Source organism: Dipteris shenzhenensis, chromosome 15 (assembly GCF_047967505.1).
Source record: "Dipteris shenzhenensis isolate YYH24624 ecotype China chromosome 15, Dip_SZ_1.0, whole genome shotgun sequence".
Taxonomy (NCBI): Eukaryota; Viridiplantae; Streptophyta; class Polypodiopsida; order Gleicheniales; family Dipteridaceae; genus Dipteris; species Dipteris shenzhenensis.
In genome coordinates this window covers 12,866,501-12,930,407 of record NC_141610.1, presented here as the reverse complement: position 1 = coordinate 12,930,407, position 63,907 = coordinate 12,866,501, and the positions used below count along the sequence as shown (strand labels likewise).

The 63,907-nt window shown below is 42.4% G+C and overlaps 1 protein-coding gene across 1 annotated transcript; it reads left to right on the top strand.

Annotated features, from left to right (window-relative positions):
• Window positions 1–4,036: 4,036 nt before the first annotated feature.
• Window positions 4,037–33,378, top strand: LOC147893383 (uncharacterized). The gene is made up of 7 exons (XM_087385714.1): window positions 4,037–4,296; window positions 19,458–19,574; window positions 19,657–19,773; window positions 19,858–20,128; window positions 31,725–31,839; window positions 32,423–32,584; window positions 32,866–33,378. The coding sequence occupies exons 1-7, from the start codon at window positions 4,102–4,104 to the stop codon at window positions 32,906–32,908; spliced, it is 1,020 nt and encodes a 339-aa protein (XP_087241840.1). The 5' UTR covers window positions 4,037–4,101; the 3' UTR covers window positions 32,909–33,378.
• The last annotated feature ends 30,529 nt before the right edge of the window (window positions 33,379–63,907 follow it).

The following is a 63,907-nucleotide window of genomic DNA, read 5'->3' as shown; positions in this document are numbered from 1 at the left end:
GCAAAAGATGCTCACCATATGGAGTACCTAATGTCTTTTTGTTTCCTGAAAGCATAAAATTATCAATAGCTTGATTGTTCTTTCTCTTAGTCGTCTTGTTCGGACGACCAACACGTCCCATTGGGCCAATTGGTGGGAAGCCTTCCTCAGTTATCCACTTTTTGCTTTGCTATATAGGTCTGCGGTGGTCCACACCATTTTTGACATGACCATAACTTATAGATCCATGTCCTCACATTGTCTTCGTATATGCGCTCTTCATACTAAAGCAACTAGTAAGTGCAATTATGCATTTGTATGTATGTGTGTTCCAATGTGTATACTTTAAAAAGCGTGCATAAGCACATATCGTAGTGCCTCATGTGCAATTGTACATATTCACGTAGACAAATGCATGTGTAAGGATACAAATGTAAGAATGTAAAGGAATATAAGCACATATGTAAGGCTACATATGTAGATATAAATTTACTCTATAAGAGAATAGAGACATTTAATTATACAAAAACCATTACATATATGCAGATATATGTATGAACACATAGCTATTTAGCTACATATGTGTAGATATATGTATGAACACATATGTAGGTATTCGTATATATAACTACAGATGTACATATGTGTACGTACACATATATAAGTGTGTATATATAAGAAACCATGAAGACAATACTGCATACAAGTTGAATTTTCAATTCAAAAAAAAAATCACATTGTTACAATGAATCCATACTTGAACTTTTGGTTATCCATGTGTTCAAACCACAATAAAAACCTACCTTGTCTGTTGAACGATCAATTTTGTATGGGGCATGAGGCAGCACTGGCTCGAATGGTGATGTCATGGCCTTAGGTAAAGAACCCTGTGCAGCTTTGTCTCATTGTGCTTTAGTGGCGGGTTCAATAATTTGCTCCGTAACCTCCACAATGGGTTGCTTGCTCTTATTTAGAGACCTCTTAGTTGGTGCAAGCACACTAGTCACAAGAAGGGCTGATTCAGAGGAGGCCATGGTGAATGCGAACAAGATTCTACACAAAGCACCTCTAGGCTTACTCAAGATAGATAATTGAAACATTAAACCATCAGATAAGCACTTCATAAAAAAAGAAATGACTACTATAAGCTCGTCCATTCACTCTTGCTCCACTCTTCTCACGAAGTGCAATCACAGGGAGGTAGTGATAGGAATGGTTGGCTATGCTATTGGATTCCATACTCACACAAGGTTCACGCCTTAAAGAATTATCTGCACAAAATGCTTACAACAACTACTACAACTACATCTCCACAAAAACTGAAAGCCATAATTAGAAGGGGAAAGAAAGAGCTTGAAAAGCTTGATCTGGTGCATTTAGATGTATGTGGTCCCATGCCTACACGGTCATTAAGCGGGGCTGAATACTATGTGACATTCATTGAGGATGCAACTGGGAAAGTGTGGGCTTATGCTATAGCTCGAAAGAGCGTGTGTTCCAGGTATTTCAGAATTGGCTGGCTTTGGTTGAAAATCATTCAGGTAGTAGAACACTTAAATGCCTATGGACTGACAATGGTGGAGAGTATCTCTCTCATGACAATGGTGGAGAGTATCTCTCTCATGACTTTTAGCATTTCTATGATACACATGGGATTAAGAGGGAGCTCACATCCCCTCGTACTCTAGAACAAAATCCAAGTGCAGAACAGATGAACAGCACCATTCAAGAAAGGTTGCAATGTATGCTTTCCAATGCAAGTCTTTCTGGTGATTTTTGGGTTGAGGCAATGAAGACTGCAGTGCATGTGATCAATAGATTACCTAGTAAGAGTTTGGATGGTGGTATTTGTGAAGAGGAATGGAGTGGCAAGAAGCCCTCTTACTCTCATTTGCGTATATTTGGGTGTGAGGCATATGCACATGTGCCAAAAGAGCTTCGGAAGAAGCTAGATCCTAAGTCTAGGAAATGCATCTTTCTGGGTTATGGTAAAAGTGGAGAGATGGGTTACTGTCTCTAGGACCTAGAAGCAAATAAGATTATACAAAGCCATGATGTGGCCTTCAATGAGAAGAAGATGCATAAGACACCCATGAGGGATGTATAAATGAGGAGAATCACTTTCCATGATGTGAATCCACTCGCATATGTTAATAGACAGTAAGTTGTCCATGCACCAAATGTGCAAGAAATTGTGCCACCAGGTACTTCCACATGTACACAATCCAGGGCAGATGATGGATCATCAAGAAAGCTTTCTTGCATGGGGATCTTCATGTGGAAATTTACATGGTACAGCTAGAAGGCTTTGAAGAAAAGGGCAAATAACATTTGGTTTGCAAGTTGAAAAAGAGTCTCTATGGCCTTAAGCAAGTGCCTAGAGAATGGTATCAGAAGTTTCATGCCTTCATTCAATCCCAAGGTTTCAGAAGAAGTGAGATTGATCACTTCCTTTACACTAAAAGGGCTAAGGATAATAATAGCCTGATACTCCTGGCGCTTTATGTGGATGATATGCTGTTGGCTAACAAGAACACTTATGAGCTAGATGCATTGAAGGCCAAGTTGCATGAGGCATTTGACATGAAGGATTTGGGACCTGTAGGTCATATTCTTAGTATGCGTATCACGCATGACTGAAGTAGGAAACTCCTTTGGCTTTCACAAAAGGAGTATGTTACAAAAGTGTTGCAACGTTTCAATGTGGAGGGGGGGAAGGCAATAAGTACTCCATTGCCTCCATATGTGAAATTGAGTTAAGTAGATAGTCCCAAATCATATGAGGAGATGGCCAAGGTTCCTCATGCATCAGCAGTTGGGAGTCTTATGTATGTTGTGTTAGCTACTAGACCGGACATTGCATTTGCAATGGAAGTTGTTATCCAGTATATGGCTAATCTAGGAAAGAGGCATTGGGAGGCAGTTAAGTGCATCATGAGGTACATGAAGGGTACCAAGGAGATGTGTATCTGCTTTGGCAGAAGAGAGATGCGTGTACTTGGGTACACAGATTCAGACTATGCAAGGCATGTGGATAGCAGGAGATCCACTTCTGGTTATGTGTTCACCTTTGCAGGTGGTGCAGTGTCGTGGATGTCTCATGCACAAAAGTGCATTGCTTTGTCTACCATAGAGGTCCAGTATATTACAGCCACAGAGGGTTGGAAGGAGGCTATATGGTTGGATCTGCTAGTGGGAGAGTTGGAGATTCATACAAGTGTATAGTGCTATTCAGCTAGCACAGAATTCGGTCTTTCATGCAAAGACCAAACACATTGAGTTCATGTACCATTTTATTAGGGAGGTACTTGAGGACAAGCACATAGAGCATGTTAAGGTTCATACAGATGGTAACCCTACAGATATGCACGAAGAGTCTACCTAGTCAACGGCTTTAGTATTGTCGTGTATTGATGGGCATTGGATAGTATGCTCACTGGTTGTTCTCCCTTAAAGACTGTATTCCTCCTATGGTGATGATGACACCTTGGAGAGTACCTTTGGGCTCAACTGGTCGTTGATTTGCCATACGTTCTCAAAAGGGAGAAGGTTTCACGTTCATTATATATGTTAACAGGAATAGAGTGTGGTTTTTGGCCTACTGCCTTTAGGTAGGCTTAGTGAAGGTTGAACTTTGAGATGCCCGAAATAATTTCTAGCATTTTCCAGGTGTGTGTTTTTTCTTACAAATTTTGTGATTGGTTGGTGCGCTGACTTTTGATCATCTCTTTCAAATTTGGGTTTACTTTTTTGGACTTGCATTGAGTCCTTCTCTCTCTCTCTCTCACACACTTTGGGAAGGCCCATTGAAGACTATTCACCTTTTTCTCCTCCTTTCTCTCTCTTGCTTCTCCTTCTTCTTCTTCTCTCTTGGAAGGCCACACATTTTGTTCATTTTATTGGAGGAGAGAGAATAAATATCAAGTGAAATGGGTCCCTAAGGGGTCAGATGTTGGTGGGTGGGAGAAGCTTACACGGCGTCTCTCTTGGACGAGTGATCCCAATGCATCTTGTAGCCCTGCATTACGAATCCTAAACGTCTCCCGGGTGGGTGCGCGTCGGACTTTTCTTCCACAGTTCACGGAGCGATTTTTTCTTCGCTCTCTTTCGGAGCTACTTTTTATGCTTCATTCGAAGCGAATTTCGTTCAGCTCATTGAAGCATTTCCGTTCCCGTTTCTTGTTTGCGCTTTCCAGATCGCCGGAAGCAGAAGTAGGAATGGAGTTTTCTGATGTTGCCAGACGAAGAATGCATCGTTTAGCTAGCCACGTATGTGCGTTCCAGCACGATACTGATACCAGTTCACTGGCGACCCTGGTGAGTACTATACAGTTGCGCATCTGCATGATGACGAATAATTTTAATCTCGCTTTCCTGTAATCCCTGCCTGCAGCTTATGTTCATCACCATCTCCGGTAATCGCCTTTCAGCTATTAATAGACGAGTTCATAATCAATGAATTCTCAGGAGGACTGATGCTCTGCTGCATGAATGAGCTGCAGCAAACATTCGATGTCCACAGCCTTTAGTGCTGAAGTCACTGTAACTAGCTCAACCGTCGTGTGTGACTATCACGAAGTTTGAAGTTGCAATTTCTCAGTTGCTCTCACTAACTTTTTTTGATTCGGTAAGGTACAAGTTCTTTGCAATAGACTGAATGCGTCGCTTTCTTAAAGGACATGCAAAAACGTAATAGAGGGTACTTATTTGAGTTTCTTCATTCTGATGTGCTCGTAGTGCCTGAGCATCGCCCACCGTTTGTGCAATCCTCTCTTCTCGATTGTTGTTCCATCAGCCAATTTCAATCCGTAGGTCATGAGAATCTACTCTGATTCTGCAAATAATAGGTCTTGCCCATGGACAATCCATCCTGAAGGTGGTGGTGTTCCACATCGACAGCCATTGGTTTAAACTTTTTTAGGCAGGCGACATACCTTTCTGCCCCCTCGTTGAGCCACGTGGCATACTATAAATAGCAACCCCAAACCCACATGAGCGAATCCTATATTTGATGTTGCTGTCTGCGGGTCTAGTTTCTCTCCCTCCTTTCTTGTTAGGCAGTCAGCACTGTGGCTTGGAACGAGATTTTGCCCGCCCAGTCTGACACCGTTCACTGCTGCCTGCCTGGTTCTAGTTTGTTAATAGCCATGTCTTTCTTTCGTTTCAGGCCATACTTTATACGGACTTCCTTAATGACTCGTTCCAGGATGTTCTCTACACATCGTATTCACTTCGCATAGTAAATAAATTGGCAAATCGCTTCTCCTTCTAGAGGGAGCATTTTGCCAATTGCCTCAGCTGTGAACCTTGTTGGTTTGAGTCAATTCTCCTTCATACTTCTAGTGCTAGGCAAGGTCCTTGTGCTTTCTCATTTTCCAATTCCATATTCTTTTTTACAATTAAAAAAATCCACGTTCTCCTACGCGAGAGCGAGAGAGAGAGAGAGAGAGAGAGAGAGAGAGACTATATTAACGTCCCCTGGATACCAAAAGGGCTATGGGACAGCAAGAAACCCTCTAGTACATCTGCTGTAGGGAGGGCACATGGAATCTCCCAAGGAGTGCAAAAGCAACCCCCATTATTTAGAGTACCTACATAATAGTCTGAAAGAGTAAACAGTTATACATCAGTTTAAGAGTGAGAGTCTTTTGATTTTGATTTAAACTCTCTGATTAGGGATACGCCTTCACGGTAAACTGCCCATTTTCCATCCTTTCTGGCAGCCTTGACTTTAGCTAATTCAATTGCCTTATTCTTGACTTGACCTTGTGTAAGCTCCTCAGCTATCCATACTTTGGTGCCCTTCAGCTTGTAAGATTGTCGACGAAGCTTTTGATTTTAGTGTAAGGATTGCATCACGATTGATTTCAGGTTGGACTTGAACAAGGCTTAGCTGACATGGCAAGCATTGTTAATTTTCGAATGATCAGGAAGATCAAGTTGCTCATTGATATTTTTGATCACTTGGAAAGGCCCGTAGCACCGAAGCATTAATTTCATGTACACGATCGTCTGGTTTTGTTTCTTGTGTCTCAATTGTGCTTTGTGAGAGTGGTGGACACAATGGTCTTCTTTGACCTAGAATGCTTGTTGGTGCTTGTCAAGTTTCTTGTCTTGGGACTTTTGGATGCCTCATATGACCTTGGATTTGCTGTTTATTTTAGACAACAGGGACGGCCCCTACAGTACCAGTCAGGTAAGGGTTATTTCCTTGGCTCTGATATCAATTGAGTGTGTCTGCTGCTGGCAATGTAGGTTGAGTGCCACTTCTCAATATGTGATTACTACACAAAGAAAAGAGGATAGAGATTGAGGGGTCATGGTGGGGACCCCTGCTTGTAGGCTAACTTTGTTCAACGTAGGCTTACGGACCAAGACAACAGATAATCTGACCAAGTGCTTGCATAAGACTTTTGATTGGGCTCAACACGGGTGAACCATGCTTATTCAAATATGACCAAGTTAGTTAATTTTGGCATAGACTTAATTTTAGAATCTGTGATGAAATTCTGTTATGATTGTTCTGTTCTCAATTTGCACCGTTCTGCTTTACAACAAGTTGAAAATTGTCAATCTTACCCGAGAAGTGCCTAGATTTAGAGAACAAATCAGTCGTGGTGATAGCCAATTGCAGAAGATTGCAATGCAGAAGAGAGCTATTAGAAGGCTGAAGGAGGAGGTGAAATGCAGAGTGTAGAAAGGGAGGTAGGGGCAGATTAGAGAAAGGGAGATAGACGAGCAGAAGGGAGAGAAGATGAGGGGAATTTGCAGAGTCGACGTAGAGCAGCGTGCATTGGTCAGTGTGGGAATTTGGGTGGAAGGGAAAACACAGTTGCCAGAGAGCGGGGCTCTGATACCAATGTAGAAAAGGGGGTAGGGGCAGATTAGAGAAAGGGAGATAGAAGAGCAGAAGGGAGAGAGGATGAGGGGAAGAAGGGAGGAGAAGGGGTAGGAGAGAGGAAGAGGTGGGGGGGGGGAAGAGAGAGAGAGAGAGTAGGCAGCAAGTAGCAGGGAGGAAGGAGGAGAGTAGATAGGATTAGATGTCACATCAAAAGTTGCAATGAGGGGAGGGTACTTATGCAGTGCCTCCTTATCCCCTTTGACCTTTCTATATTCCAAACTCCTCCAAGTACTAATAATCCTAACCCCCACTGGCGTAGGAGCCGTCCAAATGCAGAGGGGATCCGCCAGGGTGCTGTAGCGGCAGTCAAAAAGCAGAAGGGAGCTGCTGGGGTGCTATAAGAGCAGGTGAAATGCAGAGCCGAGCTGCTCGGATGCTGAAGTAGCAGGTGAGGTGGTGAAGAGCAAGGAGGAGCTGTCGGAGCGGCAGGATGGACTTGCAGAGCAAGAGGAAAAGAGCTGAGAAAAGGTGAGCAAGAATGAGTGACGAAGGAGAAAGCCCATGGGGCTTTTTTTGTAGGAGGGGAGGGTGGTTGAGGTGGCTGAAGGAACCAACCACTTGGCCTCCATGTAGATGAATGTCTAACATGTGTTCCTGTTCTCCTTGAGTGCTTCCAAAGCCCACAGAACTCGGGTGAAGCCAATGCTCTTCAAGAGCTTCCTCGTAGTATCTTCTCCCATTAAGAATGACATTCTAGTGAAGTATTATGCCGTTGGCTAAAAATGGTAAGTGATCATTCCATGGTCAATTTGATTTCTTCGTTCAAGGGTTGATGTGGCCACCTGTTGGCTTTCGGATCCTACAACTCACTTTACAAAATCAACCTGAATTGCAAACAACTTCAAACACTGCATAAAATGACGATCTTCACATGTAAAACTCTTGTCCATAAAGTTGCTACAGTTGGCATGAACCGAAGAGATTTATTCAAAGTATCCTAGGGCTCTTAACCGTCTGCCAGCTCACCCCTATCAGGTTTGTTGCTGCTTACAAGCAAAAGATTCACGACCCTACAGACTCCTACCAGCCAGCTCAATGACCCATCAAGGCTGCTGGCAGAGACTTAAGGACATCGCGAAGATCTCAACGATGACTCTTACGTGTTGACCACCCAGCAGCATGGCCTGTGCAGGCCTATGGGCTCTCAAAAGGAAGAAGCTTGAAGTCGGCTCCCCGTATACATAGAGGTTGCCATACCGCATGATCACCGGTCCAGAACCTCCTGCGCCAAGTGTTCTACATGCACTGCCACCCAATTGCCTTCCTCCTTTATGCACGGTCCAATCATGTTCAAGTGTCCGTCGCCAATTCACGTAGGCTGACCAATTAACACACTGGATTGAGTGGAGTGGTCTAGACCTAGGGTGGGATGCCCGGGTCTTGGTGATAAAAGAACCAGGAAGCCAAGAAGAAAATACAGTACTTGTGATTATCCAATTGGTAAGGAGCAGATGGAATATGATTTGGTTGCCACATCTCAAAGGCCTCCAAGGGTCACATAGCTGACACCACCTTCCTCGGACACTGCTGGAAGTTTCTCAGGGTGTACCGTGGACCGAGTCTTTATTACTCTATCAGAGTAAATTGCATATTGCATCAGATTTCATCAATTTAAAATGCTAAAGATTAGCGCAAGGACCCAGGAATGCAAAACTATCAAAACGGGTGAGGTTTAGATAGTTTGCACTCATCCTATAAAAGCTTGACCTAAAGTTAACAAGTAGGGCGCACAGAAGCACATTATTAAATGGGCAAAATGATGCATAATCTTGTTGAGGCTGCCCATAACCCCAAGTCTTGCCATCTTATGGTTGTGTTGTTTTTATCCTTCAATTCCAAGGTTTTGGCATACACCCCAAAATCCTAACACAATTTGGTTGTGCAGCAGGTATCGCTATTTAGCGACCTCTATGTTCTGGCGCTCGTAGAGACATGTAGATGGAGGTGTATACGGGTGGAACTTGTAAACTACTCGGTGCTTTCTATCAATTCAGACAACGGATTTTGTAGAGCGTTTGAATGAGATGATTGCGAGTTGCCAAACACATATACTTGAACTTAAGAGTTTTCAATTAAGCTGGAATTAAGACTTATACAGCTTAAACACAGAGTGACATCATTGGAAAAATGCAATATCGTTGAGGGGCCAAGACGCCTCCCCCCCCTATCCAGGCTCACTTTATTCTTGAAAATGGAGATACAAGACCAAGGTGCAATGCACCTTCCAAACTGACGAACTCAGTGAAAACCTAGGACCTAGATACAAGACTCAAGAGCATATGTGCAAGGTAGACAACAAAAAGGAGGACTTCAAGCTCAGGTTTCAACTCTTGGCTTGCCCAATCTACAAGGAAGAAGTCAAGCACTAGTTTCTAGAAAGATAGTAGAAACAACATGAAATGCTGTAAATGAGATAAACTTGACAATACAGGCTCCCTTCGTGACTTGACCCTTTTGTAGATGAAGTCCTTGATGCCTCTCAAGCTACCTTGGGTGAGGAGAGTGTGGAAATGGGGCTGGAATGAGAACAGCTTAGAAAAACAGCCTGTAGGCTAGAGAGAGAAAGCTTTTATGGAGTGATAGCTGTAGAGAGAGAGTGCCAATGCTGATCCCAAGGGAGGGGATGTAAGAGAGGAGCTGCTGCTGTTCCAGAAGAGCTGAGAGGTGGCAGATTTCTGGAGAGGAGGGGCTGGAACTGTAGAGAGAGAATGTGCTGTTGTAGAGAGAGAAAGTGCTGCTGAGGTGAGAGAATGGCCTGGGGAGAAGCTGGCTGCACCCAAGGAGGTGGAGAGGTTCTGCTGCATCATCCAAAAGGAGGGAGAAGAAAAGTGACGAATTTTTCATTTGAGGAATGAAGGGGAGAGGCCTTCTTTTATAGGCTCAGCCCCCCCCCCCAGGCCTAGAGTGGAAGGTGGACACTTGTCCCATATTTTTGGTGGGCTGCAGTCCCAAAGAGGACAGCCCACAACCTGCCCCAAATCTACCAGATTTGGGGCCAAACACTTGGCCTGCATGCCCTGCCACTTGCCATGCATGCTGCCACATGTGTGGGACAGGTGGACTGACCTGCCAGCTCAGATTCCATGTGGCAGTCTGACACGCGTCAGCTGCCACGTGTCACTCCCAAAACCCTAAAATTTCAAAGTTGTCAGAATTCAATTCTGATTGCACCCACGGGTTCCTAACAGCCTAGACTATCTATTGATGTACTCTAAGGTCATAATTGAGCCATACTGAGCTCATTTGTTTGTTGTCTTATCTTGTATCTCCATTACTTTAGATCTAAGCTGCTTTGTGATACATAGTTTGTTCTCCATGAATAAATAGCCATCCCTGATGTGGTAGGCATGATGGGTGCCTCCATCTTTCAAATGTGCCCATGGCTGAGCAAAATCAGCATCTCCCTCATAGAATTCTTTGAGGGCTGTTAGCTCATCATGATAGGGAACTGAAATATGGTGAAGCCGTGGTCTACGAGAAAGGGCATCAGCCACTACATTCTCTTTTCCAGGAGTATATTGTATCTGAAAATGAAATGATTGCAGAAAGGTAGACCATTTCATATGTCTCTCTCTGATCAGAGGTTGAGTTAGAAAATATTTAAGACTTTCATGCTCTCAAACTTTGGAAACATTATCTTTTAGGGATAGATTTTCTTGTAAAAACTGAGAGCATGAAAGTCTTAAATATTTTCTAACTCAACCTCTGATCAGAGAGAGACATATGAAATGGTCTACCTTTCTGCAATCATTTCATTTTCAGATACAATATACTCCTGGAAAAGAGAATGTAGCGGTTGATGCCCTTTCTCGTAGACCACGGCTTCACCATATTTCAGTTCCCTATCATGATGAGCTAACAGCCCTCAAAGAATTCTATGAGGGAGATGCTGATTTTGCTCAGCCATGGGCACATTTGAAAGATGGAGGCACCCATCATTCCTACCACATCAGGGATGGCTATTTATTCATGGAGAACAAACTATGTATCACAAAGTAGCTTAGATCTAAAGTAATGAAGATACAAGATAAGACGACAAACAAATGAGCTAAGTATGGCTCAATTATGACCTTAGAGTACATCAATAGATAGTCTAAGCTGTTAGGAACCTGTGGGTGCGATCAGAATTGAATTCTAACAACTTTGAAATTTTAGGGTTTTTGGGAGTGACAAGTGGCAGCTGACACGTGGCAGACTGCTACATGGAATCTGAGCTGGCAGGTCAGTCCACCTGTCCAACACATGTGGCAGCGTGCATGGCAAGTGGCAGGGCATGCAGGCCAAGTGTAGTTTGAGAGCATGAAAGTCTTAAATATTTTCTAACTCAACCTCTGATCAGAGAGAGACATATGAAATGGTCTACCTTTCTGCAATCATTTCATTTTCAGATACAATATACTCCTGGAAAAGAGAATGTAGTGGCTGATGCCCTTTCTCGTAGACCACGGCTTCACCATATTTCAGTTCCCTATCATGATGAGCTAACAGCCCTCAAAGAATTCTATGAGGGAGATGCTGATTTTGCTCAGCCATGGGCACATTTGAAAGATGGAGGCACCCATCATGCCTACCACATCAGGGATGGCTATTTATTCATGGAGAACAAACTATGTATCACAAAGCAGCTTAGATCTAAAGTAATGGAGATACAAGATAAGACAACAAACAAATGAGCTCAGTATGGCTTAATTATGACCTTAGAGTACATCAATAGATAGTCTAGGCTGTTAGGAACCCGTGGGTGCAATTAGAATTGAATTCTGACAACTTTGAAATTTTAGGGTTTTGGGAGTGACACGTGGCAGCTGACGCGTGGCAGCTTCCACGTGGCAGACTGCCACATGGAATCTGAGCTGGCAGGTCAGTCCACCTGTCCCACACATGTGGCAGCATGCATGGCAAGTGGCAGGGCATGCAGGCCAAGTGTTTGGCCCCAAATCTGGTAGATTTGGGGCAGGTTGTGGGCTGTCCTCTTTGGGACTGCAGCCCACCAAAAATCTGGGACAAGTGTCCACCTTCCACTCTAGGCCTGGGGGGGGGGGTTGAGCCTATAAAAGAAGGCCTCTCCCCTTCATTCCTCAAATGAAAAATTCGTCACTTTTCTTCTCCCTCCTTTTGGATGATGCAGCAGAACCTCTCCAGCTCCTTGGGTGCAGCCAGCTTCTCCCCAGGCCATTCTCTCACCTCAACAGCACTTTCTCTCTCTACAACAGCACATTCTCTCTCTACAGTTCCAGCCCCTCCTCTCCAGAAATCTGCCACCTCTCAGCTCTTCTGGAACAGCAGCAGCTCCTCTCTTACATCCCCTCCCTTGGGATCAGCATTGGCACTCTCTCTCTACAGCTATCACTCCATAAAAGCTTTCTCTCTCTAGCCTACAGGCTGTTTTTCTAAGCTGTTCTCATTCCAGCCCCATTTCCACACTCTCCTCACCCAAGGTAGCTTCAGAGGCATCAAGGACTTCATCTACAAAAGGGTCAAGTCACGAAGGGAGCCTGTATTGTCAAGTTTATCTCATTTACAGCACTATTTCATGTTGTTTCTACTATCTTTCTAGAAACTAGTGCTTGTCTCTAATGTTGGATGCAAGTGGTGATTGTTGCAGGCTTCTTCCTTGTGGATTGGGCAAGCCAAGAGTTTAAACCTGAGCTTGAAGTCCTCCTTTTTGTTGTCTACCTTGCACATATGCTCTTGAGTCTTGTATCTAGGTCCTAGGTTTTCACTGAGTTCGTCAGTTTGGAAGGTGCATTGCACCTTGGTCTTGTATCTCCATTTTCAAGAATAAAGTGAGCCTGGATAGGGGGGGGGAGGCGTCTTGGCCCCTCAACGATATTGCATTTTTCCAATGATGTCACTCTGTGTTTAAGCTGTATAAGTCTTAATTCCAGCTTAATTGAAAACTCTTAAGTTCAAGTATATGTGTTTGGCAACTCGCAATCATCTCATTCAAACGCTCTACAGAATCCGTTGTCTGAATTGATAGAAAGCACCGAGTAGTTTACATTGGTATCAGAGCTTAGGCAGTGGTCCTGTACTCTGTGCTTTCTCTTGTTGAGTCTCTCCTTCATTGAGTCATCTTGTCATCATGGCAGCCAATGGACCTGACCCTCCTCCTAACCTGCATGAGTTGAGTGCTCTCTTGGCAAACATTGCTCAACAGGTTCAAGTGCTGGAAAGCAGCCAAGCAGAAACTCATGACATAGGGCCCCAATCCCAAGGAAGAGGCCGTGTGGACAACACCAACTCCAACAAGGAGGGAAGATCATCCTCTTCTTCCCCTCCTCGAGGTAGACGGTGTCATCGGAGTCCATCTCCTTCGAGACGTCCACGGAGACGAAGGTATGCAAAGCATAAGTTACCTCTTGGAGAGAAGCTCTTCAAGTTTACCAAGTACAAGGGAGAGGACAAGCCCGAGGTCTTGCTGGCCTGGATCCGAGACCTCGAGTATTTCTTTGAGGGGGACGAGTACAAAGACAAGGCGAAGATCCGGTTTGCCGTCTTGCACATGCAAGACTGTGCTTCACTCTGGTGGGCAGCTATGGTCAACACTGGACAGCAAGTCCACACGTGGAAGCACTTTAAGAAGAACTTGATGAGGGACTTCCTGCCTAAGGAGTTTAAGAGAGATACAATGGTGCAGTGGGACATCCTCCGCCAACGCCAAGAAGAGAAAGTCAGTGAGTATGTTGATCGTTTTTGGGATACTTTGTTAAAAGTTCAAGCATTCAATAGGAAGGATAAAAAAGAGCAGCAAAGGAAGTTCTTTGCTGGCCTACGGTATATCGTTCAGCATGAGGTGGACATTGCCACTCCTACTTCTCTCGAAGACACCATCAACATCGCCTTGAAGGTGGAGAAGAAACAATCTTTCTCCAACAAGCGGAATGGCAGCAACAACAAGCGGAAGTCCCAGGGAACCTCTTCCAAGGAACAAAAGGGTAAGGAGACAGCAAAGGACGCACCAAAAGAGCAAAAGTCAGCCAGCCAGCCTCCTTCGAAGAAAGCAGCCTGCACTTTCAGCTCATTGTCTCCACAACAGAAGCAAAAGTATTACTCCGAAGGGCGGTGTTTCAAGTGTGGCGATCGAGGCCACAACTTCTACGAATGCCCTGAAGCTGCCAAAAACAGTAGCAACAAAGAAGCAGTCCTCAAAAAGCCAGTTTTGGTAGTTAACAAGGTGGAAGCACCTCGAGAAAAGGGAGCTGTAAACGACACCCATAGTTTGTTGAAAACATGGGGTCAGGTAAAGGATCAATCCGCTTTGTTTTTGTTCGATAGTGGAGCTACTCACAACTTTATTTCTCATGAGATGGCACAGAACTTGGGGATAGCCCCAGAGGATAAAGGAGAAGCCTTGGAGGCAACTGCAGCATTCAAGAACCAAGAAGAGAAGGTGTACCCCATCATCGGCAAGCTTCGGGTACACATCCAAGGGTACTTGGATCATCTACCCTTCATGGTGGCACCACTTCAAGGATCAGATGTAATTCTCGGCATGCCCTGGCATAAGCAAGTCAACCCCCGAATCGATTATGTGAAGAATATTCTAACCCTTCAACATAAGGGTAGAGATGTGAGCATTACAGCGGGAGTTTCAGGAAACACCATTCCTATGGAAAGTCATGCACGATCTCCCAATTTGCTTAAGAAAGGAGTATGTTCTTTTCTAGTGTTTGTACGCGATAAGCACCGAGTAGTTTACAGTACTTGGCAATCCTTTATAGCATCTCAGGTCTTGACTCAATCTGCTTGAGCCTGCCTTAACCAAAACAGGTCACTAACCTTGACAACTCCTACCTCTGTTAACCAACTCCAGAGATTATAGTTCTTTGCGTTAGCCTCGAGACTATCTTTCTTGGGTTGGAGCTCCATTAACCAACTCCGGAGACTTCACCCCATAGTTATAAATAGGGTGGACATGATCATCCCTTCTTGGTTGATGGTATACTAGATCACGAGTTGGTGGTATGCCTTCTTTATCTCACCAACACATGCCGAGATATTTCTTTTGCAGGTGGGATGTTAAGGAGGTTCTCCCAGTCACTTACCAATCACATTCACAGCAGGGTTATGAGTTCTGTAATATCTGAAGGGGACTCAGAACTAGGGGATCTTCTATTCCCAGGGAGTTGAGCTTGAACGATACACTGACTCAGATTGGGGTGGAGATGTTGATTCATGACAATCTACTATAGGTATTGTTTCTCACATGGATCAGGTCTCATTTCCTAGTCAAACAAGAAGCAGCAGATGGTGGCTCTCTCATCGACTGAAGTAGCAACGAGATGGGCACATGTAGAACAGACCTTAAATAGACCATGGAGCAGGAGGTTGTAGTACAGCAGTCCCCTTGTTATGCAAAGGAGGTTGCGGTACAGCAGTCCCGCATGCAGAACAGACCTAAAATAGACTAGGGAGCAGGTCAGCTGACCTGGAAACCTACAGCCGGCAGACTGCCAGGTCAGCCAGGCTGTGTGCTCCAGCAAGCAGTACAATCCGTGCCAGATCTGGACCTTCCGGGGAGCCCATACAGAGGCATACACACACCACAATAGAAGAGCTATAGTGTGGCGCACAGGAACGTGAGCAGGAGCACAAGTCCCTGACAGTTGCAGCGGGCTTTAGGTGCAGATCTACACCAGGAGAGCATAAGGATTGCATTAGAGGGAGCTTTTTTCTGCAGAGCATACTTTTGCAGGAGTGCTTAATCTAGAGCAGCTACTGAACTCCATCAGGGACATCGGTGATCTAGGAGGGGTCTACAGCAGAAGGATCAGCAAACATTGCCTGTTCTCGGTGGCTTACCTCAATGCATGTTTGCTGAAGGTGTTGTCACAAATTTGGCTATATTTCATACTTGGACATAAGCACTATCTATGAGATTTGTTTGGCTGAATATCTGTATGTATTCTCTCAATATCTAAAGTGTTCTCTCTGTAAGCACACACTGTCAGTTTGCATTAAAGTTTTGTTGTGAGATCTCGAAACCCTTCTTTATTCCGCTGCGTTAGGATTGGCTGTTGCATGCAATCCTTTTCTTAACATTTTATGAGAGCCAAGCGTCTGATGAGCTTTGGCTTCTTGGAGATCAACACAAGGACGGACCTTCTTCAAACTGAGGGGTGGAGACCTTGCCGAGGAGGAAAGAGCATTTACATTCTGATGTGTTTACTTGCAGTGAGTGCAGTAACGTAGCAACAGACTTCAGGTAATCTACACCCTGCCATGGGATCCAGTCCACTTCGGAGAGTCTAGCAAGCTGGACGGAAGTAGCTATCCAATCTGGAAATTGAAGGTTCGTAGCCATCTAGTAGCAAGGGAGATGACAGAAGGCACAGGGCCAAAACTTGTTGATGTGTTGGACGCCTTGGGGAAGAAGATCATAGTTCTTGTAGATCCAGATGAAGTGAAGGAGTAGAACTTGAGAAATGCAGTTGCTCTTTCCATGATCATCGGGACACAGTGGATTGAGTGATGCCTCACATCCATCTGGCGGATATAGCACAAGAGGCATTGAAAACCTTCCAGATCTCTATGAGACCAAGAACAGAGGGAGGATAATCAAAATCAACTATTCAATTTGAAAATAGATGAAGGACAATCAGTCCATGACTTTCGGTTGAAGGTGAAGATTCTTAATGTTTCAACTCGGATAGTTGGTCACAAGGTGGACGGGTAAACAATTAGCCATGCTTTTGGTCAATAAGCTTCCGAGGAGCTAACAAGGGTTAGTGATGACTCTCACTACTAGAGAATGAACAAGGCCACTCACATTGGAGGAGTTGGGTCCGTTGTTACTTCAGGAAGAAGCTCAATTAAAGTTGTACGATATTTCGAAAGGAGGATAACAATGGCGATGAGAAGGCTCTCATAGCCAAAAGCAAGCGGGGCAAATGGAAGCCATAGAAAAAGAAAGATGCCAAAAACGAAGACGGGACAATTGTGATGGCGAAAACAAGAAGAACTAGAAGAAGTGTTTGTATTGCAACATGCCTAAACACTTTGCTAAAGATTGTGCATGAGACATGGCTTCCACTCTTCATCCAATTAAGAGCACCTGCACAAAAACTCATCCCAAAGCAATCTATTGAATTCTCGAATGAAACATAGAGGATACATGCCCTAGAGACCTGGTTTGGTGATGCTTGCCATTGGAGCAAGCTAGGCACCTTCCTGAAGTTAGCTTTGTCATCCATGCCTTTGTGCAAGTCTGTGAACATGCTCCCCTTGGCGACTTCAAGCTCCATCTCTGAGTAAGCCCCTGTCCAACATCTCTTGTTTGTACTATAGGGAGTGAGGACTTCTTTGTGGGTGTGCCCAAGGATAATGGTAGATTCTCCTTGTAAAATACGCAAATCAGTTGGGGACAAGGGCATTTAGCAAGGTGAAGTAGGCATGGTTAGAGGCTAGGTTAAGGGTTGGAACATGGCCTGGTTTATGGGCTCGTTAAGGTCTAGTACTAGGCAGTTTAAGGGCCGGCTATTGCCAGCTGGTTGGCGCCTGTCAGGCCACTCAATCTGATCCAAGGTCAGCTTACCCGACCATGGTTGGGTTAACCCAACCAGATCAGGTTGGGTTAACCCAACCAGATCAGGTTGGGTTAGCCAACCAAGCCAACCCAGACGTGGTTGGGTTAAGTGGGCCAGGTCAGCAGCATAACCCGCTCCTATAAATTGGGCCCTTTGTGCACTTGTATTCTATCTTCAGAGGTGCAGTTCCAGCCTCTATTTGAAGTGTTCCAGGGTGCAGCTCTACCTTGGATTGTGATCTTCCAGTGTGGTTTTTCTGAGCAGTAATGAGCATAGGTTTTTCCAGCTCTTATTCTTGCAGTCCATTGCAGTTTTCTATGCAGAACTTTCTCTCTCTAGACTTTTTTTTCATCTCTGTCTCTCTCTCTCTCTCTCTCTCTCCACACACACGATCTTCCGTTGCATACTCTGACAGCCCCTTCATCTCTGTAAGTGGTACTAGACTGGTTCTCATATCTCATGACTGAGCAACACATTCCATCCTCTATCCCAAAGTCTAGCTTTGTTCCACTCCTTGATGTCTCTCATGAACACTGCCACACATAGGTTTGCAAACTCTATCTCAATGGGACATGGTGTCATCACTAAGAATAGTTCTTCTCTTACCACATTGGCTGATGCTGGTTCGGACTGGTCCTCCCTCTTTGCTTGGGCTGTCTTCTTCTTTTTGCAATATTTAGCAAAGTGTCCAGGCATTCTTCCGGTTCTTTTTCTTCTTCTCGTTTTCACTGACAGGAGAGCATCCCCATTTCATTCTTGGCATTCTTCTTTTTTTGTGGCTTCCATTTGCCATTCTTGCTCTTGGCTATGAGAGCCTTTCGGGCCATTTTCATCCTCCTTTCTGTTGTACAACTTCTTTTAAGATTCCTCCTGCTGCAGCAGCAACAACGGCCCCAACTCCTTAAACATTAGTGGCCTAGTCCGTTCTCCAACGGTGAGAGTCATCAACAACAACTCTGGGTAGGTTATTGAAAGCTTACCGACCAGGAGCATGGCCAACTGGTTACTGTCCATCTTGTGACCAACGGCTCCAAGTTGTCCCTGAGAATCTTCACCTTCACCACTAAGTCATGGGCTGACTTTCCTTAATCTATCTTCAAGTTGAACAGGTGATTTTGAAGCATGATGATCCTCTTGTGTTCTTGAGATTCTAGAAGGCTTGCCATGCCTCCTGTGCTAACTTTTCTTAATCTATATTCAAAACTGTTGATTTTGAAGCATGATGATCCTCGTGTTCTTGAGATTCTAGAAGGCTTGCCATGCCTCTTGTGCTGTATCTGCCGACTGGATACAGGAGGCTGTATCTGCTAACTGGATATGAGGGATCACCGAATCTGCAGTCATTTCGAATGATCATGGAAAGAGCGATTGCATTCCTCAAGTTCCACTCCTTCACTTTATCTGGATTTGCCGGAACTATGATCTTCCTTGGCATCTAACACATTGACAAGTTTTGGCTCAGTACCTTCCGTCATCTCCCAGATCTCTCTGGCCTTTGATCCCATGAGATGCCCTTGCTTTCCTTATGGCTGCCAAGTATAGAAGGTAAGCACTCTCTTATATGGAGACCATAATTGCTGAATACTCACCTTCTTCTCAAAAACTTTGCCCTCAAATTTTGAATCCTTGAAGGTGTCAAAGTCAGCACTTCCAAATTCTTATCTTGCTGGTCAACATTTCTATCTTGATTTCTATCATAGAGTTGCTGGCTCATCATGATCTATCTTTTCACCAACCAGGCCTGCATCAGTGTCACTTTTATTTGACTTTAGTTTTTGATTTTTTTGGCCTTCTGCATATGTTAATAAAAAATTCTTTCTTTCTTTCTCATTCTCACACCTGTTGATCCCTCCTCCTCCCTGTGTCTCTTTCCTTCTCTCTTTGTTCTTCTGTTTTGTTACTATTTTCATAAGAGCGAAGTTCATATGTTGCTGAAGAGTGTTGTTTTTGTTTCCACAAAGCTGATATTGGAGGGCTGAAGCTAGATTCATTTAGGGGCCTTTGCAGCATTGGACTCCTCATGGTTGTTAATTGTAATGGTTTTACAGGTTTGTAGTGCTGGCTCAGGTCTTCCTTCAGGCTGTAGGAAAGACAACCGGCTTTTGTATGCTAGGCAGGGCAGTCATACTCAGGCTTGTTACATGCACCAAAATACAGGGTCTCAGGTTTGATGATCTGGGGTTGGAGTTAAATTAATTCAAGTGGGACTCTTGTGCCATTTGGCTTTTAACAGTGTTCATTTTACAGGTTTATAGTGCTGGTTCAGATGTCCCTTCAGGTATTAGGAAAGACAATCGGGTTTTTTATGCTAGGCAAGGCAGTCATACCCACGCTTTTTACATGCGGCAAAGTACAGGATCTCAGGTTTGTTGTCAAAGGTATTATTTGATTTGATGCAAGCATGAACAACTCCGGTCCATATAAATCAAGGCTATGGCTTCTCTGCAGGTGGTACTTTCAAATGAAGACAAAGATGCCGCTCCTCATCATTTCCTTGATACAAAAAGTATCGGTGGGGTTAATCATTTTATTCCTAAAACTGATGGGGAACCTCAATTTAGCAAGCCTGTCTCAGACTCTGTAGTGGTTAAGGGGTACGGAGGTCCACCCTCAGATGAGAGACCTCTATTTAGCCGACGAGCAGATGAAGATGACAGCAAAATGCAGATTTCAGAGCTGTTACACATGAAGGCTAACTTGTCAAGCAAGAAGAATATTGGTATAGTTGACCCTCCCGATAGTTTGAAGCCATGCTTGTTGTGCCCAGCCTGCTGAGAATGACATTGTGATTTCTGCTGCATCTTTTCTATCTTGAGCTGGTCTGATAAGGTTATTTGGTGGAAGATTCCAATTCTTCTGTCTTTAAATCTGTGCTTCAAGAATGAACTTGATAGATACTTGTTTGAGCCTCATGTGTCTCTTTGGTTATCTCAACTTTGCTGGATCAGTGGCACGAAGATATTGACTTCTTCAGAATTTACCATCATGTTACTGAAAAAGGTGCTAAAGTAGCCAGATTGGACATATGATGGTTTGTGAGAAACTTTTTTGATTGTTGGTTTCCTTACACATGTTTTGGGATAAATGTATACTTGGTTTTATGTACAAGCTTCATTCTGTTGTTTGGTAAATAGCAGGAATTGGGTAAAAACTTCTTTTAGAATCACATTTGTTTTTGTCAATTGTAGAAGCCATTTTTCATAGCGTGGAGCTTCAATGTCGACCAGTTGATAGTCTTGGTTGGGTTTTGAGATTTAGCTTCACATTTGAACACTTGGAACTCTTTGCTTTGCCCGCTTTGTCTTTGAACATAGACCTTAGCACTTTGTGTATTATGCCGCACTGTAAAGTATGACCAATATCAAAAGTTTTACCCCACATCCAAAACACGGGATAAGAAGTAATGCAAATCAAAGTCCTACATTCACGGAGTTGATACGGAGCTGCATGGCTGCCAATCTGAGTCACATGTACACTCGCGAAAATATTTATTCCAAAGCGCTATGTACAACATTATAAGCATACAAGCTTGACAAGTTCAGCATTAAATATTTATAGTAGTATATGTATAGTACAGGCCAGATGTTACTCTTTGTACCAATTATACAACTGAAGTCTCATCCACAGGTTATGGGTTTCTTTCAACAGCTTAATGAACGTTATCTTTCATTTCTCGAAGCTCTAGGAACAGGGCCAGCAAAGGAATCACCCAGAGCAATGAGCTTGCAAGTCATCGTTCTAGGAGCCTCCATTCAGAACTTGCAGTGCAATAACTCCATAAGACAAGATTTGCAAACAGAGGATAGAGGACTTTTAGGAATACTTTGCTTGTGAATTGACACCCTGCGTCATGAAAGGGCCCCAATTGTTTGTCAAAAGTCACACCCCTATGCTAAAAGGGCACACTCCTTTGCGAAAAGACTTGACCGTTATGAAGGGACACTCTTTCACACCATGGTGTATTTCTTTACCCTTTCACACCATGCACAGGAATAGATGCATATCTTCACCCTTTCATGAAGAGCCATATCCTGTCACAAGGGAGACACCCCTGCCGTGAATGGTCATAAGCTTTTGTGACTCTCGAGGTGCTGTACAAGTGGAGGAACACTTTGGGCAACCATACAGAGGCACTAACCTCCTTGCATTGGTCACAATTGGTTATAAAGCCTTCCCCCACTCATTTGAGATACACGAGCACAAGCCTACCACACGCAACCCACGGCCTCTCACCCCCTTCCGTGATATACCAGGCTGCATCAACAGTTGAATCTATACCTGCCTTCAACACTTGGAGTCGGTCACTTCCTACACCACGTAGATCTAAGTCACTTGCCTACATTACTTGGATCTGGTTGCCTTGGTACCAGGAGAGTTTGGTCACCTTGGTATGAGATGAGTCTAGTCATCCGAGGTTGATCTTGACTTTTGGCACTATGGTACCAAGGTGTTCTTTGCGAGTTGTATAACATGAGCCAAGCTTCGTCTCTGGAAGTTAGGAACCACCAAAAGGTAAGACAAGCCAATGGACAGCTTGCCACAATCCTGTAACTGCAACTCCAACAATTTGCACATGCCCCCCTGCAGCCCCCCCCCTTCCTCCCCCCCTCCCCCTGGCTGATATGCTACATAGCGGGTCACCCCCAGCTTTAGGAATGTTTGTCTTTAAGCTTTTCAAGCATAGGAACTCACCTAAGACATAAAGGTAGTTTCTCTTAATACCCTCCCCTCCAAGGGAGGAGTCTTTGTATACGAGGATTTTGTATTGCTCAGGTCCCATAGGCCGATTTTTGGTCTTCAGAGGACGATAATATATTCTTCTTCTTCTTCTTCTTCTTCTCTCTCTCTCTTTGCAATTAGATTGGCACAAGATATGAAAACGGTTGTACCACAGTATTTGATGACCTTTCTCTCGGGCCGCAAGTCAATCCCAGGGTCAGGTCAGCTCAGGGTTTAAAGCCTCAGGACAGCGTCAGTTCATGAAACAGGTTACAAGTCTGCTCCAGCAGTTCATGGGTCAGCTCTAGCCGCCGCCGCCGCCGCCGCTTTCGCCTTTCCCTAACCCGAATTGGGCTGAACCCCCATCCCAACCCAGGGGTAACTCTTAGATATGGACAATATGAGCAGCTTGCCTCTTCCTCAAAATCCCCCCTCTCTGCTCCCTTCCATGAACCTCGACTATAGCCCGCAAAACTCTCTATTCTACAGGCGATTGGCTCATGGCTGCTGGCGATACTGTTCTGCCTCTTCATGACTACTCTCAGCTCTTCTATCGACACCATTATATTCAGATGTGTTCTGGACAGTCGTAGCCTGTGCGTGCATTGTATGCTCTGAGTTTTTTGAGCTGTTGGGTTCTTTTCTTGAGTCAGCCTTTGTGGCTAAGTGATAGGACATCTTTGTACACAGACACAACAAGCCCCATAGGGATGTGCGTCTGTTAGTGGTGTTTTTCTAATTGAGAGATTTCAATAAAGTTGCTGTCTTTTGCTGTCCATCATTCGAGCTGTTTCATTTTCTGAACTGTTGGTTCTATTCATGTGGGTTAGTATTGCATGCATGTGAATCTAAGTTTGCCAGCATCAATGCTGGGAGTAGCTGCTTGGATGTGTGCCAAGGTCTCACTGTATGAGTCCTCTTTGAACCAGCCTTCAGGGAGGCCCCCTATTCTGATCTTCAATGTGTTGTCACGTTTGGCTTCATGCTCCTTAATTTCTTCTTGAATATCAGTTTTACTTGCCTTTGTATCAACCTCTACAATCACTTCCTTTTTTATTGTTTGCGTTTCAGTTTGGACAATATTCTAGATTGTAAAGACTAATTGAGGGGTAGGAGGAGAGGCCTTGCAAGTCTGCATTACCTCATCTGTTACTACTTGTTGACCAGACACTTCAAGAACCTATAGTTGGGCTGTCACAGCGTCAACTGCAACCTTAAAACTTGCACCTGTCAATCTAGATGAAAAATCTGTTCTTGGGGGCCAACGAAGCCCCCCTCGTTGGTATGTCGTTCGTGTATGGGGGGGGGGGTGTTCAATGCTGCAATTATCACGATGTCACCGTCACATGTCATAGCTGCCCTCTCCATAGACGCTTGAGGCTCTGAACTTAATAGAAGAGCTAGGTAATGAACCGCCTCAGGAGCGCCCAGCTGAGAAGTAATTACCATGTTGGAGGATGCATGAGCAAGTACCACGTGGTGCTAGCCTTTTTACCCCTCCATGAACCTTAGAACTCTCCACCACCCCTTGGAGGTTTACCACACACATCTCACAAATGCTAAAGCTAACAATTGAATGGATGGGAAACAAGGACGAAGATATTGGTACTAATATTCGACATTCTAGAGAACATGCTATACGCACACTTAGCTCAAGAAATCTACGAATCAAGCTCCTTCGCCCAATCTTACAAGCTGAAAAGTACCAAGATATGGATAGCCGAGGAATTGATGCAACGAATCCAGCCAAGGTCAAAGGCTGCTAGGAAGGATGAAAATGAGTAGTATACATGCGGGCATAGCCCTCATCAAGGAGTTCAAATCCAAAACAAAAGACCCTTGGTCTTAAGCTGATGTATGGACGATTGCTTTTAATTTCGTATTACAATGTTGTTAGTCTAAATAACTTGGAGTTGCCACCTTGGAGCTGCCTTGTGCCCTCCCTAATTGGATGTGTTAGTTGGCCTTTTTGCTGTCCTGTTGGTCTCCCATGGACATTAATAGACTTTCTTTCTTTCTTTCTTGCTTTCTCCCTCCTAGCTTGATAGGTTGGAGGTATATTGATCTACATGGCATGACACTCCTAGCATCTAGGGGCAAGCATTGACAAGCGAGGGGGATCTTAGTGACCCTCTACAGTCTTTCACCAGAGATTGGATGGCTCGTAGGGATATGCTGCCCTCTCCAAGGCCACGCATGTCCATACTCTTTGTTATTACTTTCCTCAATTTTAGCTCTACATGATTGTAATTTTGTTTCATGTTGCCAGTAACTTTAGACTGAGTTTGGTAGGTTTATTTACCGTAGTGCACATTGTTGGCTTTTTTTTGGGACCTTGTATTTTGTATGGTTTTTAAATCCAATCCATAGATCCTAATGGGTCTCCAAGTGGACTTCAATACAAGCATTTCATTTCATTTCATCTCTCTCTCTCTCTCTCTCTCTCACACACACACACACACACGCACGCGCGCGCGCAGGCTCACACCCACACAAAGTTTTTTTTTTTGGGGTGAAATCCATTTGTCATTATATTAAAAAAGTAGTCCCAAAAAAGGGGGACAGCTAGTTACAAACATTAAAAGATCTCATTATATGACAAGAAGGCAGGATAGTCAAGTTCCCACGCCTGAAGACACATGCACACGCACACGCACACGCACACACACATGATTGCCCACAGATCTCGGAGGAGGGTTTTATCAATTCCCCACCTATATTCGGATCCATCTCCCACACGCCTGTAGGATCTCTATTGGGGCAGTTCCGAGTGTCCAATCACCAACTATATGTTGATACAAACAAGCAAAGGGCATCCCACATGAAGGACGGATCTGCACTTTATGCAGCATGAAAGCGGTTCACTCAGAGGAGCACTTTGCATTTTAGATGCCCTCTGTATTATGAGATACGTGGACGGCACCACTGTCTATTCAAGAGCGGATTTGGACCACTCTTGGATTTCCCAGCCCATCTCGATCAACTGCACGGGGCGACCTACTTACTCCAAGCCCCACGACATAGGGATTGACTCCTTCGAGTGCAGAGGCAAGAATAAGACTTGTCAAAGTCTAGCTAGAGCACGATCACTGACTTCTTCTACTTTGGAAATCTGGACTAGAGGCCGTAGGGGGCACGACGTAGTCAAGAAATAAAGAGCACGGCACGAGACTCGCCCTCATCGACTTCTTCCACTTAGGAGATCCGGATCGGAGGCCGCAAGGGACATGACGTAGTTGAGATCTAGAGAGCAAGACACAACAACCTCGCCCTTCTATCGACATACAAGGACTGTACTCTTCCACTTGGGGAGAGAGACAGCTAGAGTTACAGTGGTGCTTGCCAGACAACAAGCTCTCAAAGACCACATAGAAGGATAGATGGGCTCAGATAGGCTGACTAGGTTGAGCACCAATTGCTTCCTATATTGACCCCTTTCTTGAAACGCCAGCCCTCAAGCCACTGTCAGCCAAGATCATATCTTCTATCTCAGCCGATCGGTGGATTTGGTCCCCTAGATAGCATACAGAGGTTCCGAGATTCTGATGGGTAGTTGATCGATTGGTGCAATGACATGGATTTCCTTTTTGGCCCCCGGACTGCCATTTATGCTAGGCTATATAGTTACATCGGAATGTATCGTTTCAGATATCAGCCTTGGGTGTGGATGCACACTTTAGTGGCTCCACGTCTTAGCTTTTTTTGGATTCGGTATTCTTTAGTCTTGTAGACTCTTTGGTATTTTGAAGACTTTCATAGACTTTCTTTCTTTCTTTCTTGTAATGCACAAACTATATAGTGCAAAATTTTCATGAAGAATGGTACTCCTTCACCCATCGACAGTTGACAAGCACTTTGAATACTTTTACCTCTAGTATGGCTAAGTGAACTCCCCTAGTTAAGATAACGTTTGTGATTAAGAAAGGTCCCATCCAGCCGTTGACAAATATTGGCTTTTGTTTGAGGAGCTTACTTGAGTACAATAATACCAAGTCACCTACCTTGGATTCCCGATTAGAGAAGACATCCAACTTCAATTTCATGGTATAAATCCAGTGAAGCTAGTGAAGTTATCCACAAAGGTAACAACTTAGATGTAGCCTCCAAGTGATGCTATCCGCACCGGTCCGCATACCACTATGTACTAGGTGCAACTTCCTGGACCAAGAGGCCCATCCTTTGGAAATGGGATTTGATGCATTTCCCCCCAATAAGCAGCCCTCACATACATGTTTTGTAATTGCATGCATGGGTGGGAAATCTACCACCATGTCCTTTGAATACATCTTCACCAAATTGTAAAGTTTAGATGCACCAATTCTCATGCCATAAGTGAGTATCGGAAATCACAAGTTCGGCAGTGGCATTAGCTTCTATGGCAGCCTGTTTTTCAAGGATATTAAGGTGATACAGTCCACTGTCAAGGTTCTCACCGGTTATCATACTCAACACAACGATGACAGTCGAAAAGAACTCTGAAGCCATGGTGGAGATGGCTGAAATAGAAATTGGATTGTACTTGATACCTGGAACATACAAAACCTCCACAAGTGTCATTGTATTACTTGACTTTGATGTGAATTGCACCTGACCAATCCTCTTGCATTGTCTGCATAGATGACAATGTCTCCATTTGGAGCATCACCCAAGGACTGAAATAGAGATTTGGTAATGTGCTTAGAAGCACTGCTGTCAAAATACTATTCTGACTTAGAATCTGAAATACGGATTGTAGTGGCAGGTCACAACAAATGCCCACTCATCTTGAGCCAAGTTTGCTGCCTCATGAGGGTGACCATGGGCAGCAGCAGCATGTGTGGCTGCAAGGCCTTTTTGCTTCTTTTTCTTCTCCAGAGCAATGCGCCTTGGACATTCAGAGATCTCATGGCCAGGCTTCTTGCAATAATTACAACGCTGCTTCTTACCGTCAGCAGGAAAACATGAAGATGAGATACCAGATAAAGGTTTGGGCTTGCTGTAAATTTTTCCCACGTTGCCTTTGCCCCTGTGATTGCTGGCAAAGGCTTGATCTACATGAGTAGAAGCAGTCCTATTTCTGTTTTGAGGGCTCTGCTGCTCCTACAGGAGTAGGGAAACAAGCTGATTGAAAGACTAGTAGTGGGGGTTACCCATGGCCACTAGCCGCAATGTCGTAGCAAATCCCTGATATGAGTTGGGGAGCCCATCAAGTGTCATAGACACTACCTTTGAATCTGGGACAATCTCATCAACATTGATGAGCTGATCTCTAAAACCCTTAATCTGTGTGAGGTAGGCATCCATGCTGTCCCCTTCGTTCATCTTAACACCATCGAGTTGCTTGCATAAATAGGCAACCTTGGCCTCATGCCAAATCTGGTAGAGGTTGGCCAAAATATCCCATGCAGCCTTAGTTGTCTTGCAAGATTGAATGTGAGGTGTAACCTCCCTTTTGCTATACATAGCAATCACTGCGTGTGCTTGTGCATCTCTGTGATCCCAATGAATCTGTTCGGGTGTGGAAAGCACTGCAGCAAGGCACTATGGGAGCAGTGGTAGATGACCAGAAGTGGCAGTGGTAGTTGTAGCACCACTTGCAGTGGCTATGGTGGCAGCAGGTGCCTTCGCTGGAGAGGCAGGTCTAGTGTGCCACCGGTTGGTATCCATGGATACCAACCGGTGGCACACCAAGTACGACCACATGGGATAAAAAAGTGCTTTGCAACTTTCAAAGCCTCAAGGCTACAATGCATTGAGTTGGCTGCTTCAAAGCTGACTGCAAAGCTGCAAATGCCAACCCATTTCAACCCAAAAATGAAAGCAAATGCTCGGCGAGTGTAAATACCAAGTAGGCTGCTCAAACATTGAGCCAAAATGCAAAAGGTTGACTCCAAAAAATGTCCTGCAAGGATAGGCTGAAAAGGTGCAATTGTCTGTCCAAGGAAAACACCCCCTGCAAAGAGCTGTCCTGCAAAAGGCTGCCCAAAAGAACACTGGCATGCAGAATGACTAGCCCAAATGAAAGGGCACATACCTGCAAATTTGTTAATGCAAATCTGAGTACAATGTGCCCCCAATAGTGGCTAAATATCCCTATAAAACAACTTCCGGGGTATGATCAAATCAAATGGCAAATGCAAATCAAATTCAAATGTGGCTGAACCAAGCAATGATCACTGCAAATATCGGCAAATCTAGCAAAAGCCCCAAACCCTGAAAAGACAAAATTGCAAAGAATAAGGCAAATGTGGAAAAGCCCCAAAATAAGCTGCAATATCGCAGATGTGATCAATTCTTCTGCCAATGTCACTGAAAAACATCCAATTTCATATCAAAATAGGCAAATGTCATTGCTATTTAGGCAAATGTGACAAAATAACCAGCAAATCTGAAATAACTTGCAGTCTGCTTGCAATAGATCCAAAAGCCCCAATTTCGGAGGGCAAATACTGCAAAAGCCCCAAAATGTGAGCAAAGGAGCAAATATTACTTCAGAACTTTTGCAAATGTGACATAAAAGTCCCAAATTTTGACCCGAGCTTACAAATATGAGTAAATTTGGTGTAAAGTCGAACCAATGTCAACCAAGAGCATCAAGCGCAGTTTGTATGGACGATTTGCAGCATGAACGTTCAATTGTACGGACGATTTGTAGAAGTGATACTGAACTATATGGACGCAGACGCAGATTGTACGGATGCTTTGCACGATGTGTACGGCTGATCATATGAATAGAACATACAAGCTGTACGATGATTTGCACATAGGAAACAATTGATGGATGATTGTATGGACAAAATCCACTGTAGGGAGAGTTAACGCAAAGCTATTCGGACAATATGCTAACCTTGTATGGACGAGTACTGTACGATTATAAGACGCTACACACCACTTGTATGGATGCTCAACATAGGTATACGGAAAACGTACGTCAGATTGTATGCATGTTGTATGGGAGCAGCGCAAGAGAAATGACACAAGAGCAAATGGCATTTGTACGTGAGGAGCGACATTGATACCTGTGCAAATTGAAGCTGGATGTTGGATAGCACACACTTACAAATCGAGATTGGGAGAAGCAAGTGTAATGCCAATGCTTGTGCCAAAATTAGGCAACTTGCTCTGATACCACTGTTGGGTGTAGGTAGCAATGAAATGCAAGTAGAATGCAAGGAGACGAGCAACAATTGAGAAAGCATGAAGTACTTGCAAATGGATAATGGAGAAAGTGCAAGTGGTGGCCTATATAGGCCCCAAAGTCTATTACAAGAGTTGACCAATGAAGTCAATCTGAGGGTTGACTTAAGTCCTAGCGACCAAAAGGCCATATTAAAGCTAAGGGCTAACACTGGTCTCATGGGAAAGGAGACACTTTCGGACAAATGATGAAGGTTAGCATCTAGCAAATCATCCTCCACACCTATGGCCTTCCTCACTTAATGACACCCATGACAAATGGTCCGTTGGTTGACGTAAACGTATGGTATGCACTATGCCCACACTGTAGAGAGAACGCAAAGCTATATGAACAATATCCCAAACATGTATGGATGAGTACCGTACGATTATATGGACTCTACGCGCCAATTGTATGGATGCTCAACATAGGTGTACGGCAAGCGTATGACAGACTGTACGCATGCTGTATGGGAGCAGCATAGGACAAATAGTGCAGGAGCAAATGGCATTTGTACGTGAGGAACGACATTGATACCTGTGCAAATCGAAGCTGGCTGCTGGATGGTGCACACATCCAAATAGAGACTGGGAGAAGCAAGTGCAATGCCAATGCTTGTGCCAGAATCAGACAACCCGCTCTGATACCGCTGTTGGTTGCAGGGAGCAATGAAATGCAAGTGGCATGCAAGGCGGCAGGCAATAGCTGAGAAAGCATGAAGTACTTGCCAATTGATAATGGAGAAAGTGCAAGGGGTGGCCTATAAAGGTGCCAAAGTTTACCATGAGAGTTAACCAATGAAGTCAACATGAGGATGCCTGAAGTCCTAATGACGTCAAGGCCATACCAAGGCTAAGTACTAACACTTAATGGGAAAGGCGACACCTTCGGAGAATGTGGTCTTTTCTTTTATATATAGTTGCCCAATGATCTAATTAATGATACATCTTAAATGATTCTTTTTCTCTTCTCAATGGGGGCAACCCTTGAGAGAGTTGTCAAGTGGTTAGTAGGTGGATCACATCAGCATACTATGATAGAAAACAATCCACTAAAGTAAGCAACCAGGAAGACGTGAAGTTACTACAAAAAGTTTAGCATCTAGCAAATCATCCTCCACACCTATGGCCTTCTCCCGCAATGACACCCATGACAAATGTTACGTTGGTAGACATAAACATATGGTATGCACTATATCTCAAATCAAACTCTTGAAATAAAAGTATCCATTTGCCATGTGGTCATCACATTGGGTGGCTGTATACCGTCTCTACATGCTCTAGATGATAAAGGTGATTTGGACAGCCATATGCAATTCTGAACATGCAGCCCATCTGATCAAGAGGAAGGATGGATTCATGGTGATGCCTGTGTGCAGGCTGGTTGGCTGCCCTAGTGTTGACTAATTTGGGGCAGAGGTGTAGCGGAGTATGGGGTGGTAAAAGGGAGAGGGGGCCAGGTAGTGGGGCGCAGCGGACTGGCTTCCCACCCCAATATAAAGGGACGTTTCTGCCCCTTTCCACATCCCACTGAAGCCTTCCACATTTTTGCATCATGAGGAGTGGAAGCAGCATCCTGCATCCTTTGGCTGAAAGTTTTAGTCCAGCCCCTTTGGCTCTGATGTTTGGAGCAGCCTTCAATACCTTCAGCCCATGCTTGATAGAGGTACCTACTTGCTGCAATTCTCTCCATTTCGATAGATTTCAATTCGTCTTTCATTCACATTGTTTGATGTGAGATTGCAGAGACCTTTAAGGCAAAGGTCTAGAAGCCTCTAGAGGTGGGTGTGCTCTCTCATTTTTCTCTAATGTGAAATGTTGAGTTGCCTGTTGAATATCATGCTCTTTTTGACTATCTGATCATGTTTGTTAAGGCTATATGCTAGTTCCTTTTGTTGTTTAGTACCAGTTTAAAAATCTCTTGCTGCAGTTCTCCTTGTAACAGCAAATGATGCAAATTTGCCATCGATTACCTTAGTTTTATGCAAGAGTCCAAGAGTTGCTTTGCTATAGCTAAAGATGAGTCAAAGGTAAAAGAGACGAGGCAAAGGTGAACTCAAGTTTTTTAGTGTAGAGCACAAGGGAGATCATTACATCCAGTGGATCAGTACTAATTTCAGGCTGTGCCAAGCCTCAACCCATATCTCAAAATTCTACCATGTGTTTTGAACAAGAATCCAAGGTGGGAATTAATATCCTGTAGGTAGAAAATGAGTCAAAGGTGAGCCCAAGATAGTTTTGGAATGCTCACTATGAGTAAGATCAATGCTTGCATGCCACTTTTATTGGCTGTGTCAAGCCTCTCATTCTGTGTCTTAAAATTGCTGAGTCTGTTTGGAAGCCTTCTGTTCCCTTCCCGCTCTTTCGTCTCATTCATTTGCTCATGTAGTTTTGTTAATTAGAAAAGATGGACTGAAGAATTGAATTTTCCACTTGTGTAGGTTTTGAAGTATCTCCTCGCATGGATTTTGTGGATTGGGGTTCTACCTATGTTTTCACTGTCCAGCTACCTGGCATCAATGTAGATGATATAAGATTAGAGGTAAACAGTAACAGGTACGATAAGTTTTCTACTAGTTTATGCCCAATATCTGTGAATTCGCGTTAAACGAATGAGGTTTCCTGCCTAAATATTTGTCTTTGAGTTTCTCAGGGTGAGCATTCTATAGTGATGAAAATGCATCTGTCTACAATCGCTGTGGTGGAACTGTCTTTCGTTGGGATAATGAGTCATGACTGAAGTTGCGTAGTTTCTTTTCTAAAGCTGTCGTTTGTTTGCTTGAACCTTCTCTTTCGATTCCAGAGAATGACTAGAAATGCAGCATGTGTCCAAATGCATGGAAGTAAACTCGACCATTCATTTGCCTCAGAGCTGCATCAAAATACTGTGACTTGGGGATATGTTCAAAGCCTCTTGAGCTGTTGTAAAGCAAAATCACAGACGTTAGGTTCTTGTTTATATTGAATAGTTTCAGCCTAAACCTCAGTTTTTTATGAAAATGAGGTGGTTTATTTTGGTTATAAATGTACCCATCATTTTAATATCCTTCATTAATATTCCTTGCTAGATTATTAAAACAGTAAGGAGCGTGTGGGTATGTGTTATTGATTCATTAGGAACTATCAGTGCTGAATGCAGATTGATCATTTATGGAACTCGCTCAACCAAATTGTGGATAGATCTCAATAAAATTAAGCATGGAGCTTCACATCATCACAGAGATACACCCCAAGCTCCATACTGGGTTGTATGGCATATCCCTGATGACAGCAACGTGGATTTCATAACTGCTGAATTTGTGTATGCTACTTGACCCTCCCAGATTCTATGATGTTGCATTTAGCATTCAAATTTGAATGTGGGAAAAACTGTTGAATGTGTATGAAACCGTGACTCCATAAATTTGAGGCGGTGCTAGACATTTGGTGATCTCTTCTCAGTTCGGGCTCTTTCGAGCTCTGGTATTTAGTTGGGTTTTAAGGGGACTCGTTAAAAGCTGAGCTTTGTCATCTGTCTACAAGAATGCATTATTTAGGGAGGCAGTTTTGGACATTGCTGACCGAAAATTGTTATGTTGACAGTGATGGCTCTCTGCAAATTGTGGTTCCCAAGATTCGTCCATGAATGCCAAAGCAAAGTCTGATGCTGGCTGGGAGAAATGTCATAACGTGCAGTCATCAGCATCCCTTTTTATGCGTCCTTAAGTGGGCTAGCCACTAGCAGATGGATATTTTTAAGTCAGGAGAAATTGAAAATTGTAGCATGGACCTCAAAGTATTTCGTTAAGAAGCCATAGATGGTGCTAATGGACATATGTACATAACATGCACTGTCATCAGCATTCCTTTTTATGCGTCCTTGAGTGGGTTAGCCACTAGCACATGGATATTTATAAGTCTAGGAGGAATTGAAAATTGTAGCATGGACCTCTAAAAGTATTTCATTAAGAAGCCATAGATGGTGGTAGTGGAAAGGAGTGTGTACATATTTCACGTTCTGGGTGCCAAGTCCATGCAATTTGTATATGATGCCACATTTACATATGGAAACTTATAATCTAGGTAAACTAGGGTAAGGATTTTGCATTTTTTGAAGTACACAGTAGTTGAGAGTCAGCACAAAGATTTGTTGAATGAAGTGATTGATGAGCGCACAAAAAATGTAGAGTGTATTACAAGAGCGTGTGTTACAGCCATGAAATTGGCACACTAAGTGTTATACTAACCCTAGGGGGAAACACTCCCTAATACTAACCCTAATGCTAACCTTTGGGGAAATACTTCCTAACTGGAGGGAAAATGTTTCCAAAGGGTAGGTTCACACACATTTCTCATAAGCTGGTGGCAGTGTGAATATCTAGAAAAAAAGATCTATTAACCTCCGCAGAAGACCTCATGGGGATATGAGACGAAGTACAAACACCAAAAGTGATTTGTACCAAATAGTGGCTACATTTGGATAACCAGAGAATTAGGGAGTGCACAAAGCTCAGCTCCGTGTGACTTATTATAGAGCTTAGCTACATTCTAACACTATCATGAGGTGGCCTTATAACATCAGTTTAAGACTAAGAGAAATGGGTCAATCGCCACCAAAAGGAAGTAACCTTAAAGCTTGTAGGAAGCTTCAAACTTTTTTTTTGGGTAGTGCCTTGGTGAAAATATCTCTCACATGGGACAATAGATCAAAATGTCTCTTGTATGCAATCAATTTTTGACATAATGATAATGTGCCTCGATGTATTTCGTGTATGCAAGAATCAAAGGATTTTGTGCTATTATAATAACACTTTGATTGTTAACGAGAATAGGAGTGGGGTTTTTGCTAAAGGAAAAAAAGAATAGAAGTGAGCGGTTTGCAAAAATACACCATCAATATCTTGAGCACACACTCAATTATAGTTGTGAAATGCTCTGTACTAAGTCTTGGATGGAGAGGTGGCCAGAGTGAGTTGCTTCTTGTTTAATCACGATACGATTGAGCTTCAAGAAAGAAACAATTTTAGTAGAAAGATACGACTTGGATTCTTCATACAATTGGGAGCCTACAGACCCTTATTTTATAGACAAGGCCAACTTACTAGAAAGCATGTGCTTTCTAAAAGCCAGGCTTGCTTTTCTTGCCTAAAATAGGTGTTTTTCTTTAGAAAGCAATAGCTTTCTTCTCAAAAAGCCGATTTCCTTGTGTGAGTCATCTTTTGAGTTGCTTGCTGATTCAGTTTGAATCATTGAATGCACAGATCTGAAGTCATGCCATTGGGATAAAAACAAATCCTAGATGTAGGTTGCCTTGCAATAGCTAAAGATGCATACCATTGAGTGGTCTTTGGGATGTGCATATGTCTGCTTATATGTGACACTCCAATTGAATATCAACACGTGTGGTCCATAGATAAATCGTGTTATCAATAACTTTGACTATATAGAATGACATTGAGTGGTTTAGTGTCATCATACTTCTAAAGTTCAAGTCCTCGTTCTATAGTAGTTGAAATTGGCTTACAACTTAGTACATTGAATCTTTGTAATAATCCTTTTATATACTTGGAAATTTCAAATGAAGCTTCGTGAGATCTTTCTTAAATTATACAATTTTCTTGTCATTGGTGCCTGTGAAGTAGCATGTCATCCAATAATGGATGGCTCAACAAATCCCCTTTGTCCTTCTTAGCTTGTAGGATACATCCAGTTATAGTGTTGTTTAGACCTTAATTGGTCATAATCTTTTCATACCAAGCTTGTGGAGCTTGATTGAGCCCATAAAGTGCCTTATGCAACTTGCACAGTTTATTTTATTGACCAAGCATCTTTAAACAATTAAGTTCTCACCAAGACTTCCCCATGCAAGTCCCCATTGAGAAAGGTTACTTGAATGACCAATTGATACACTTTCTAGCCATGATGAGCAATCGAGGAAGCCACATACCTAATGGTGGTCATCTTGGAAGTGAGCAAAGGTTTCACATCAAAATCTATCCCCTTTTGTTGACAATAGCCTTTGGCAATTAACCTTTCCTTGTACCTGTCAATGAAACCATCAGATTTTCTCTTAAGCTTGCACATGCACTTGGTCCCAATAGCCTTTTTGTCAGTGGGAAGATGTATTAAATCCCATGTGTTTTTGTGGATTGATTCTTACCCTATACTCATGGCTTTCATCAAATGCTCATTGTGTTGAGCATCCTTAAAGCTGTTAGGTTCTTTTGCACCACAAAGCGTGCTCCAAATGCCTGTGCTACAAATGGATACCTAAGACAAAAAATGCATGTCTCAGCTATGCATGGATACTTAAGACCAAACATGGATGTCTAGGCCGCATGGCTTTCTCTACGAGGTATTAATTTTATTTTAGTGATATATATTGCACGTTAAATACATAATTAAATGTTGTTGATTTAGCTTGATTTCTCTCTCTCTCTCTCTCTCTCTCTCTAATGAGGTATATTGGTGTCCTTTTTTATGAGTACACAATTTCACTTATTTATAGAACAAAGTTTTGGTTACATAGATTTCAATCTATGGAGTGTAGCAAGGTACATGCTTCATAAGCGAAAGAAACAATTTTATAAAATCTTAGTCGAGCTATGTTTTTAATATTAGAATAAAGTTTGAAATATGTAGATGAGTATGGAACAATCGATGAAGCTATGCCTCATAATATACATGCATGTAATGCATATTCATCAAAATTTACTTTAAAAAATAGTATTTGTATAAAATCTACTCAAATTTAAACAGCAAGAGTATTATAATAAATTGTAGGATGTCTAGATGCGTGTGGACACCGATACATTATTGCAATACATGAGAGATCACATGAGCTATGCCTCTCACAAGTTGCATCCATGCCACATATTCACAAACTTCTAGTAAGTATTGTTATAACCTACTATGAAGTTGTTACATGGAAGATATAGATGCAATGGATGCCACCGCTGTTGCAACGCTTGAAGAATTACATAAGCTATGCCTCTCCTAAGCTACATGTATTTTAGTAAATATTGTTATGGCCTATGTTACATCCCTATAAGCTAACCTAGGTTGGCTAGTAGGTTAGGAGAGATCCTAATGGGTGGAGTCATTGGGTTAGGAGGGGACGAGCATTTTCTGAGCGAAATCTTCCGAGCGTCCGAGCGAAGGAAAAAAAAAGCTTCCAACTATGCATAAATATGGCAAAAATCGATCAGAAGAAAACATAGTTTCACTTAGAAATATGCAAAGTATTATAGCAATGCCTATTTTATACAAAAATATTTAGGTGAATCTGTAGGAATGGTGAGAGCATAATGGGATGGCTTTTGAAGAAACTCACATGTAGAGTAGACTTCTCTATGAAAATTCCCTTATGATCCTTCTTACAACTTTTACTTAATAGGAGGTGACATTGAAAACCCTCTCTCAACCTATCTTCATGAAAGAGTTTCTTCAAAGAAAACTCATTGAAGCAAGCCATCCAGGTAGTTTCGCCAGCGAAACCCCTTTGAAGCAAGTCTCCCAAGGTAGTTTCGCTGGCGAAACTACCTTGGACAGCACTTTTAAAAGTGACATAACTTTCATATCCAATGTCCAAATATAGTCATTCAGCCACTCAAATTGATCGGAACACCCCATTTGAGCACATCTATGGAGTTATATTTTGGAAAATCTTTCATATATAGTATTAAATATTACATGTATTTTATGAGAGTGATATATAAGCCTAAGTTAATACTTATTTATAGTAATTTAAACTTCTTTAGAAACATGTCCATAAATATGCTATAAAAACACTAAAAAGATATTGCCATATGATATAAATGTGTTAATAAGTAATTATATATGCATAGTATTATTACATTGAGAGTGATTATGAGGAATGTTTCTTAAAGGAATCAACACTTTTTTAAGGTAATAACAGGGGTACAAAGGGATATCTCTAAATAAGAAAATTATGTTGTGTAAAAATGAATGAGTGACTAGTCTGTATATTTTTATGATAAAGGGATCTAGTTCTAGTGAAAATAAAAGTGTAAAAACCATGTTTCCTAAAGAAAAACATTTTTAAAAATCTCTTGAAAAACACGCTCGGATAAACCTGCTCATAGGTTTTTGCTCGTAAAATTGACGCATCCTAGGAGGGAAGAGTAATCCTAACCAAAGTGTTATAAAGAAATGGACCCTAATCAGTATCTAGATAGTGGATAGTACTAGAGACATGGTAGTTGCTGGCAATCTAGGTTGATGCATCCCTAGTAGATGGGGCTCCCATTGTATGAGATGCAAAAATATACTTAGGCTATGTGTCTTCCCTATGACCTCAAATCGAGTTCGATAAAGATAACCTTGGAAGTAGACTCATAGAAGGAGTCATCATACTATATCTTCATCTAGAGAATTAAGAAAGAATCATGGTAGAATGAAGACACCTTCAAGTCATGTATGCTTGCAACTTCTTGGTCATTTTGTATTTCATTAAGTTTTCCATCTTGTTTTTTCTTCCTCTATCAAGTTATTCTCTAAATATTTAAAGAGACCTTAGAGAGGATGGAAAAAACTACACTCTTAGTTGGATTGTTGAGGTACTTGAGGACCAAACTAGGGAATTTCATGAACCTCTATAGAGAGATAGAGTGACAATCTAAAGGGTTTGTCAAAAGGAGATTGTCTCGTCCAAACTAAGGTATGAGAATATTTTTGGGATCATGGCATCGAGGTTTAAAAAAGGGTAATGCAATACACATTATATCCCTATTTATTTCTTTATTCTCTAAAAGCTTTCTCTCTTATGACTTTTGGCTCAAAGGGTTTCATAAGAGAGTTTTGTTTAAAAAGAAAAGAGGGTGCATATTTATATTATATCAAAAAGAAAATTTACGTCATACTTCTCTTCCCTTAACGCACGAAATGGGGGAGACAAGCATATTCATAATAGTGAGTATCAAACTAATTACTCTTTGAAACAAAGTTTGGGGTGGAAAACCATGCTAACAACAAGTGCATTAGCTAACTGGACTAGCCCATTTCTGAGATCTTCTATCATGAGGCAAAGCAAAGTGGAAGAGTGTCTCAAATTAGAGTATGTAATTGCTGGAGAGTTTGGTAACAAGGGTGTGGTTGTCTGTGCTGGAGCTTCATGTGTGGACTTCAAGGGTGGGGATGTTGTAGATGTTGAGGGAATTGCTGTCCATCCAAAGTGGGCGGCCAAACCAGTAGGTCCTTTTTTTGAATTTTCTCGATCTCCTTTTGAATATTTTGAGTACAAAGGCATCAGTGATGTCCCGGTTTTTTGTACATGACCAAAAGGATTTTCCCCTCTGGTGAAATTGGAGATGACACTAGTGCTCCAAGCCTCAGGTACAGAGGTCTATAGGGTGGTGAGGGCTTAAAGGAGAGAAATTGGTCTTCATCTTGCAAGATAGGTGAGGGGGTGGGCTTCCATCTCCCTTTTGAGGGGCCATCAAGGACCAACATCGATATCTTCGTTTCTAGGAAAGGAAAGCTTTGGGGAGGGGGGGTTTTAAAACTAAGGGGTTGGCTCAGAGGGATTGAACTATGGAGTTGACTCAAGGGGGGCTAGGGCGTTGTCCTCTGTAGCTTGATTGGTTAGCTCATGTAGCTGTACGTCCACCGCCAGGGCATTTGCTACCTTTTGCCACATCTCTGCAGTCTATTTGATAAGAGACATCCTTTTGCAGTCATGAACTTCTTGGAATAGGGAATCAACTTTTTCCATGTTCTCAATGCGAGCCTAAGGTCAACCACCACGTTAGCAAGGAGAAACGAACATCAACATTTTCACCTTTAAACAAACTAGAGCACCTTTGAATCCAAATATTCCACAATACATTGCTCCTAAGAATTGTCCAATCAATAGTGACTCTTGTGGGTAAGTCTCCTAGGAGGATATAGATGTAGTGAAATGGAAAGAAGGAGATGCTTCTCCTAAACAGACCCCAAACTTGACTCGAGTGCACACAATTCATAAAGATAGGAGGAATGTCCTTGGGCATTCTCAGACAGGGGGAGCAATTGCCACCCCCTAGGCCAATATGTCTAGTCCTATTGGCTATACAACCGCTTTGTGGAGGATGAGCCAAAGTAGACGAGATTGTTTCTCTGGGATATTTGTCTACCAAACTCTATCAAATCTTTTGAGCCACGTCTGCGAGCTATCTCTCATGAGCAACTTCTTGTTAAAGTTCCTCTATTAACTCCTCCTGCTTATTATCAACAATAACCGATACCTCGGAGCAAGGAGATTTGTTCGGCCCATCTAAATTTTTGAGGGGGGTGATTAGGTCTATCTCCCGTCTAAGAAAGCATGTCCCTATCCCACATGTCTCTTCGCTCCTAAATTAGAGAGAGATCAAACCTGTTAACTTGTACACTCTTTGCAAGACCCAAAGCTCTTGCAGGAAAATATGCATTTGTGATCAAGATATGCGTATAACCATGTTTTTTTATCATGCACCATACATACATGTCAAGAAAATATGTATTGGTGTGCTTCTACCATCAAGTGTATGCTTTTTATGGGTATGATGTAGAGGATTTAATGCATCTAAAATCCATGCACTCAAATAATTTTATGTGATTTGTATACCCTTTTCATGGTAAGACATGAGTATTCCTTATTTTTTTGTTATGCACCATGTGAGTGCCAAAACAATATGCATTGATGTGCTTCTACCATCAAGAGAATGTGTCCAATGGGTACGATACTTTGTAGAGGACTTAATGTGAGTATTTTACATGTTCTTGCAAAGTTCTATGTGATTCTCATGTCATTTTAACAGTAAAACATGTGTGTTTCTATGTTTTTAATCATGCATCATGTGTAAGTATTAAGAGAATACACATCGGTGTGCTTCTACCACCATGTGTATGTGTCTGATAGGTATGATACTTTGTACAGGTATTAATGTGATTAATATGCATGTTCTTATAAACTTTTATATGCTTTATATATCATTGGATGGTAAAATGTGCAAAATTTTTTGTTTTTTAAATCATGCAATATGCATATGTTTTAAGAAAATGTGCATTTATGTGCTTCTACCACCATGCATATGTGCTCTATGGATATGATACTTAAAAAATAAAAATATAAAAAATTCAAATGTGGCCACAAAATTTTATGTGATTCACACGTCCTTTGCATGGCAAACATGAGTATTTCTATCTTTTGATATCATGCACCATGCATAGGTGTTGAGAAAGTATGCATTGGTGTGCTTCTACCACTATGCACATGATTTCCAATACATATGATACTTTGAAAAGTCCTTGATATGGATAAGGCTCATGTTCTCATGAAATATTATGTGATTTTGATATCATTTGCATCATAAAACATGCATATGTATGTGTTTTTCATCATACATCAAACACATGTTAAGGAAATATGCATTAGTGTGTGAGCACCACCATGCATATGTTATGATAATTTTTAGAGGCCTTAATATGAGTAATATTCATGCACTTGCAAAGTTTATGTGATTGAAATATAATTCACATCGTCAAACATGCATACTTCCGCGTGTTTAAATCACATGGTGTGCTTCTACCATAAAAATGTATGTGTTTGATGAGTACGATAATTTTCAAGGGACTTAATTTGATTATCATCCATGCTTTAAGAGTTTTATGTGATTCAGATGTCATTTAGATGGTAACACATGCTTTTTTAAATGGTTTTTTATCATCCACTGTGCATGAGTGTTGGGAAAATATGCATAGGTGTGCTTCTAGCATGGGTATAATACTTTGAACATACATTGATATGAGTAATATCCATTTTGAATATCATTTACATCTTAAAACTTGCGCGTTTGTGCATTTTTAATCATGCATCAGGCACGTGCTAAAAAAATATGCATTAGTGTGATTTGGCCATAATGTGTATGTGTTTGATGGGTGTGTTACTTTGAAAAGTTCTTAATATGGTAAGGTCCATGCACTCACAAAAATTAATGTGATTTGCATCATCAAGCATGTGTATTTTTGTGTTTCTTATCATGCATTATGCGTAAGTGTTAAGAAAAGTGTATCGGTGTGCTTCTACCATACAATGTATGTGTCCAATAGGTATGATAATTTTCATGGCCCACATCGGTGTGCTTCTACCATACAATGTATGTGTCCAATGGGTATGATAATTCTCATGGGCCCTAATGTGAGTAAGATCCATGTGCTTGCAAAGTTTGATGTTATGTAGATGTCATTTGCATGGTAGAACACACGTTATTTTGTGTTTTTAATCATGCATCATGTGTAAGTGTTAAGAAACACCATGTATAAGTGTTAAGAAACACATGTAATAGCATGTTATTTGGAAGTCATTTGCATGGTAAAACATGCATGTTTCAGGGTTTTTTATCATGCACCATGCATAAATGTGAATAAGTATGCATTGGTGTGCTTCTACCCTTTCAATTATTGTTTGATGCATGCAAGTTACTAGAAATACATGCATTGGAAAGTTTGGTTCAAATCCAATACTAGGATATGTGGCAATAGTTGATTGATGTGTATCTTTCCTACACATAGGGCACCCACATGTACAAAAATTGTGCATTTCTAATTAGTTTCGAATGTGAATAAAGCTTTGAAATAATCTAAAATTGAATAGAAATAAAATCCATCAAAATGTTTGTACCAATTCAATACTTACATGTGGCTATAGTCAACCAATGCATATTTTCCCTACACAAATGCCACCCACACATAAAAATGGGCCATTTTGATGTCCCACTCTTCCAAACTGTGTTTGTTTCACATGAAACTTTGCAAGAACATGAAATTGAATAGAAATAAGATTTATGGAAAGGTTGGTTTCGATCCAATACTAGGACATGCAACAACAGTCAATCAATGCATATTTTTCTTACACCTTGGCCCCCATATGTACAAAACTTGGGCATTTGAATTGTCTGCCCTTCCAATCAGTGTCTAATGCAAATGAAACTTTGTAATCACATGCATGTGAATACAATATGAGTTGTGCAAAATTTTCTACCAATCTTGTACTTTTGACATGCGATAATGTTTGACCAATGCATATTTTTCCTACACATACCTGGCCACATGTACAAAAATTGGAAATTTTGATTTCCTAACCTTCCAATTAGTGTTTTCTGTGCATGAAACGTTGAGAAATCATGAAATCTAATATAAGTAAGAGCCATGCAATGTTTGGTTATAGTTGATCCTTGGACATGTGGCTACGATCGACTGATATGTATTTTCTATGCCTCCACGTGGCCAAAAAATAGTGTCCACCTGTGCATTGCACATCATATTAAAGGGCCACATGGGTCCACATGTGCATGCCACATCATACTCAAGTGTGCCACATGGGTGCCTCTATCTAAGCCTTGAGCTTCACATGTGTATACCACTTATATACCTCGATCTAGGTATTGACCACATGTGCATGCCACAACACCCTCAAGTGCCACATCGGTACTTAGAGTTAGTACTCACGTGCATACCACCTAGGTAGATCGAACTAGGTATTGACCACATGTGCATGCCACATCATACTCAATCGCCACATAGATACCTCGATTTACGTATTGAACTAGCTACTCAAGTGCCACCTAGATACCTCCATCTAGGTATTGGGCTTCACATGTGCATGCCACATAATAATCAAGTGCCACCTAGATACCTCCATCTAGCTATGACCACATGTCCATGCCACATTATACTCAACTGCCATATGGGTACCTCGATCTAGTCCACAATGCGTGCTACACCTAGATACCTTGATCATTGTCAAGTGCTACCTAGATACCTCGATCTAGGTATTTATCACATGTGCATGCCACATCATACTCAAATGCCACATGGGTACCTTGAGCTAGTCCACGGGTGCATGCCACCTTGATACCTTGATCTAGGTATTGGGCTCCACAAGTGCATGCCACATCATAATCAAGTGCCACCTAGATATTTTGATCTAGATATTGGGCTTCACATGTGCATGTCACATCATAATCAAGTGCCACATCGATACATCAGTCTACATTTTAAGCACCTTTCAAGTTCATGTGGAGCTCAAAATCGAGACTGAGGTATCTATGTGGCAATGATGTGACCTAGTCTCCACATGAACTTGAAAGGTTCTAGACAAAAGATGAAAGCAAATAAGAAATAAAAAAATCATGGAGTATTATATCAAGTGGAAAGATAGGCCTAATCGAGGAGAGGGTTATTGATTCAAAGAAAGATTCCAAACATTATTTTTAAAGGATGTGCATATCTGGGGACAACCATTTTCTGAGCAAAATCTTCCGAGCATCCTGCATATCTAAAGTGGGGAAGAAAGTTAGATCCCTAGCTAACTTAGGTTAGCTAGTGCCTAACATATGGGCCAAGAGAGATCCTGGTGGGTAGAATCAATGGGTTAAGAAGAGTAATACTAACTAGAATGTAATATTTTAATGGACATCAAGAAGGAAATGAAGCAACTAGGATAGTTACGGTAGTGGATTGGGCCAATGCATGATTGGCTGTAGCCATTTTTCTGAAGTTTGGGGAATATATTGCATATTGATAACTTGCTTGATTTTTATTCTCAATGGAATTTGATAAACTGTGTCTAAACTAATATACACATTTGGAACTTGAATTTGATATCAAAAAATTATAAAATTTTGCAAATGCAACAATGCCTACTATGAAGCATGTATCTTGGACTATATAGGATATCCAAAATATTTTAAAAACATAAAAAAAGTACACATTTGGAAGAAATATTTCATTGAAAAATGCACTACTTGAGATTTCCACAAATCAAAGAAGGCAACCAGTTGAGTGTTGCAAACTTTCCAAAGGGATTTGATTGAGGAGACAAAGAGAAGCCTACAAACAAGGAGAAAGCACGAAAACAATAGCTATAACTTTCATACTCTTCTCTTTCATGATTGTTTTTTGTGTATTGTTTCTTCCTTTAAAGAAAGAAAAGGAGAGGAAAGGAGGAGAGAAACTTTACAAAGGGAAGGGAAAGTGAAAGTAGAGGAAGGGAAAGTACATAAATACCAAAAAAAGAAAAGGTCAGCCTTCTTTTTTTCACCAAATCTCGTTTTTGGTCCTTCAACTCTAAAAAGCAAGCATGAAAATGGGCACATGGGCTTAGCAATGCAAGGAGAAACATGCTTCAGCACTCACAAAATGAAATGGGGGAAGGAAAAAACCTACATTGTTTAATAGACACACCTTCTTGGAAAACATCCTTTCACACGAGTAGAGAGGGAGCACAAGTGTTGGGAGAGGGGCTAGGTAGGGGTGAGGAGTGTGGGGAAGAGGTTAGAGGAAGGTGAGGTCACCGAAGGTGAGGAAGGAGGAGAGGTTTTGGCTTTTCTCGCAATAGAATTGTGAGGGGTGGCGACATGCGTGTTTTGGGTTTTAGCTCCCAGAGTCTGTACATACCGATGCTGCTCCGTTGGTATATACTAACTCTGTATATCCCTTAAAGGTCAATATATACTGATAAAATAGGGTATAAATCTGTATATACCAATAGTACAGGGCATAAAATCTAGCAATAGGCATAAAAGCTCATGGGTGGCTATTTTTTGGATCTTAAGTGGATTTCCTTGCATTTTGTGTTGTGATTTTGGAGGCATGCAGATGGAAGGGGATTGGAAGCTCGTCAGATTATGTGCCGATTCTGGGGATCACAGAATGGCTTATGGAGAGGTTGTATTATCATTGCACTCATTGCAAGCGAGAAGTACAACATCAAGGCCATATTGTCATACACCACTTGCAAATGTATGGGGAGGGGCTCGCACAAGTACCGACCATTGGTGGTGCATGTGGTGATGGATCATCCGATAAGTCAATGCTATTTGAGTTTGTGATTGATATTGCATGCATACTTTATAGGAAACCTCGAGACAGGGTCTTATATTTACACGAAACCTTGAGAAAGGATGAGGAGGCTAGGGTGGTGAGGAGGTGCATATACCTTCACATTTTGAGCAGGAGGATAGTCTCCCAAATGTGCTAGATGATGACGAGGGTATGATGGACATGATGGATTCTATTTTTAAGATGATGATCGCATCGTTGGTGAGGAAAAGGAATTGAAAGAAAGATGAGCAAAGAGCAAATGGAGAAATTCAATCAGTTTTGTATCCTCAATAGCAAGGAGATGCAGAAGTGGATTAGGAGATATGAAGAGGCTAGAGCAGAAAGGTCACCTCCCCATCTATATGCCCCCAAATGAGGAGAGCATGGGGGAGGTAGAGACCAAGGCCTGAAGGGGCTGCCACATGGGCAGCACATGGGCTACCATGTGGATAGCACAAAGCCATTGAACCCAGGTGCCAAGGAAGGGCCTGGAAGAAGCAACAAATGGCACAAGAATAGGTGCCTACATGGTGGGCCAGGAGGCAGGTATTGTGTGAAGGTGTGTGCTCTGCAACAAGGTGGCGAGATAGTTGTACCTCTGGTAAGGCTGCAGTACAACAGGTGGTAGGGCAGCACAAGAGTTTGGTAGGGGCACAAAAGATGGTGGGATAGGCAAGGACCTATATGGATAGATACGGCCTCTATATGGCAGCATTGCAGGTCTATAGAGAGGGACACGACCTACAAGAAGAGCTGGCACATGGCATAGCATAGATACAGCAGAGGCAAGCCTTGTGGGCAGGATTGCGACCTACACAATAGGCCTGGAAGAGGGCGAGACTATGGGTTGGACCCCGCACTGGAAGGGGCTAGCAAAGGGCCTTAATGGGGCTGAGCCAACTAGGTCAGACTAGTTGGGCCGGTTGGTCCATTTGAAAGGGCCTTGTGCCCTATAAAAGGAGAGGCCCCCTGGCCTCATAAATTATCTTCAGGAGTAGCCCTCTAAAAGTAGACAGGAGCTAGCCTTGGGCCTATCTACAGGAGGTGAGGGTGACCCTAAAGGAGCTACAAACTGAGCTTGAGTGGTAGAGAAGATCTTTGGATGGAAAGTCTAATTACACTCGAGGTGGAGCACGCACGCTCAAGTCTAGAGATAGTAGCCACCAGATAGGAGGAGTACCTTATGGTGAGATTAGAGGACCACACCATTGGTGGGACTCTGGATCTATCTCTTTTTTATTGTGTCCATAGCTTTGGATGTAAATATATTATTTTGGTGGTTTTTCTATCTGGCTAGTTCATTGTCTATTGATGAGTCTGCACATCTATTCTATGCACATAAGTTTAAAGAAGTCTGTGATTCTACACCCCACACCATACTGTGTGAGCTTTTGGGCAATTCTATCAGTATTTCACTGTGCATACCCTCTGTTGGGTCATTTCTAACATGGTATCAGAGCCCAAGTAGTAGGCTTATAGGTGTGGAAGCCTAAAATTAGAGACCTTGTTGAAGGACGACCTTGATTCAGAAGCTCTTGGGAATCGACTTCCATGACTAGAGGACAGTTCCCTTGCGAGAAGGAGGGTGACTTAGGTTCAATCAGATGCGTTTAGAGTTTTGATATATTGAAGATTGAGTTTGATCGACTTTGCTGTGTGGTTTAGCAGTAGAGATGTCAACCTCTTCAGCCTCTTCATCCCTTGCTCTCCCTTGCTCCTACCCCATATTTATTTCTTTCACTATCCTTAACTTTGGAGAGTCTGGGAAACTGGATGGGACAAACTACCCAATTTGGAAGGTGAAGATCTGAAGTCATTTAGGGGCCGGAAGCTATGGATATTGACAACTGGAGTGGGGGCAAAGTGAGAGGACATAGTGATAGATAGGGGAATATACTCATGGCAGTAGACAGAGAGGAGCTTGAAGCTTGGGAAGACAAAGATGCCCATGATTTAGCATTGATCATAGGGATGGCGAACTCTGTGCTTCCTCACATCTAAATGGCAGAGACATCAGTAGAGGTGTGGGTCACTCTGAAGGATTTGTACGAGATAGACAACACATCTCAGATCTTGCTTCTTCAGTATCAGCTCTACAACCTTGATATGGAAGAGGGAGATTCTGTACATAGCCACTTGATGAAGGTCAAGGTGGTGAGGGATCAATTGGCATCAGTTGGTCAGAAGGTGGACTCCTGCCATTTGGCCTTGAGGCTACCTTAGAGCTTCAAAAGCTTTGTTACGACTGTGACAATAGGATAGAGGACCAAACCTGTGACTTTTGAGGAGTTGGGTCCATTACTACTACAAGAAGAAGCTAGGGAGAAGCTCTACAACAACGACAAAGATGACAAGACATTACTGGTGCGAAGGACTACCCTGGCAAAGGAAAGGGCAAGCCCAATAGTGGCAAGTCCAATAAAGATGACTCTGATGACGAGAACACTTCCAAGAGGAAGTAGAAAAAGAAGTGCTTCTAATATGACATGCCAGGTCATTTTGCAAAGGACTGCAGAAAGAAGAAAGTGGATCAGAAAAACAAAAAGAAGGAGTCCGAATTAGATTCAGAGTGTGATACAAAGGCCAAAGAAAATGTGGTAATCGAAGAGTTGTTCTGGGTAACATCTCCATGTGTTATATGCCGACCTAGAAACCATAGTGATGATGTCTAACATCGAGATGTGGGTTGACGAGGAGTCAATTGACTTTGTGAAGGTGAAGGACAACATGGAGTGCTTCGTATCTTCCAGGTGCATGGCTATTGACAATGACACGAGGGTGGATTCCATGGAGTGCCCTGGGGTCTCATGTTTAGATGGATGCTGTACTTCAAAAGGGGATAGTACAGGATTACATAGGCTATTGGTGGGTGCCTTGATGAGGTGCATGATTTGCTTTTAGAGCAAGCACATAGGTAGTACAACAATCTAGTATGTATTTGATGTTCTACATTTATAGCATGCTATGGAGAGACTTTGCTCTTCATTTGTCTCTAATAAAGTGAGATTGGAAGGAATTGGCCTTCTTGGAAGGTAGAAGGGGAAGTGTGGGTGCTTCTTCAAATGTCGGACACAGATTGCTGGAAGGTGATGGACAAAGTTTATTGAAGCCAGAAGAGTACCTGCTTGAGAACTCAGTGAGAGTTTGTGGTCCAGGTTATCTGGAAATATTCATTTGTTGCAGACCTTGCCAAAGGAAGGACGAGTTGAAACAGACCCTCAGAGCATGGTGCCTGGAAGACTCCAGGTTGTTCACTCATTATGAGGGGGATAAGTGGAAGATTGTGGCGGCTAGATTGCTCGGGTTTGAAGGCAAGAAAGTGATTGAAGGAGGTGGTGCGAAGAGGTCCTACCAAAGATGGACCTACGTACCAGAATCGTGCATGAAAGTAGAACCGAACCTGGTGGAGCAGAATCCATTGGATGAAAAGCCGATAAAAGATTTCAACATTGAAGTGTTCTAGAGGACTACGACCAGGGAGTTACTAGAGCATCGTTCATCAATGTGTTGGCATTGGGCTGAGATGTGTCGATGAGAGGGGGTGTTGGAAAGGTCACCTCTCCATCTATAGGCCCCACAATGAGGAGAGCATGGGGGAGGTAGACCAAGGCTTGAAGGGGCTACCATGTGAGTAGCACAAAGCCATGGAACTAGGTGCCAAGGAAGGGCCTAGCAGAAGCAACAAATGGCACAAGAATAGGCACCTACATGGTAGGTGAGGAGCCAAGGACTATGGGAAGGTGTGGGCCCTGCAACAAGGTGGTAGGACACTTGTACCTTTGGTATGGTTGCAGTACGAGAAGTGGCGGTGGGGTAGCACAAGAGCATAGCAGAGGCACAAAAGAATCAAGATGGTGGGATAGGCAAGGACCTGTACGGAGAGGTATGGCCTCTATATAGTAGTATTGAGGGTGTCTATAGGCAAGGACACGACTTGCAAGAAGATTTGGCACATGGCATAATATAGCTGGAGCAAAGGTGAGCAGAATTGCAACCTGCATAGCAGGCTTGTAAGAGGGAGGGACCTATGGACTAGACCCCACACTGGAAGGGGCCAGCAAAGGGCCCTAATGGGGCTGGTTGGGCTGAGCCAACTAGGCTGGTTGGGCCAACCAACCATGTCAGACCAATCGGTCCAGTTAGGGCTAGTTGGTTGGTCCATTTGAAAGGGGGTTGTGACCTATAAAAGGAGAGGCCCCTTGGCCTCATAAATCATCTTTAGGGGCACTCCTCTGATAGAAAACAGGAGTAGCAAGCAGGGTAGCTATCTATAGAAGGTGAAGGTGACCCTAAAGAAGCTACAGATTGATCTTGAGTGGTATCCCACCTAGGTTGGTTTCCAGACAGCAAGGTGGAGAAGATCTTTGGATGAAAAGTTTACTTACACTCGAGGTGGAGCATGCGGCCTTGAGTCTAGAGATAGCTAGCAGATAGGAGTGAGAGTGCTCTCAACGGAAGCAAGAATGGAAGAAGGAGAGAGAGAGAGAGAGGGAGACAGAGAGCCACACAAGTTTTGGTGGGTGCAGAACCACCCTAATCTTCTTTTTCATTCATTTATATATGTGTTTGAGTATTGTACATAACCGGGGTAAAGGCACAGTGACCTTTAACCCCCACAACCTCCTACTTAAAGGACAATGTGCCTTTAAGGGAGAACAACCAGTGAGCATACTATCCAATGCCCATCAATACACGACAATACTCAAACTGCTGACTAGGTAGACTCTTCGTCAGCATATCTGCAGGGTTATCATCTGTATGAACCTTGACAAGCTCTATGCGCTTGTCCTCAAGTACCTCCCTGATGAAATGGTACCTGACCTCAATGTGTTTGGTCTTTGCATGAAAGACCGGATTCCGTGCTAGCTGAATAGCACTCATGGAATCACTATGCAATGTCGGTACACCTGTATGAATCCCCAAATCTCCCACTAGCCGATCAAGCCATATAGCCTCCTTGCAACCCTCTGTGGCTGCAACATACTCAGCCTCTGTGGTAGACAAAGCAATGCACTTTTGTGCACGAGACATCCACGACACTGCACCACCTGCAAAGGTGAACACATAACCAAAAGTGGATCTCCTACTATCACATGCCCTGCATAGTCTGAATCTGTGTACCCAAGTACACGCATGTCTCCTTTACCAAAGCAAATGCACATCTCCTTGGTACCCTTCATGTACCTCATGATGCACTTAACTGCCTCCCAATGCCTCTTTCCTGGATTAGCCATATACCTGCTAACAACTCCCACTGCAAATGCAATGTCTGGTCTAGTAGCTATCATAGCATACATAAAACTCCCAACCGCTGATGCATAAGGAACCTTAGCCATCATGGCCCTCTCCTCTTCTGATTTGGGACTATCTGTATGACTCAGTTTCACATATGGAGGCAATGGAGTACTCACTGCCTTCCCCCCCTCCATATTGAAACGCTGCAATACTTTTGTAACATACTCTTTTTGTGAAAGCCAAAGGAGTTTCCTACGATCATGCGTGATGCGCATACCAAGAATATGACCTGCAAGTCCCAAATCCTTCATATCAAAGGCCTCATGCAACTTGGCCTTTAATGCATCTAGCTCATAAGTATTCTTGCTAGCCAATAGCATATCATCCACATATAGTGCCAGAATTATCAGGCTATCATCCTTAGCCCTTTTAGTGTAGAGGCAGTGATCAATTTCACTCCTTCTAAAACCCTGGGACCGAATGAAAGCATCAACTTCTGATACCATTCTCTAGGTGCTTGCTTAAGACCATAGAGACTCTTCTTCAGCTTGCAAACTAAATGCTCTTTTCCCTTTTCTTCAAAGCCTTCCGGCTGCACCATGTAAATTTCCTCATGCAAATCCCCATGCAAGAAAGCTGTCTTGACATCCATCTGCATAAGCTCCATATCCTCTGCTGCCACTAGTCCAAGCATGCATCTAAGTGTGGTCATCTTCACAACTGGAGAGAATATCTCATCAAAGTCCACACGCTTCTCTTGCTTGAACCCTTTAGCAACCAAATGGGCCTTGTACCTAGGCACATCATCACCTGTGACCTTCATTTTGTAGACCCATTTACATGGCAATGCTTTCTTTCCATGTGGCAAAGAAACCAAGTCCCAAGTCTTATTCTTCATAAGTGAACTCATCTCTGATTGCATAGCATACTCCCACTTGCGTTGATCCTCACGCATCATAGCCTCTTTGTAGTAAGAAGGCTCCCCGCAATCAGTAAGCATCACATAGTCTACCCCTGGAACAAACCTATCAGGCGGTCTAGACACTCTAGATGATCTTCTCAAGGGCATTTCAGCTTGCTGTTCCACTTGCATATCAGCCACATTTGGCTCATCATTTCCACCAATAGATGATCCATCATCTACCCTTGATTGTATACCTGTGGGAGTACTTGGTTTTACCATTTCTTGCACATTTGGTGCATGGACAGCTTGCTGTCTATCAACATATGCAGGTGGATTCACATCCTGGAAAGTGATTCTCCTCATTTCCACATCCCTCATGGGTGCCTTATGCATCTTCTTCTCATTGAAGCAACATCATGGCTGCGTATGATCTTCTTTGCTTCTGGATCCCAGAGACGATAGCCCATCTCTCCACTTTCACCATAACCCAGAAAGATGCATTTCCTAGACTTAGGATCTAGCTTCTTTCGAAGCTCTTTTGGCACATGTGCATATGCCTCACACCTAAATATACGCAAATGAGAGTAAGAGGGCTTCTTGCCACTCCATGCCTCTTCAGGAATACCACCATCCAAACTCTTACTAGGTGATCTATTGATCACATGCACTGCAGTCTTCATTGCCTCAACCCAAAAACCACCAGAAAGACTTGCATTGGAAAGCATGCATTGCAACCTTTCTTGAATGGTACGGTTCATCTTTTCTGCAACTGGATTTTGCTTTGGAGTATGAGGGGATGTGAGCTCCCTCTTAATCCCACGTGTATCACAGAAATGCTAAAAGTCATGAGAGAGATACTCTCCACCATTGTTAGTCCGTAGGCATTTAAGCATTCTACCTGACTGATTTTCAACCAAGGCCAGCCATTTCTGAAATACTTGGAACACAGTCTTCCGAGCTATAGTATAAGCCCACACTTTCCCAGTTGCATCATCAACGAATGTCACATAGTATTCAGCCCCGCCTAATGACTGTGTAGGCATGGGACCACATACGTCTGAATGCACCAAATCAAGCATTTAAAACTCTTTCTTTCCCCTTCTTTTATGGGCTGATTTAGTCTGCTTCCCATAGAGACAATGCTCACAAAATTCAAAATCAGAGAAACTCAAATGCGGTACATAACCCAAACGGCATAAGAGTTTCATTCCATTTTGGCTCATGTGCCCCAACCTGCAATGCCACAAAGAAGTGCTTGGTTGCTCGGTTATTGCAACAACATGATCAAATACCCCTGATACATGTAAGGGATACAAAGTCCCACACTTGGCACCCCTGGCCAAAAGCATATAGGCCTTTTGAATTTTCCAACTCTGAAAGCCAAAAGTGGTGTGAAAACCAGCATCATCTAGCTGACCCACTGAAATAAGACTCTTGGTCAGCTTAGGCACATGTCTCACATGTTTCAAAACAAATGCAGACCCATTCGCAAAAGAAAACTTTATGTCACCTGCTCCCACTATGTCACATGCATAGTCATTTCCAAGATGCACACAACCTGTCTTTCCACTATCATAAGCGGAGAACCATTCCCTATGGGGAGTAACATGGAATGAAGCACCAGAATCCAAAATCCAATCCTGGGAATATGCATCATCTGAAGTGGTAAGCAACTCTGCAGATAAACTAGACATGAAGAGAACGTCATTGTCACTATCATGTGTGACTGCATTGATCTCCTCGATCTTCACTTTTCCTTTGTCCTCTCTTGGACTCTCTTCCTTTTGATTTGCACCCCAATTTGCATTCTTTTTCTTATCCCTTTGCTCTCTTTTTAGCTTGTAGCAATCCTTTTTCATATGGCCCTTCTTGCCACAGTGGTAACACTCAATGTTCTGTGCCCTGGATTTGCTACGTGACTTCCCTCTTTCTTGGGACTTCCCCCTGAACTGTGATCTGCCCCTTTGCACATTTAAGGCTGCATCCTGCTTGTTGCCATCCATAGACTTCCGTCTAATCTCTTCGGCCAACAAGCTACCCACAACATCATCAAATTTCAGTACTCCACCAGGTGAAGAGTTACTGACAGCTATACGGAAGGTATCCCATGAGGATGGCAATGAACATAAGAGAAATATTGCCTTAGTCTCCGCATCAAAATTCATTTTCTGAGCATGAAGCTGGCTGAAAATAATATTGAATTCATTCAAGTGAGAAGCAATGGAGACCCCTTCCTTCATCTGCAGCTCAAACAACCTCTTCATGAGGTAAACTTTATTAGAGGCAGTTTCCTTCTCATAAGTGGCACACCGTTTCTTCCACAAATCTTCCGTAGTCTGCTCATTTACTACTGTGAAATAAACTGACTCTGCAAGATGAAGTCTAATAGTAGACTTTGCTAATGCATCCAACTCATTCCAATCATCCTCAGACATATTTGCAGGCTTAGCTTCAATCCCTGCCAAGGGTTTAATCTACTTCTTTTGAATAAGCACATCCCTTATTTGTTCTTTCCACAAAGAAAAGTTTGTCCCATCAAACTTTTTAATGCTGAAAGCTCCTTTTCAGGCATGGAAGAGGATGCCATGATGCAAATGAAACAAAATCCCAAATGCTAGTCCCTGCAAGAGAGAATCACACCAAATACCAGGTGCACCCAAATGTGTATGCCACAATAGACTGAAATATCACAAAAAACTCAAAGCTCAAAGCATCAAAAGATGCATCTGACTCATGTGCATATATTATGCATCCATATGAGCAAATCTGGCCCAAAAGAAAATGCCAATAAGTGCCAAATGACTCAAGCATAAACACTGTCCACTGGCATATGCATCAATAATATCTCATCCAAGAGAGCATAGCACTATCAGTGCATCACCTGCAATGTGTCAAAGCTGTCCCTCAGCTTAAAATAGCATGCATGTGCAAAGCGTCCATAAAAAATAGCATCCCACAAGGCAATTTGGGCCTATCAGTGCATCCAATAAGGACCGCAATGCATCCAAATGGCCTATAAATCATCCACTGCAACCCAATGCACACCACGAATGAGCGCACACTGCTCAAACTGCAACCAGAGTGATCTGCATAAGGTATGCTCAAGAAATCATAGTCCTACGATAATGAGCGCTACTGAAAATAGAACCTGAGATGCCTCAAAACATGGGTGCCATTGCATAATCGGAATCAACAAGAAAATCTGCAAATATCTCTCTTCTGCCAGAACTCCAAAATCCCAACCGATGAGTGAGAAATGGGAGTCAACACTTATCCACTGCCATGTGGCATAAATCTAAGGTTTCAAAACCTTAGAATGAAAAATGCATAACAGAGAGACGAAATCGAATACACAAAGATTTATAACTCTGAAAATCCTTCACCGAATCACGCAAGAACTGATAGGTAGGGGTTTTTGGGCGTCCAGAACGCAATGGGATAGATGGTTTTGGAAACCGTGGTCTCAATCACTGGGTCCAACTGTGGTCTCAATCACTGGGTCCAACACACGGACTGAAAAACGTTTTTGGAAACAGAGCTGTTTGTAAACTCCACCGGAGTGCGAATGATGAGCAACATAGAAGTTTTAGGACTCTTGAGTCCACCGGAACTGACAGATCTGCAAATGGTTGCTCCAAGCTTGAGTTCCAACACCGGGGCAAAAAACGTAGGAACTGACACAGTGAGTTAGAAATCCAATGAAATGATCCCAGATTCAAGAATGAAGGTGTTTCCAAGCTCTTGAAGTAATGTGGACACCAAAAGCAAGCAATGGTTGCCTCTACAAGTCAATATGGAGTCTCTGTCATCGAACAGAACAGGGAAAAGCTCAAAAAACGACTTTTTCTTTGAAAGCTCTTAACAGGCTCTCAAAACCACTTCGCAAAGCCAAAGTGACTTTTCCAAATGTTCCTCCAAGGTCTCTGCACACTCGGATGCAAGTAAAGTCGCCCACAAAGCTTCCCACAGAGCTTCTCCTTCCTCCCACAGCGCTGCTGAGCTTCAAGCATTCACGCATGCTCAGCTAGATCACCCGGGCTCTGATACCAGTTGAGAGTGCTCTCAACGGAAGCAAGAACGGAAGAAGGAGAGAGAGAGAGAGAGGGAGACAGAGAGCCACACAAGTTTTGGTGGGTGCAGAACCACCCTAATCTTCTTTTTCATTCATTTATATATGTGTTTGAGTATTGTACATAACTGGGGTAAAGGCACAGTGACCTTTAACCCCCACAAGGAGGAGTACCTTGTGATAAGATCAGAGGACCACACCACTGGTGGGACTCTAGATCTATCTATTTTGTATTGTGTCCATAGCTTTGGATGGAAATACATTATTTTGGTGGTTTCTCTATCTAGCTGGTTCATTGTCTATTGATGAGTTTGCACATCTATTCTATGCACATAAATTTAAAGAAGTTTGTGATTCCACACCCCACACCACACTGTGTGAGCTCATGGGCTAAGTGCCAAATGACTCAAGCATAAACACCGTCCACTAGATATGCATTAATAATATCTCATCCAAGAGAGCATAGCACTATCAGTGCATCACCTGCAATGTTTCAAAGCTGTCCCTCAGCATAAAATAGCATCCATGTGCAAAGCATCCATAAAAATAGCATCCCACAAGGCAATTTGGGCCTATCAGCACATCTAATAAGGACTGCAATGCATCCAAATGGCCTATAAATCATCCATTGCAACCCAATGCACACCACGAATGAGCGCACACTACTCAAATTGCAACTAGAGTGATCTGCATAAGGTATGCTCAAGAAATCATAGTCCTACGGTAATGAGCGCTACTGAAAATAGAACCCGAGATGTCTCAAAACATGGGCGCCATTGCATAATCAGACTCAGCAAGAAAATTTGCAAATATCTCTCTTCTGCCGGAACTCCAAAATCCCAACCAATGAGTGAGAAATGGGAGTCAACACTTATCCACTGCCATGTGGCATAAATCTAAGGTTTCAAAACCTTAGAATGAAAAATGCATAACAGAGAGACGAAATCGAATACACAAAGATTTATAACTCTGAAAATCCTTCACCGAATCACGCAAGAACTGATAGGTAGGGGTTTTTGGGCGTCCAGAACGCAATGGGACAGATGGTTTTGGAAACCGTGGTCTCAATCACTGGGTCCAACTGTGGTCTCAATCACTGGGTCCAACACACGGACTGAAAAACGTTTTTGGAAACAGAGCTGTTTGTAAACTCCACCGGAGTGCGAATGATGAGCAACATAGAAGTTTTAGGACTCTTGAGTCCACCGGAACTGACAGATCTGCAAATGGTTGCTCCAAGCTTGAGTTCCAACACCGGGGCAAAAAACGTAGGAACTGACACAGTGAGTTAGAAATCCAATGAAATGATCCCAGATTCAAGAATGAAGGTGTTTCCAAGCTCCTGAAGTAATGTGGACACCAAAAGCAAGCAATGGTTGCCTCTACAAGTCAATATGGAGTCTCTGTCATCGAACAGAACAGGGAAAAGCTCAAAAAACGACTTTTTCTTTGAAAGCTCTTAACAGGCTCTCAAAACCACTTTGCAAAGCCAAAGTGACTTTTCCAAATGTTCCTCCAAGGTCTCTGCACACTCGAATGCAAGTAAAGTCGCCCACAAAGCTTCCCACAGAGCTTCTCCTTCCTCCCACAGCGCTGCTGAGCTTCAAGCATTCACGCATGCTCAGCTAGATCACCCGGGCTCTGATACCAGTTGAGAGTGCTCTCAACGGAAGCAAGAACGGAAGAAGGAGAGAGAGAGAGAGAGGGAGACAGAGAGCCACACAAGTTTTGGTGGGTGCAGAACCACCCTAATCTTCTTTTTCATTCATTTATATATGTGTTTGAGTATTGTACATAACTGGGGTAAAGGCACAGTGACCTTTAACCCCCACAAGGAGGAGTACCTTGTGATAAGATCAGAGGACCACACCACTGGTGGGACTCTAGATCTATCTATTTTGTATTGTGTCCATAGCTTTGGATGGAAATACATTATTTTGGTGGTTTCTCTATCTAGCTGGTTCATTGTCTATTGATGAGTTTGCACATCTATTCTATGCACATAAATTTAAAGAAGTTTGTGATTCCACACCCCACACCACACTGTGTGAGCTCATGGGCAATTCTATCAGTCTTCTACTATGCGTACCCTTTGTTAGGTCATTTCTAACATTGAGAACCTTTGCATATCTAGTAGTGTGTTGAATTGTGTGCATAGATTTAAGGGAAAGCTCAATAACTTTTCCTAATTTGGTTGGAAAGGCTAAGTTTAGAAAAATACACTCCACACTTTTTGAGATACTACATGGTGGCTTTAAGACTTTGATATTTGGTGATAGTTATAGCTTAATTCACTAGAAATTGATGCAATAGAAAAACTCAATTCATAACTGTGCAATGATGTTTGAAGAAATCCAACATTATTTATCATTTTTCATTGCTCCCATTTTGAGTCACTATCTTGCAATGAGGCCCATAAGCATGTAAAATGTGGTTTGATTTCTTAATCCAAAGCATCAAACCCATTCGCAAGCCATTTTGCCTTTTTCTTTTTTTTCAATCATTTTGGGCCTCTGTGCACTTCTTTAGGGGGCACAAATTGGTGACGTGTACAATTGGAGGCCATAAAACATGACTGTAATTTTTCCCTAAATTTGACATCTCCCATTTTTGCATTCAAAATTTCACTTCTCCCACACTTGTAAATCCCAAATAAAATACATAGTGTGCACACCCATGTCCTATCTTGTCACGTATAGGCAGTGATGTATGCAAAACATTCTCTATCATGCTCTGATAATCTGATGCTCTCAAGATATATGACTAGTGCCTTTCAGGCTTTTTGCTTCTTTTTGAAAATGATTTTTCTTGTTGTATCTATCCTGGCTTCTTTCCATCCATGCACCTATCTCTTTTAGGGAGATTCCCCCACGTGCTCTCTCCATGCTCCTTAGGCTCTCTTGGAATGTGCATAGGTTTTTAATCCTATCACACAAGGCTTCAAATGTGTCCTTGTTTCTCTTCACAAGCTAGCTCTACTAACATAAATCATTGAGATGAGTTTTCACACAAAGCTTCAGAGGAGTCCTTGTTTCTCTTCACAAGCTAGCTCTACTAACATAAATTAATTGTCATTTCTCGGATTTATTTCTTTATTTAAAATAACATAACCAATGGTGCCATGCAATTTGTCATGGGTTGCAAGAGAAGTGAACAGATGCTATGCGATTGGAAAGTTGATAAACATAGTCAAGCTATTAAGAGAAGGTTAAAGGCCATGGAGTTTAATAATACAATACCCAAAAGACAATAGAAGACGCTCTTGCAATGAATGGAAAGGGAGAGACAATGCAAGGAAAATGCATCTTCACTGAGTACCTAGCCTTGGAGGCAACAAATGCACTCGTTTGAGTAGTGCCATGAGAATGAAGAACATGACCTATGGTCTCAAAACTGGTCGGAGCATTTGAGGCAACAACATCGGGGACTAGTAAGCTTGTGTCCTAAAAAAATTGAGGATTCATTGAATGTCCACTCTTCCAATGCCCTAAGGGTTGCACGCCCACCAAGAGACCATACTTTCTAACTTAAGAGATGGCCTCGGTAATGTGAAAGGGGTGCATAGCCTAGATTAGCTAGTTACAAAGAGAGTGGAATTGGCTATGCTATTTTCCTCTAAAACAAACACAAAACATATTGGGTGCACGACATCAAATATATTGTCCATTAGAAGGCCCATTATGATTCCAATGGTTGACCATAGAGTGAAAGAAATGAAGCCCAATGTGAGAAGCATGTGGGAATTGACTCAAGGCAAGAAAAGGAGAGACAACCTAAGTGAGGAAGTCATCTCTATAGTGACATTGTCCTGGCACAATACAAGAGAGTTTTTCCAAATAAGAAGGATATCTAGATGTTGTGGAGGGGATGTAAGAAGTACAAGGAGCACAGTGGAGATCAATAATTGAACTTCCAACATTTTTTGCTTCTATCTTTTTCCACACAAATCATTATGTTAATTAGCGTTTATCTCCATCTTATAAAATTTTGAGGGTAAGGGGAGAGAAAGAGAGTGAGTCAATATTCTTTTGGGTGGTTGAAATAACAACCATTTTGGGGGATCTAAACTTAACTTGAGCAAGCCAATTGAGTCATTGCACAATGAGGTCTAGCCATGAGTATGGATTCTCAAATAGTACTATACAACATGTTTAGAGTGGGGAGCTACATTGTGCTACATTACTCATTCAATGTGGTAATGGCACACGGTGTGTAATATAGCATATTTAGTTTGATACATTGAATGTACAATGTGTGCGCTACACTACATTATTGGTCTAAGTCCCAATCCTACAGATGAAAAGAAACCCCCAACCTAGATACAATGGTGGATTGCTTTTGTTGAAAGTTTTCTTTTAATAAAATTATAGATATTTCCTAATATATTGATGCCACATCTAGTAGAACAAGATGAATATCGTGCCGTGTTAAGAGAATCAAAGATATAGATGTGGGTTGCTACAAAAAACTAGACTTTGGCCTAGCCTAGAAAGATTTGAATGAGTTGAGATGTGGTCATACTAGAGCATTGCTTCATGGAAATAGATGCCCTTGTCTTGCAATTGAATGTCCTATTTGTTGGCCACTAACAACTAAATCTGTGAGAACATATGGGTCAAAATCCAAAAGGCACACCCCATAATAGGTGGCTCTTCACATCCCAACATATATAGTCTGAGACTTATTACATTTTATCACTTAAATATGGGCTAAATATATTACCAATTATCATCCATAATGTAGTAGATTGTTGTTGTGATGATGGTGACTTTGACCCTGAAGTGGATTAAGATAGCTTATTTGAATGTTGCAAATAACATTCATGAAAGAGAACCTCTTGGCAAGCTTGAACTTCGAAAATACAATGGGCATGGTGACCCAAAAATATTCCTCCAACATTTTGATGCAACTTGTAGAGTTAGATGGGATCAATCTGATGACATCAAACCATCTTGATTCCTCATGGCCTTGGTGGATGAAGCCTTAATCCAACTTGGTTCCCCATGATATTGGTGGATGAATCCGATGACCTTTGATGCAACTTGTAGAGTTAGATGGTATCAATCTGCCGATGACATCAAACTAGCTTGGTTCCCCATGGCCTTGGTGGATGAAGTCTTGGAATGGTACCTTGATCCTTTGGTGGAGGAACAAGCTACATGGGCCATGCTCTCTAACCAATACAAGAGGTGGACCTTCCAAATTGAGCACCTTCAAGTTGATATAACCATCCAATTTGGAAGATAAAACAAGGCTGCAAGGAAGAAATTTGCATGTATTTGGGCAAATTGAATTGCTTGATTGCAAAGTACAACACTCATCGCAATGAAAAGCACCTGATAGCCTGGTTCATAGTAGGCCTAAAAAAGAAAATCCAGGAGAAAACAAGGAAGATTGTTAACTATGAGTCTTTTAGTGCTGCTCATCCAGTAGTGGTTGACATTGACGATGAGATGATTGATTTTGATACCAATAGTGATGATGGCAAAGATAATGTCTAGGAAAAATGCTCCACCAGGGGAAAAATCACATCAACCTCTCACACACTCGATGAAGGTCAACGTGTAACCATGACCACAAAGTTGAGAGAAGAAATGATTTAGGCCATGGACCAAAAGCTTCGCTTGCCTCAACCACCACGTTTGACTTATCCAAGGCATGAGAATGTTTGTTGTTCACATTACATGGCCAACCATATAGCAAATGAATGTCCCATCCTAAGGTCTAGGATCGATGCACAAAAAAATCAACCACCAAGTTTGTGATGTCATACAAGTTCAATCAATGTGTATGATGAAATTAATTGCATCTCCAACACAAGAAACAACCCACCCTTCCTCAACAATACTAACCGGCATCCATTCTAGTGCACAAACAACCAACTTTTGGTCAAGTACCACTAGCTCCAAGGTTGAATCATGTTCCTATCTACACCCAAATTTTGTAATTGCCCATAAATTCCAATCTGTAAAAGTACACAAGAACACCGATTCCCCCTCCTATTATAATTCCAATGCAACAACTTCAATCCAAGAACTGCTAGGCAGTCTTGACATTCCATTAAGAGTGCTTGGAGCTTTGTTTCTTCTTCTTGGGTGAGTTGCTTCCAAACGAATTCCATTTTTTTCCCCTCCCCTTCAAGGGAAATGTTTATTATTGTAGTTTTAGCCGGCCTTTTTCTCCAATGCTATGAGTTTCTTATATTGTTGCGTCTTGAAATTCCTATGGGAGCACTACCCTTGGTGTAGTTCTTGAAGTAGTTTGGTACTTTATGAAGATCTACTTGAGATTGCATTGAAGTAATTGGTGTGGGGGTTAAAGGTCACTGTGCCTTTACCCCGGTTATGTACAATACTCAAATGCATATATATAAATGAATGAAAAAGAAGATTAGTGTGGTTCTGCATCCACCAAAACTTGTGTGGCTCTCTGTTTCTCTCTCTCCCTCTTCCGTTCTTGCTTCCGTTGAGAGCACTCTCAATTGGTATCAGAGCCCGGGTGATCTAGCTGAGCGTGCATGAATGCTTGAAGCTCAGTAGCTCTGTGGGAGGAAGGAGAAGCTCTGTGGGAAGCTTTGTGGGTGACTTTACTTGCATCCGAGTGTGTAGAGACATTGGAGGAACCTTTGAAAAAGTCACTTTAGTTTTGCGAAGTGATTTTGAGAGCCTGTTAAGTGTTTTCAAAGAAAAAGTCGTTTTTTGAGCTTTTCCCTATTTCATTCGATGACAGAGACTCCGTATTGACTTGTAGAGGCAATTATTGCTTGCTTTTGGTGTCCACTTCACTTCAGGACCTTGGAAACACCTTCATTCTTGAATCTGGAATCATTTCATTGGATTTCTGACTCACTGTGTCAGTTTCTGCGTTTTTCTGCCCGGGTGTTGGAACTCAAGTTTGGAGCAACCATTTGCACATCTCTCAGTTCCGGTGGACTCAGGAGGTCCTAAAACTTCTATGTTGCTCATCATTTGCACTCCGGTGGAGTTTACAAACAGCTTTGTTTCCAAAAACGTTTTTCAATCTGTGTTGGACCCAGTGATTGAGACCACGGTTTCCAAAACCATCTGTCCCATTGCGTTCCGGATGCCCAAAAACCCCTACCTATTAGGTCTTACGTGATTCGGTGGAGGATTTTCAGAGTTACAGATCTCTGTGTATTCGATTTCGTCTCTCTGTTATGCATTTTTCATTCTAAGGTTTTGAAACCTTAGATTTATGCCACATGGCAGTGGATAAGTGTTGACTCCCATTTCTCACTCATCGGTTGGGATTTTGGAGTTCCGGCAGAAGAGAGATATTTGCAAATTTTCTTGCTGAGTCTGATTATGCAATGGCGCCCATGTTTTGAGACATCTCGGGTTCTATTTTCAGTAGCGCTCATTACCGTAGGACTATGATTTCTTGAGCATACCTTATGCAGATCACTCTAGTTGCAATTTGAGTAGTGTGCGCTCATTCGTGGTGTGCATTGGGTTGCAATGGATGATTTATAGGCCATTTGGATGCATTGCAGTCCTTATTAGATGTGCTGATAGGCCCAAATTGCCTTGTGGGATGCTATTTTTATGGATGCTTTGCACATGGATGCTATTTTATGCTGAGGGACAGCTTTGAAACATTGCAGGTGATGCACTGATAGTGCTATGCTCTCTTGGATGAGATATTATTAATGCATATCTAGTGGACGGTGTTTATGCTTGAGTCATTTGGCACTTATTGGCATTTTGGATTGCCATTGCACTTGGCATTTTCTTTTGGGCCAAATTTGCTCATATGGATGCATAGTATATGCACATGAGTCAGATGCTTTAAGACATGAGTTTTGGTAATATTTCACTCTATTGTGGCATACACATTTGGGTGCACCTGGTATTTGGTGTGATTCTCTCTTGTAGGCACTAGCATTTGGGATTTTTGCTTCATTTGCATCATGGCATCCTCTTCCATGTCTGAAAAGGAGTTTTTTAGCATTAAAAAGTTTGATGGGACAAACTTTTCTTTGTGGAAAGAACAAATAAGGGATATGCTTATTCAAAAGAAGTAGATTAAACCCTTGGCAGGGATTGAAGCTAAGCCTGCAAATATGTCTGTGGATGATTGGAATGAGTTGGATGCATTAGCAAAATCAACTATTAGACTTCATCTTGCAGAGTCAGTTTATTTCACAGTAGTAAATGAGCAGACTACGAAAGATTTGTGGAAGAAACTGTGTGCCACTTATGAAAAGAAAATTGCCTCTAATAAAGTTTACCTCATGAAGAGGTGTTTGAGTTGCAGATGAAGGAAGGGGTCTCCATTGCTTCTCACTTGAACGAATTCAATATTATTTTCAGCCACAGGCTTAGAAGATGAATTTTTATGCGGAGACTAAGGCAATATTTCTCTTATGTTCATTGCCATCCTCATGGGATACCTTCCGTACAGCTGTTAGTAACTCTGCACCTAGTGGAGTACTGAAATTTGATGATGTTAGGGGTAGCTTGTTGGCTGAGGAGATTAGACGGAAGTCTATGGATGGCAACAAGTAGGATGCAGCCTTAAATGTGCAAAAGGGTAGATCACAGTTTAAGGGGAAG

Bases quoted from the DNA above. Each gene is read 5' to 3' on its own strand.
- LOC147893383 (XM_087385714.1), top strand. From the start codon at position 4,102: ATGCTTCATTCGAAGCGAATTTCGTTCAGCTCATTGAAGCATTTCCGT. The intron at 20,129-31,724 runs GTATAGTTGACC...CCACTTGTGTAG, and splicing joins GTCAAGCAAGAAGAATATTG to GTTTTGAAGTATCTCCTCGC. The intron at 32,585-32,865 runs GTATGCTACTTG...TTATGTTGACAG, and splicing joins TTCATAACTGCTGAATTTGT to TGATGGCTCTCTGCAAATTG.